The 70,303-nt window shown below is 48.2% G+C and overlaps 1 protein-coding gene across 1 annotated transcript; it reads left to right on the top strand.

Annotated features, from left to right (window-relative positions):
- Nucleotides 1-10,247: 10,247 nt before the first annotated feature.
- Nucleotides 10,248-38,883, top strand: LOC126043823 (heparan sulfate glucosamine 3-O-sulfotransferase 3B1-like). Its single transcript, XM_049812708.1, has 2 exons — nt 10,248-10,813; nt 37,632-38,883. Exons 1-2 carry the CDS (start codon nt 10,362-10,364, stop codon nt 38,248-38,250), a joined length of 1,071 nt encoding a protein of 356 aa, XP_049668665.1. The 5' UTR covers nt 10,248-10,361; the 3' UTR covers nt 38,251-38,883.
- The last annotated feature ends 31,420 nt before the right edge of the window (nt 38,884-70,303 follow it).

Raw genomic sequence — 70,303 nt, 5'->3', positions numbered from 1 at the left:
CTTCCAGACTTTAACTGTTTGCACTGAAGATTTTCCAGCCTGGGTCAGCGCCTCAGGCTGGGGTTTAGTTTCCAGTGTTTCAAAAAGGCACAGTTCAACTGTTTCACAGAACAAGGTTGGCAAAACGAGCTGTTTTCCCACAATGTGGAGAGGTTTTTCCTACCGCTCCTAACCAGTTCTGGCACCTCCAGGCCTTGGAGCGAGAACTGACGATTTGTTAGCGGGCTTGTGCGGGTTCAGGTTGGTGCATTTATCCATTCTGGGAAGGTACCGTGTGTTTCCCTGCGTCCCTAAAAGGTTACCACTCCCAAATGCTTGTTGAAGCATTGCTGCTGACTTCTCCGAAGTGATGCTCTGAGCATGGTAGGCACAGACCATACTGGGAAGCTCATGGGGAGCTGCTGCCGTGGTCCATGTGCTTTAGGGGAGCACAAGGACTAAAAAGAGGTGCCCGGAAAGGAGGCTTCCCCTAGAACTGGGAAATTTGTCTTAAGTTCATACCTGTATTACCATTTTTCTAGGAGCCCTGCTTCAGTCCTGCCCATGGAGTGATGCAGAGGGTGATACCTGAAGGGAGGTTTTCACGTGTCTCAGAAGTGTGTGTGGTTGAGGGGGTTTTCCTCTGTTTTTTTGGTCCAGGATGCATGGCAAGGTGCTTTCTGTGCCCTGCTTGCCTTCTTCACACTTCCTATTGTAACTACAGCTTCCTTTGATACATTTTTTTCATGAAATATGTGCTATAAAATACCCATCTAAACTGCAGCTGTAGCTGAACTGTCTTTTCTTAAACAGAAACACAGACTTTGGGGAATTGCCCCAAGCAATCAGAAACAGAAGGGCTCCAATCTCCCAGACTGACCAAACTGTCCCTAGTTGTGATCAGTAGGGTCATCTTGCCCATCTTCCTCCTCTGAAAAGCAAGAAGGGAGAAGAGGGGAAAAGGCATCCCTGCGAGTGTGGTGGCGTGGGGTAGAGACCAGACCGTGGTGCCAGGGGAGGACAGAGCTTCCAGCCAGGCAGGACGGTCTCCACCGCCGACCCTCTCATCCCAGTGCACAGGAACTGGCTGCCCAGATGCAGACTGGTACATGGCAGTTGAAGCCCGTTCACAAAGAGGTGGCTGGCATGGGGACTCATCTTTTGTTTTCTAAGCTATGAGAAAGATCAAGATTTGTGCTGCCGAGAAAGGCTGGGAGATGTTTAGAATCCTTTTTTTTGGCTGGGGAGAGGAGGCACTGTATCAAATTAAACTTGAAACAGAGACACAAACGAGGTGATTAAGGCATTTCCGCCATGCTTCCAGGGGAGCTGCTGGACGGCATCCAAACCGGGGAAAGGAACAGCCTGAGTTTATCAGCTGAACTTGGAGGTTAGTACAGATACTCGCTCTGCAGAGCAGCCGAAGGGCTGGCTGACCGACACGCTGGCCCTTGGCCATCCCTGCACCAAACCTATGCCAGCCAGCGCAGAAGGGAAACTGAGGCATGCCAAGGGGAAGCGGGATGCCTGGGGCCACGTATCATCCAGCAGCAGAGAGAGGAATATTATTTAGATCTCCTCTCCCGTCTGATGCCCCTGGCCTGCTGCCTAGGGCCACTGTCTGCTTGTTACGTGTACTTGGCTTTCAGTGGGAACAAGGACTGGCAGGAGCTGGCGATACATCAGGAGTGAGGCTGATTAATCAGATGACAAATGCTTCCATTTGGGAATGGGAAGGGGTCTGTCCTCTGTGCTGCCGCTCTGCTGCCTGGCAGGTCTGGTCCCCAGGTGTCACCCAGCATCTGCAACAGCATTTGTGCTGCATCCCACGGTCCCGCTTGGGAGCAGCTTTGCTGGGCTTCCTGCAAGGACTGCTCCACGGGGATGTTCACAAGCTGCCCATGGGTGAGATGAGGAGCCACCGCGCTGGAAGGAGCACAACAGTATGAACGACCTGCAGGGCTCAGCCCCGCTGGGATCTGTCCTTACAGCCGTGCCCCGTGCCAAAGACACTGTCTGACTCTGCACGCTGCTGCAGCACCACCAGCCCTTCGTTGGCTTTGCTTATAGTGGGGACTGCAGGAAGGCCGTGCTGGACGGATGGATGGACAGACAGACATGCAGCGATCCGGGCTGCTTGCAGGGATGTGCAGGCTGTGGCTCACTTGGCCGCGATGGCAGGGAACTCCCTCTGTTGACTTATCCTGAAGTTGCACCCCTTAATCCAGTGGTGTCCCTGACTCTGGTAATAAATAGCACCTTCCGTAAATGTCTTTAGCCCTGACTAAACCGCAGACTGGACTGATTATTGCTGGTTTTGTAGCCTTTACAGAGCTGTTTTTATTTATAATTGCACCCCGCTGGTGTGTTCATAATGATTTTCCCTGCTGCGTCCCATGCGGTCCAGGGCTACAAAGCCACATTTTCATAGTAGCTGTTGTTGGTTTTAATCACTTGTTATTCGGATGATATATTAATAGCAGTATCTCTGTGAGGCTTTAGAGTGTTTTCTTTTTCAGAACATTTACAACAAAAGCTAAGTGTTAGCCCTAATAAAACGTGTGTTTCATTTGGCTCCCTCCTCCAGCGATGAATCCAATTAAATGAGCGCTCAGCAGAGAGCCCATCTCACCCCATCCCATCCTGCCTCAGCCCCAAAACCTGCTCCTGAACCTCTGATCAAAAGGTGTTTGAGACTCCAGCGGGAACAGGGGTGCTTGAAAGGCCCCACGTGGTTGGAGGGCTGTGAGTTTGTAATTGCCTATGTGTAGACTGTAGAAGCCTGTAATAAACCAAAATATACTTTGCAGATGTTCATTTGCGCCTTGCGATTCTCCTAAAACCCATATAACCCATTATACCTTTTTTCACAGAGAGATGGGGCAATGAGGCTGGGTGGTTTGATGAGAAGCCACTGGTGAAAACAGAAATAAAAGCAGAACTGCCTGTTGCCTCCTGAGCAGGACACTATCACCGAGCTTGGCATATGGATGGGGAGGAGTGGGGCAGTGCTCTTTATTTTAGCCATTTATGGGAGGAAAAAGAACACCCAGCAAAACTTATCTTTGCTGGAAGCGGTTTAAATGAAACATTTAACTAGCTGAGGCCGCTGCCTTTAATTTCATTCAGAAGGGGACTGTGAATGGACTCCTCGCCCACTTCAAAAGGCCGTGGCAGCATGTCCTCTGTGGTGCGGGTCATTCATGGACACTACAGGAGATGTGAAAACATCTGCTAGGTCCATGCCTGCTCCTTTCAGTACAGTTACTCCCCTTGCTAATAATTGTCTGTGTTCTGTCATCTAGAAAGGGACTTTGTGTGCCTCCCAGGTATTCTAATGCTAATTTGTTTAGTTAAAAAGGAGAAGAGGCTAAACAGATGTGAACCATTTGGTTAGGTTGTAGTTCATTTGTTAGGAAGTGCAAAGGATTCTTGGCAGGATATTAAATATTACCTTGGCTGCTCACAAACACTTCATATTTCAAGAGAGGAAGGGAGGTAGGGGCTGCACTCCATAAATCAGCCTTTTCAAAGAGACAGAAAAAGGCAAACATTTGATAAATCTGTGTCATTATACTTAGAGATCAAAGGAGGTTTTACATATGTATTTATGCAACTGGCAACCTAGGAGACAATAATAACAAACATAGATCTCTGACAGCTTTACAAAAATAAAAATTAGCCGGTTCTAATCTGTAATTATCTGGGAACTGAGCGAGGTAGGAGGTTGCTAGCAGTAGAGCTTTAAGTTGCTAATGTTGAGACAGTGAGCGAATGTTAAGTCATTCATAAATACATTAGGAATTCTGTGGGCAAGAGATTGCAAAAGCCACCGGGTGGTAGCTGGGCATGCCCACTGCATGTGCAGACCCGGTTTTATACACCGAGCCCAAAATAGGCAGGCAGGTGTTATCAGAACCAAAAGTCAGCAGGGAAAGCAGTGTTTCACCATGTGCTAATTGCCTGTATGATTTTCCAGCAGATGATCTACCAGGAATCTACCTGAACGATCCCTGAAGACAGGAAGATTTTCATCCCTGGTCTCTCTCTTGCTTGCCAGAAACTTACAGATCCGTGTCTGATAGCTTCTGTAGCCCGGCGTGCCTCTGTGTTGGCCCGGATGAGCCCCGCCACTATTCCCAAATTAGACTGACTCATTTTGTACAGCTACATAAGTAAAGAACTGGAGCCAAAGACTCAGGTAAGTCAGGGAAGAAGCTTGAAAAGACCCCAGAAGAGGTTTGCAAGCAGCAGGAGTAACAGGAGGACTAACAGGGGCTGCAGTGTGTATTGCTTTAATCCAGGACAGAATTTAACGGAGGAATTGAAACATCTCCAGAAGCAGCAAGGGCCGTCTCATCGCTCAAAAAACAAGGAGAAATCCAGTTACATGAAAATAATTTGATGGACAAAGCAATGCAGCCACAGAAATTAGAGAAGGAGAAGTAACATTATGTCATCTCGCCTTTCCTTTTGGCCAGTCACTGGGCTGATTTCCTATTCTCTTGTGCTGTTTTAAAATGACTTCAGCAACTTGGTTTCTGCTTGTTCCCATGGGAAACTTCCACAGTCTATAGATTTCGCTGGTAGGAAACTCTTCTTGACAGTCAGACTATATTTTCCTTTACTCAATTCCATCACATCACTCCTACTTACGCCTCCTTGGAGCACCCTAAACGCTCTTCTCCATTGAAGTCGGTGGAGTTATGCAAGCAGTAAATTTGGCCCATGGCACTTGGAGAAATAGATATTAAAACCCCAGGGACGAATTAGGGGGTGAGGGGAGGGAGGGCAGTGGGGGAAAGGAAATGGTTTCAGGTTGAGAGAAACAAGATCTCTTCTTACATCTGTACAGCGGTGCTGCCCACTGCCCCGGTGGGAGCACGCCTAAGACTCAGCAGCAAAATGCTGCAAGAGGGAGCGATGTCCCTGGGATGTCCCTGAGCACTGGTGTGGTTACAGAACCACATCTGAGGGCTCGAGAGCAGTACGTGGCACTTGGGCTTATGTGCAGAGACATTGCATAAAGCCCTGGGCACTTTCCTTGCCAGTGGCTGACCTGTTTTGAGTCCCAGTGATGCCACTTGCAGTCACCCCACTGCCTTTCACCCCCAGGGTAGCCCAGCCTTGCCATTTGGCTCTTTGCAGCTGGGATGGTCACTGACTGCCGGTCCAGCAATCCTCACCCACGTAACACTCACTGCAAGCTCTGCCTCCAGGGGTTAATACTAACGCATGCTTTTTCAGGATAAAATCCCAAATGCTCTGGGCCCTTTTCCCCAGCTCTTACCTCACTATCGTGACATTAATATGAGTCCAGCAGATGTGTGCAGTGATGGAGCTGCTGACAGACGCACAAGATTTATACATCGGCAATCCTCAGCTCCCTTCTGCTCCAAAATAGCTACAGTCCACCAGCCCACAAGGTCCACTCCAAAGGGCACACATGACAGAGAGGAAGAGTGGGGACAGCACCGAGGACTTCTTAGGGTGGAAGAAGTAGAATGAAGATATGTGGGATCTCTCATCCTGGGACCCTGCGAGAGGGCAAGGGCTGGGGACATGGACCCATGACTGAGGAACATCTCAGAGTACTGCAAAAGACCAATAAGAACAAAAAAAACCATTATAGATATATACAAATGGCAGAGGACACACAATAGCATGCAGAAGCCCTACATTAAAGCCCTACATCTCAGTGTGCTAGGTGCTGTATGTTCCCAAAAAGGAGGTGGTATTGGCTGGTCACCTCCTCTCTGGCCAGGTCACTGTATGCCGCAGCACTCCAGGGTTACACGCTCCAGAATGCTGTATTTTCCCATGAACGTGCACTTGATTAACATCATGAAATGGTGAATTTTCTCCAAACAGAACTATGACCGTGTCATGGAAAACACCATCCTGTCTGGATTGGGACCAAGAGCACTCTGGTTTGATTTTGGGTACCTGCTCCTATCTCTCACTCCAGCAGGACTGGCTGTGTCCAGAGCTGTGTGTGCCCTGTCACTGACATACAAGTCTTTGTACTTCAGAAGAAAGAAAGAAGATGCCGAGCATTTCAGAACTGGCCTGTTCAGTGGCAGGAAAATAACGGTTGCTAAAAGGATGTACGGATTTTCTAGTTGGGAAGAGATGAGGCAACAAGGTGAAACTCAGCATCAGGCCAACAGGATAGGATCAGCACTGGGAGATGCTGCCTTGTATCAGACTCCAAGAAGATGCTGGAAAGCACAAGACTGCAGCTGCTGGGCACATGGCCTGGCAAGAGTCATCCAGGGTGGATGCTGCCAAGGTGAGCCCACAGACCTGAGCCTTGCTCTGTCCTCACTGGGGATTTTGATCATCTTGGCTTGAAGGTGTGCTGGGGTCTCTGCTTTCTGCCCTGTTTTAACAAGTGTGTTTTGCAGAGCTGGGCACCCTCCAGGCTTATCTCAGCGGTGCTCCACTAAGTGCCACCATGACCCCTTGTCAGGAGCTGCACCTCCCCAGTGCTGTCTGTGTAATGAATCAATCATCAAGAAAAGGGATCCAGAGACCGTACTGATGCAGCTCAATTAGTTTATTGATTAACCAGCTAGCACGACAGCTACTATTATGATTCAAGGGCTCTGCAGCAACAGCACGGAGCAAACCCAGTCTTGCATTTCTGTTTGTGCCCATTTCTTTCCAACCCCAATTTCTTCACAGTCTAGCCCCTGTTGCTCTGTTGCCCTCATCAGTGGGGCACAACACACGTGCTCCTGCCAAAACTGCTGCATGTGGGATTAAACAAATTACAAGAGCCAAGAGCAAGTGTGCGAGCCTTGCTGGAGCCCTGCTCTCAAGGTGGCAGCAGGTACGGAGGAGACCTGTGCCCTGCTGAGCAGATGTGCAGGCTCCAGCTGGAGGCAGGTGGGTCAGTCTGGAGGATGGATCCATAACTGGTTCCCAAGCCACTTGCCAAAACCTGCTCCCCTTGTATCCCCTGCTCCAAGGGGAGCTCAGACGAAGCGATCTCAGCCATCCTCCTGACCCACCTTTGCTCGGATGCTGTTTCTGTTCACTTACCTCTTTGGCATTCCTAGTGAAAAAACTCCTCATGTCCAACTGTTGAAGATACAATTACAATAAAACCTATATTGGGGCTATTTTTGTTAAAAAGCCAATCCAACTTTTACAAGCTACAGCTGACATATATTAAGGGCTTAAACCAAACTTTCTGTGACATTTTGTTGTTGTTATCCTGGCTGGTGCTGGTGGATGTAAGGAACAAGGAGAATTATTCCATCTGAATGGTTTTCCTCTTACCTAGTGGGTGTAGGAACTTGCAATGGAGCAACCTCTGCGCACAAGCAGCAGGTTTTCTGTTTTGAATTGTACAAAACACTGAGTAAAGAGATGAGTAAATCCGGGTCCAGGAGAGCCAGCCTGTGTCACCTGTGGAACAATTGCTGCCCACAACTGTGATTCATGCATTGCCTAGAAGTGTCCTCTGTAATTCTCTTCACAATTACCAGTCTGGGCCAGCTGGCAGAGCTTTACCAGTACACAGAGAGAAACTAGAAAGCAATTCCTCCTGCAACTGCGTTTCTGCTTGGTTGGTATCGCCCTTCATACCACAGAGAGCCCAGCAGTGCCATCTATTTTATCTCACAGCAGACAAATGCTTTGGAATTGTTCGCTGTTTGATTCCATAGCTGAAGCACAAAAGATCTCTTTGTGTCATCCCAAAATCTGCTTTGCAAATACCTGGTCCCAGGAAGGATGGGGACCAGTGGCACTGATGGGGGTTTGGGTGGCCCAAGCACTATTCTTAGCTCTGTCTTAACCCACTGAGCAGCTTTTGGAGAAGTCATACACCTCTCAGGGTCTTATTTCCCCTCTTCAATCTGCCTGGTTTAATTAGTTTGTAAACTCTAGTTTGTAGTTTGTGATTTTACAAGATGCTCACACCACAGCCAGTGTGATCGGAACAAGTCACTTTGGCATGACACTTTTCATGAATTGATGTAAAGCTGATATATGAAGAAGTCAGCATCATGCTGTCGCTTCTGACACACAAGAAAATCAAGGCCTTTGGTGGGGAAAAGTTTTGCCTTTTGTTCAGGAGCAGAAGTTTAAAACAAAAGGCAGAGGTTCCAGCAAAACCTGGCTCTGCACTTAAAGCAACAGTGGTCTGAAAGCAGGCTAATTCAGTACAAAAATTTATGCATCTTCTGACAAAAACATGGTAGAAATGCTGAACACATGCATCGAAGCAGCTAAGTTACATGTTTGCTGGATGAATGCTGACTAAGGTGCTTCCATGGAGTGTGCAAAATCCCCACCGTTCCTTGGAAAACACTGGCACGATCTGGTCCTGGAAAGGAGGGTCCCAGAGCTGATGGTGTGGTGGGAAGGGTCTCCTTGGCCAAACACTCTTAATTCAGCTTTCACAGGCTGTGTTGTGCTTGGTCTCTACATGTTACTGCCAATATGTGGCCTGTGACATATCTCACCAGGTATTTGTACAGGCAGGGATTTCAGAAAATGCAGCGCTATGAAAGGTGTGGCTCATCAAAAAGCCAACACACATCAAAAGAATAGGTAAATCCAAATACTTTGAGGAGGAGGAGGAGGAAATGACTGAGATGCCCCCAATACAGTGGTGTCCCAGTGCCCAACCCCCAGCTGGCAAGTCCCTGCAGCCGTGGGGGGAATGGGGGGAGGGGGGGGAATCCCAGCCTGGCCAGGGACAAGGCAGGAGTATGTGGACTTTCTTACTTCTCTTTCTGTCCTGCAGCCTCCAGAGGAGGGACACAGCCATCGCACTGGGGTGTGCAGCTGTAAAGTCTTGGAGACATGCCTGCCAGGTCGGAAGGTTGGGTTGTTGTTGTCCTAATCTAGCTGAGACACTAAAGGAGCTGGGGGAAAGGTGGATTGACAGGTATAATCCAGAATTGCATTATCTTGTCTTATGGTTCTTTTGTGTCTGTACAGCAGATAGACCTCTGAACCCCTGTCTTTAGCAATTAAACTTACTATTTCATCATTAAATCTTGTTTAGCGATATAGCCTAGTCTGATTAACATTCTCGAGTGGAAACCCGGGGGAATGGACAACGCACGGGGTGCCTCAGCCAGAGGCCACAGGAGCCAGGGTGCTCCCCGTGTGAATCGAGGGCCTGGCTCACCCAGGGTGGGGAGAGAAGTGCCCGTTAGCAAACATTAGCCAGAGAGTCTGAGAGCCCAGCCATGGTCTGAAAATTGAAATCCTCACAGATGTCCCTTCCTTTGTGGTTTTACAGCACTAGATGATGCTGGAGACCCACTTTGGTGAGGCGGAATGTATACTTGAGCGAAGTCCGCTTAAGATAATGTATTGGAGCTTGATAATGCTCCACTGTCGCGTTGGATAGATGTGCTGGGCAGGGGACAGCGGCTGATAAAAGCCTCAGCACCGCCGCCTCGCCTGCAGACCTTTCATCCCCAAGTACTTTCCCGATCGCTTACGGGGATCCCGTCACCCACCCCTGAGACACAGCCACCAGTGAGCCAGAAGGTGAGTAGCAAGAACATCTCAAAGGGCTTCTGAGGACTTCTGAGTTGGCTGAGGACCCTTCCGTGATGGTGTTTTAGCCCGTGTAGGATTAGCGGTGGGTACCGGACAGAGCGGGGCCGAAGAGCTGGAAAAGGGAAGGCTCTTCCTCATCCACAGAAGGGCTGGGGGCTCTGATATTTGGGGTCTGCCGCTCAAGAGTGGGAGGACCAGCGCGGTGGGAGGAGATCCCCTCAACGCTCACTCAAGCTGAGGGCACTGCTTATGCCTGAGGAGACGGGAAAGGGTGAGGTGGAGAAACAGAGGGGGGGCTGTTCATCTCCAAATCCGTGCTTTAGCACCGTCGCAGCGTTCCCATCGTCCTCCCTCGCCCCCAGCGCTGCCCGCGGGCCCGTACGGGCCCGCGGGCAGCGCTGGGGGCGAGGGAGGACGATGAAGCCGCGGCCCCGACGGTGCGAGCCCCGAGGCTGTGGTAAATCGGAACGCCCCCCTCCCCGCGCCCGCTGCCGCCTCGCCAGCCAATGAGCGCTTCTCCTCCCTTCCTCCGCCCCGCCCCCGCCAGCCGACCGCTTTCCCGATTGGCTCCTCCGCCCGGCTCATTATGCGGCGCAGCGCCGTCGCGATAGGTTGGGGGCGCTGCCCGTCGGGCCGGCCCCGCCGCTCCGCCTCCGCCGCTGCTTTTGCCTGCGCTGCCGGCGGCGGGAGAGCGGCGCTGGGGCGGGCAGCGGGCGGGCGGGCAGGCAGCGGGGCGGGCAGCGCGGCGTTATGGGGCCGTGCTGAGGCTCGGGGGTGCCCATGCGGCGCCGGGCAGAGCCGAACCGAGCCGGACCGAGTCCAGCCATGCATCCCGGCGCGCCCGCGGGCACATGGGGCAGCGCTTGAACCGCTGCCTCGATGTCCCCGTCGCGCTGCCGCCGCTGAGGCGGAGGCTCCTGCTGCTCTTCATCATGCTCTTCCTCTGGCTCTATATGTTTTACTCCTGCGCCGGCTCCTGCGCCGGGCTGGCGACCCGCGGTTCTCCCGCACCGCCCCGCGCCGCCCCGCCGCTTCCCCAGCTGCTACCGCCGGTTCCGGGGGAGCCGGCCGAGGAGAGCAGCCTGGAGGAGCAACGGGCAGCGCCCGACGCCGTCAGCCCCATCTCCACCTTCTTCAACGGCTCCGGCACCAAGCGGCTGCCGCAGGCCATCATCATCGGCGTGAAGAAGGGGGGGACGCGGGCGCTGCTGGAGTTCCTGCGGGTGCACCCCGACGTCCGCGCCGTCGGCGCCGAGCCCCACTTCTTCGACCGCAACTACGAGCGGGGACTCGCCTGGTACAGGTAGCCGCCTCTCCGCCTGCACCGCGGGGCTGTCGGGGAGGAGGAGGAGGAGGAGGAGGAAGGGGGGTGAGGGGGTGGTGGTGGTGGGGGGGGGTGTCCCCCGTTGCGCCCCGGCGGGGAGGTGTGCGCGGTTGCGGGGGTTGCGCGGGGGGCGCCCGGCTCGGGCTCCGGAGCAGGTCCGGGGAGCGCCCGGGGCGAAATGTCAGTGTTCCGCTAAATACACGCACCGCCGCCCTCGAAAAAGCAACCCCGAAAAAAAAGACCCCACCCAAAAAACCCACCAAAAAACCCAGACCCGGCGCGGAACTTGCTTTCCCCGTTAGCCCAAGCGGCGGCGGGGGGGTTGCAGGCTTTGTGCTAGCCGCAGCGTATTTCATCTTGAAATAAAGGTTAAATATTAATTTAATTTTTTTATATATATATTTTTTTTTTGTAACACTCTTATTTCGTTGGGCTCCCAGGGCTTTTGCAGGAGCGTATGGGTTTTTTCCCTTCGGGTTGGGGTGTTGCTGAGGGATGGCTGGCACGTCCCAAATCCCCTTCGGGTCCGGGGACAAGGCTGGGCAGGGTCCTGCCCCCGGCAAAGGCAGGTTTTTGGGGGGGTTTGACCCCTTCTGGGAGCGCGGCGGCAGCTCCGCGTTCGAGATGAAACTTCCTCGATCGCTTCGCAGGGCTCTTTCCCCGTTAAACTTTCTCCTACCACTATAATCAGCTTTATAGCTGAGAAATTGCTCAGGCTTGCAATTTCCAGCTTAGCGCTGGGGATAAGATAGTGGTGCGATGTGCGACGGTGTAACGTGTGCTTTGGGGACGGGATGAAACTTTTTTGGCTGGGGGGGGGGGGGGGAGAAATTATAAATTACGGGGTTGCATCCTGCAAGGGTGGATGGAGAAGGAATTTTGCGAAGAGCAGCCCCACGCGTGATGGGATGGGATGTCTGTGCGCGGGAGGCGATGGGTGCTCCTCAGTTCTGGTGGGACGCCGGGCACGGAGTCGAACCGCATTTATGTTTCTCTTCATCCTTTTATGAGTGAAGTTCCTTTATCAAGAATATTTCGAATATGTCTTTCTGCTGAGTGTTTACAGGAATACTAAACGAGCAGAGCTGGAAAATTTGAAGCTAGATGGGAGCTGTGAAGTTCTGAATTTTAACCGCTTTGTAGTCTTGAAACTCCCACCCTGCAAGTCCGATTAGGTTTATGTCTCTTTTTTTTAATGTTGCCATCCCTCAGCAGTTAGTGAAATGAATGCGGGATAAGATCTGGCAAGGACGAAGTCGTTTTTGAAAGCACTTTCGTTTTATGAAATTCTGAAATTTTGGTGGAGGATGCAGTGTTGTCCCGTAGCAACCAAGATGAAATCTTTATAAATTAAGTTGGTTTTAAAAAAAATATTAAACTCGCGTTTTGAAAGGAGAACTTGCATGTAACAGAAGACCTGTCAGGATTTATTAGCAAAATGGTGTGTACGTGTTGAACTCTGTTTTTAATTAGGCACCTAAATTAGACCATAAAATGGTTGATTAATCTTTTACAAGTAAGAGGTGGAAGGGGAGAAGGAGAGAATAATGCTTATGATTATGTTAATCTGTTATCCCAGATGCAGTGGGCGAAAGTCAATATTTAAAGGCTACGCGTTATTTTTAAATTTGGAGAAGCTGGCATCAAAGTTGCATGTAACTTCTTAAAGTTTAACCTTATCAGCTGCTTAATTTTAAGTAGCGTGGGCCCTATCCCTGCAAACACACTGCTATGTTATTAGATAGCGTCTTTGCAAAAGGGGTGTTTTAACTGAAATCTGACAAATCTTCAGGTCTGAGTGCTGATGCTCCCTAACAGGGAGTGGTACGTGATGCTGAAGATCTTGAAATCACTCGGGTACGATTCACCCTGAGGATCGGATCGTGTTTGTCTGTCTGCGGGACCGGGACCCGGATCAGTTGCGGGGGGGGGGGGGGACACACAACGACACTAAATAATGCAAAATATACGGGGGGAGGACGTATTTGCTCAAATCAGCAGACAAGTTGTTTGGTAATTGTGCATTGTTTCTAACTTCAGTTTGAATTAGATGGCAGAAGTTTGTTCCTATAAATTTCAGTGCTAGAAATCAGAGACTATATGGCTCAAAACTCCCACTGACTTCAGCGAATCTTGGCTTTCTCCACACTCCTCAAGAGTGTGCTTATTTCTCTAAGCTCTAATGAGACTTTTATTTATTACCTTAATGTCAATAAGGAGATGTGTTTGTATTTTGTTTTTAATGGCCCAATAAAATCAGATTAAAAATGCTATAAAATATCTGCTGTGCCAGCCGTAGCGCAGTAAGCTGGGCAAGCCTTGTCTGTTTTCAGACGATTTTGCACAAATTGACTGAACTTTGGAACGGGGGTAGTTACTTGTGTTCTCAGCACCCAGTCCTTGCAGTTTAAATGCAATTGCCTGGCTTCGAAAAGATGGAGATGCAATTTTTTACCCACATCTCATTGAAAGTATATTTTATTTGACTGGCTTCTGGCTAAATTTGGTCATATCTGTAAGGAGGTTTTGTTTGTTTGTTTAAGTTGTTCCTGCCATATAATGAAGTGGTCTAATGTAACTTTTTTTTTCAGATTTCTGAGAGGCACAAGGCATCACAAATTTGCTTATTTAGCTTGATGAAGGCTTATGTTTTGGGCTATTTGCATTTCATCATATTGGTTAACTACTGATCTCTGTCTAAAGTTTTCGTCTATAGAAATAACTTTTGAAGGAGGGAATGCAAACTTTTTTTTCTTGTTCCATTTTCTGTCAAGTGAAATGAAATCTGATTGGTTTTTTTCCCTTTGTATGAAAGGCAAAATAGCATCAAGTGGTGCTGATCACAGTTCCTAAAAAGCAGAGGGAAAAGAGGGAAAAATTAAATTGACTTTTCAATAGTGAGATAGCTAGAAATCTAATGGAAATAACTTCTGTACGCACATTGTGGGGTTTTCCCCCTGGTAATGAATACAGCATGTTAACTGCTTCAAGTGAAAATATGTACCATGACAGAGGAGAAACGGGATCCAGCCACTATTGCAAACTAATTTTAAGTAGTGCCTGGAATTTTTGGATAATAAAGAAGTTTCCTCTTTGCAGCAGTAAGGAGCTCAGCTCTGTAGCCTGTGCGCGCATGTGTCCGGCTGCCCGGCCAAACAGCCTGCCTGGCAGCCCGTTGGGAAGTTGTTGTTTTCTTAGGGGTTTACTATATGGTTTGGGAGGGGGGGGGACACGACGTATTTTTTGCAAGCCTAGAAAATCAGTTGTTGAACTTTTTTTTTATTTCCTTTCTTATTTCATGCAACAATGATCCATTTTTAAATATACTAGAGGCTTGAAAGCCTGTTGTCCTATAATTAATATAAGGTAAGAAAAAAAGATCATGTCACTAGTGTTATGTGTTTGGGGGTGTCTTTTTTTTTTTTTTCTTTTTTTAATCATTTTAGGCCCAGTGGGCTGTAGTACCCCGTCCCTCCTGCCATGGGCTGAGCGTTCCCAGCCCCGCTCAACATCATTGATTTATATTTCGAGTCTGAAGCCCTCTGCTATGAGAAACCCCGTGCCGTGGCTACGCCGGCTGTAACCTCGATAGCAGTGCTAGTCTGAGCTCCTCTGCCTCTAGCAGCACAGATGGGAGACCTCTTTTTCTTTTTCCTTTTTTTTGGGTGGGGGAATTCTTAAAATGCTGGGACTCCCATCTTCCTGCTATTTCCAAGCTGCCTTAATTCATTCTCCATGCTGAGACTGGGAGGTTTGGGTCAGCAGGATCAGGCCCCATGGTGTGGTGGTGTACAATAAACAACTTCAGACATGCATTTCTTAAACTCTCCAATCACCTAAATAAGCACTGGGGACCTTAATGTGCAAAGTGCTGCTTCACAGCAATTCCTGAATCATGAGAAACTTCCTCATTTTTTTTATTTTTCCCCAGGAGCCTTTTTTTTTGCCCCAAGCAGTGTGGGGTGGTGCAAGCAGTGCAGTGCTGATGCTTGCAATGGGCTAGGCTGGGAGCAGGGGAACGACAAGGTGATGATGGTTAAAAGTTCAGGGGTGAAAGCCTTGCTGAACCAAGGGCAGATCTTGAGCAAGGCAGGATTTTGCGCCTGCATTTGCCCGTTTTCTCTAAATCCCGACTTTACAGTGGTAGCGAGGGTTTAACGCCTGCCACGTAATTGCCACTGAGCTTCGTAGCCTCCCTGGTGGGACACGGATCTGGCAGCTCAGAGGTGTCGGCATGGACACAACCAGGTGCTTGCAAAACTCAACGTGTTTTTTCCGCCGGGTGTCGCAAGGTTCATTGGCTTCAGGAAGTTTGGGAACGGTCTCGATTCTCCCAACCAGACTTAGAGTGCAAATGACCGTATCTGAGCAAAGACCGGTTCCTCCAGCGCATTCCCGTGAGCTGCATTGGGTTGGAATGAGCATATCCTAAAGGACAGTTGCATTCTCTGGGATGGCTTTGCCAAGCAGCTTTCCCGTTGAGATTTTGTTTCCTTGATGTAAAAAAAAAATTAAAAATCAACTACTGACCTTGCATTGTGTTGCACTTAAGTGAGTGGGGAGTTTTAACGGTCCCCTTGACACTTGCATGGGGTTCAGTGCCCCCTTGGCCATTGCAGCAGCTCCCCATGACATTGCCTTAGCCGCTGTGCAAAGTTTGGAAGAAAATGGCCCCAAAAAAGAAGGGCTGGGCTGTTATAATCAGTCAGCGAGGCCCTTGTGTTTGCATGGGATCATTCCTTTAGATCTGAGGAGGGTTGAGTTGTTCAAACAGATGGCAAAGATTATTCGTGTTGCTGGGGTTTCAGCGCGCTGCTCCGTTTCAAGCATGTTGCCCGATATGACGCACGTGACAAGTTCTTCCCAGCACGACGCTGGGGGGGGGACGACATTGTCTGCCGTGATCGGGTTTCATGGCCTCACCTGTTGAGCTGCTGAACTTTTCGAAGTTGACCATGCATTGGGGGTGACTTATGTGGATGGTGGATCTGCCTGGCTAATCGCGTTAGCGCAGCACCGCGCGGCGTGCTGGGGAACGTTGTGCTTCTTCTTGGCATGAAAATGATGGGAATGAAAACCCACGGGCTTGACTCTGGGTTTGGGATTTATTATTATTTTTTTCTTTTCAAGTGGGCTATGACAGATGTCTGTAACACACACCAAGCTTTGGATACCTCAAGGCGCTTCCAGTGAAGGCTTTGTTTTTAAAAGCATCCAGCAAGCCCTGGATGCAGTGGCTATAAAAACTCTACCCGAACCACCATTCTTTTGAGCTGTATTTCCAACCTGGCCTGATCATGGACTTGTCTTACCATCAGACCTCGCTTGCTAAACTGCTCTGTCTGCTTGAGCCTGGATTCAGTGCTATTAATCCATCCCAAGTAGGAAGAAGTCTAATTTAGTGATCATTCAGCGTGAGCGTTCATGTCTTCTGGTGGTATGACCATGGGTGATCAATGGGTTCAGGGGATAATGAATCAGCCAGGGCTGTGCAGGACAGTTAACATATGGGCTCAAAGAACAATAAATAGCAGGGCACGTTATTTCAGTGGTGTAATTAGGAGGTCAGGGGCTATCGGCTGCTACCTGTTGTCACCATGTGGTGTGTGAGGAGGGGCTGGAGGAGAGGCTTCTTCCTTGGTTTGTGAAATGACTAAGTGCTGTGCTGGGTCCTGACTTGCTGCTGATGACTGTACCGGGGCTTGCCCACGCCGTTGCAATTTCAGGTCTTTCAGCAGCTCGCTGTGTGTTTCTTAATTAGCTCGAGAGAAACACCATGTGCTTTTTAAAGGAGCTCAGCCCAGCAGCCGTCACCAGCAGCAGCTGGAAGGCAACTGAGTAAATGGACCTTATCTTGACTTTCTTAATAGAAACAAGGGCTCCCATGATGAAACTTATTGATTATCAGCAGGCTCAGAGGGAAGGGGGGGTTAATTCGGGGGGGGGGGGGGTTACTGGTGGCATAGTTTTGCCATTACAGAGTTGCTCCTGGACTGGAGGTGGTTGCAAGGAGCCCAGAGGCAAGTTGGGAAGGGCATTGCATCGTGCTGTGGGTCAGATGAGAGGAGGAAGCCAAGGTCAGGACCGCATCTTTCTGCCTGGGGATGGCAGGGACTGCTCAGACATGATGTGCAGTAGACCTTAGTTTGTCCATAAAAGTGATGGGAAGGAGGTAACCTCTCCTGGTACCACGCTGGCTTCAAGCATTCCCCATGGTGATTTTCCTATTGTAATAGCTCTGTAGATGGAGGAGGAAAATGGACTCAGTGATGGTGATTTTGCATGTGGTGCCCTCATACTGGGAGGGGGCGAGGGCCATTGAGGGGTGAGGAGGGGTGCGTGGGAAGCTGTGAGATGGCTTGCTTGGCTGCTGACCTGCAACACCTTGCGTCCTGTCTCTGCAACCACGTGTGGTCCTGTCTCGGGAGTCATTCAGAGAGGATCAGAAACTTGGGTGGTTGGGGGTTTAGATGATGCTGGTGGCAATGTTAGAGGAAAATAAGTGTAGAAGTGCTGCTGGCAGAATACCTCACTCTGACTTCTAGTAAATGAATTATTCAATTTTTTAAAATTTCTTCCGTTAAAATATGTGGGCATGGCAGCGCCCTGCCACGTGGTGAGCAGCAGGGAAGAGAGAGCTTTATTTAGAGAAGAATAATGCCGTGTTCCACTAAATGCTTTACATCTGCGTTAACCTCCTCAGAAATACCCTGGAACTAGCCTGCTTCAAATTCAGTTTTGTTTCTTCCTCTCCCTACAGAAAAGGGACAGAGAAAGAACATCTCTACTGAGGGACGCTGTGACTTAGTGCTGGCTTCAAGGGAGTTGTGGCACTTCATGGCAGCAGAGGATCTGACCCAGAATTTAATTTGCAGCCAGTCTTGGATGCAGGGCCACGCGAGACTAACCCTGCTCTCGACGTGGCTTTGTACGGCATCACCCAAGGAGCTTGGCTCTGCTAACCTTTGCTGGAGGGGGTCATCCTCCCTTCTCCTTGCCTTCTTGTAAATCTTGTGCTGCTAAAATTTGTAAGACCAGAGCTGTAATCTGGCCAGTTGTCTCAGCTAGTACTGCTGGGGACTTCTGCAAATCCACCAAAGTGGTTAGTTTATAATAAAACCGAGCAGTTGTAACCTCTCTCTTGAATTGGCACGGCCTTTCCCCTCCGGTGTGCGTTCCTGGCAGCCCAGCAGGCAGCTCTTCCAGAAGAAAGTGAGAATTGCGCATGGGCTTTCATTTTATATGCCGATGTGTAATATTATAGGTGGATGTATATATTTTATACATCCCTTGCTGAAAGTGAATGCAAGGCCAAATCCTTAGTTGCCACAACCACGGCGTCCGGCAATACTGAGCGCAGCTGGAGTAGAAACACTGATTCTCTTTAAACAATGCACTTTTCACGTGGGAGGTTGGCTCTGATGAGGAGATGAGTCTTCAGCAGCATGCTGGTGGCCAAGACTGGACTAGGTCCCCAAACTTGGCGGTGTTTAATGCAATCCAAAGCCCTGCCTGGGGAGGTCTCCAGGATCAGGCCCTGGGCATCTGTCCATGTGCCTGTGGGTGCAGAAAATGTCTCCACAGAAGCCAAAATCCACTACAATGATTAACTTTGATAAAGCAGCTAGACAATCTTAATATTAAAGCCCCCAGCTTGCAGTCTGTCTCTAGTATTGAATGCAAACTTGTCTTAAAGCTTGAAAGTCTACAAAGTACAGGCGAGTGGCACGTGGACGGGTAGGAAATCTTTAGAAAACTGCTGATTTGGTGAAAGAGTGATTAAATGTGGGAGAAGCAGAATGCACTGGCATTGCACTGGGGTTAAATTGCATTAGTATTTTTGATTTGGAGCTGGGTCCGTGGGGCTGCAGCGGGCGGCTGAGCCTGGGCGATGCTGTGGCTCGGTGCAGAGATCTTCCCGTCACTAGGGGGAGGACGAAACCCCGGCGTTTTATTAACAAAGTACTTTGCTGCTTCATTGAGTTATTAAATATTTGTTTAAAAACTGGCAAGGCCTGCTGCTTTGGCATGCCGTCGGTTTGTTTTTTTTTACAGGTGTATTAGACTTGGAATGAAAGCAGGAGGTGCTGGAGTAAACAGCAGGTGTGTCTCAGCCCTTTGGTCCCGGCAGTGGCTGTACGTGGTCCTCAGCTGGTTTATATGCAGGGCTGAGAATGCAGCTGCTACATGTGAATTGCAGAGGGACCCCATGGCTTTGCTGTGCCCCGTGTCTCTGCGTGTTGGGGTGAAGGCAATGCCGAGATGCCGTGCCTTTCTGCTCCAAACCCCCTGCACCCGCCTCTGGTGCCACGTTTAAGGAATTGTGCTGGAACGGAGCCGGATCTGTCTCCATCTTCTGCAAGTGGGTTGAGATGGGGGAAGTTCCCGAAGGTGTCACCTGGGAGCAGCAGGGCAGCGGGCTTGGAGGATGCCTGTAGACATCCCTGAACATCTGCCCTGGCTTCACTGCAGCTGGACTGAGCAAAGTGAGCTGCCTAAGAGCCAAACAGGCTGAGCATTGCCCCTTCTCGAGGAAGGGCTTAGCAAGTCCGTCTCCTTCCCTCTTCCCCAGCACTGTGTGCTGAACTTGTTGCAACTTAAGACAAAGCTTGTAGTTTAGTTTTTGGGGGGTTTTTTGGTTGTTGTTTTTTTTTAATTTCCCTCTTGAGCCGGTCTGGTAGCTAATGAGCCTTGGGCTGTCTGCATGGCATTTTGAAAAGCAGAGGGAATAGCTAATAGGGGGTGTTGAGCAGCGAGCAAAGCCTTGGGAGAAGATATCAGCCTTGCCAGAGCAGAAGTGGAATAGCCGGTTAGGGTTTCAACCTGGGTTTGCTGCAAGCCGAGAGGGACTGGGAGCCGCTGTCTGCTCCGAAGCCTCGTAATTACAGGCTGGCGCTGCCCGGACAGCCGGACGCGCGGGAGGAGCAGCCTGCCCCGCGCGAGTGTCTCGGCACACACCGGCGCCTTGGCTGGCTGCCCTGGCTGCACCGCGGCTGCTGGCTCCCCCCAGAGATGATTTCAAGGTCACACTGCTAAATGCAGTGTAATAATTAATTAAGCTATATATAAACAGCAAGCTCATGTGGTCCTAAAGCAGATTAAGAGCCCGGGAGTTTCCTCTCGCCTGCCTTCCTCCCCACGGTCTTCTCCTTCCTCGGTTCCTCTGCGGGTGAGCCCTGCAGTTGTCACACGCTCAGCCATCCCAGCAAGGCTTACCAGTTGGGTTATACAGCTGCACAACTGGGTCTGAGCCCAAAAATGATGGGGGCAGAGCAACGCCTGCTCTAGGGGATTCCCTGGCTCACCCGGTTCCCCCATCAAACCCAGTCCTCTTGCTGGGGCTGGAGGAAAGTACACGTGCAAAGTCTCTGCCCTCCGGTGGGGATCACTTCACTCTGTATCGGTGCCTGATGCTGGGAATAGCTTAGTGCTGGGAATAGCTGCTGGGGTTTGCCTTTGGCAGCAAGCGTTTTCAAGACTCCTGTTGCTTTGAGGCTCAGTATAGCAAGAGTGGAACATCCCACATGATGGTGGGGAAACTTCAGTGTGGGGTCAAAACCTCCACAGAAAGAATGTTTGTGTGGGGTTTGCAGCATGGAAGTGGAAGAATAAGCTGGGCTGGATTTCCTAGAAGAGCTACAGCAACTTAAAGTTTGTAATGAGGCTTGAAACAACCCGAACAAATTCTTGCCTTGCGACTCCTGTGAATCTGAGATTTGTATGGTGTCAAAACTGATGCTGTTTGGTTTTTTTCTCTTGCATCTATCTAAAACTGGTCAAAACTCACTCCAACCCCAAAAGTAAAAATTTACGCATAAGGTTTAGTTTAAACTCCAGGTTACTTTTAATGTAGCTGCAGAAACACCCCAGGAAAATTTAAAATTGTGTTTCTTAATCAAGCATAGGTGATATGTGCTGGTGAGGTAGTTGGAGAAGAGCAGAGCAGCTTTCAGCACTTCCAGATCAGTCTGGGTTTTGCAGTTGGGGCACGTGCATGCCACAAACCCATCAGCAAAGTCTGATCCTTGGCTGTGCACAGTGAAATCCTTGGAAAACTGAACACATCCCAGGGCCGGCTCTGGGAATAGCAGGGGAGTGAGCATCCACGCTGCCCGTGCTTGCTCTGGGGCCTCTTCTGCTGCTTCCCTGGCCATCTCCTCCTGCACATCCCGTTGAACGAGGGCCACCACCAGGGATGGGGGCTGGTGGGAAGAGGTGCCCAGGATCGATGGGCTCCATGCAAGAGGTTGTGTTTGGGTAATGCAGGTTGTCCAGCTCCAGCCCCCTGGCTCTCTGAGGCAGAGCTGACTTGTCTCGGTTTCCAAGTGCCAGGCTGTATCTACATCCAGGAGATGGAGGCAGAGAGAAAAGACTTTGTGAGGGCTCACAATGGAGTCCTGAATCAGTTCAGTCCGGGTCGGAGGGGGCTGGGCTGTCTCTTTGGGAACCCAAGGGTGTAGAGATCAAAGGTGCGAGTGAGTCAATTACAATTCACGATTGGTTCATCCATATGTTTGGGTATTTGAAAGGCTTCAATGGTAACCCATTTTATATCTCTTATGCCCATTGATTTGTTAATCTGACACTTGGTTTCATCTGAATAACAATAGCTCTCATTCAGAGTCCTCAGTGTTCAGGGAAAAGTCATTTCACTTGGGTTGTGCTCCAAGGCCTTAGCAGACCGGCCCACTGTGGTCTTTATGTAGTAGGGCTTGAAGGACTACGGGATAATTCAGCCTTATCACAGTCTCTGGAAGGAAATTGGCTCTCAATGGAAGCAGGGTGGGATGCTGAAGGTCGATGCTGGATTTTGACATGCGTGGTTTTGCTCCACAAGGTCCTTTCTGGTTGCCACTGTAGCTGTGGACCTGCCATTGCAGCCTGTGGGGTGTTAAGAGGTGGGCAGGGTTACAAAGAAAGACAACCCAAGTAGTCAGAAGTGGAAAGCAAGCATGGAGAGCCCTCTTAAATACAGCTTGAGTGAATGTGCTGGACTAGATCAAATCATTGGTATGGCAATGTGAAGTCTCTAATTACATGAATACCTTTTTAATTAGAAGCAGTGCTTTGCATCTGTTGTACTTGCAGCAGAGCATCTCCACCAGCTGAGCCTGCTCTTTAAAGAGCTCTTGACTGTATTTTGTTGACTGTTTATGACTACATCATGATCCCATGTAATGACTGGGGCAGGAGGGGAGTCTGCAGGCAGACCTGCTCCTTCATGTTTCCCTAATTGTTGCCTGTCTCCCTCCTTCGCTGGGAGTTTCACTCCTTCCCAAGGCTGGTTTGGTTCCTTCTGCACTACCCTGAGTCCTGCAGCATCGCTGGGGACCCGCATTGGGATGTGGTAGCACCATGAAGCTGCAGCTCAGTTGCCTCAATAGGCATGCTGCTTCTTTGTCCTGGAAGTTATTTTATTTTCTGTCTTTGATGTTTGGTGTGGGGGGTAGAAAGGATAGGGAGAGACTCAGGAGGTTCATACTGGCCTGATTGGAGATGTTGGGGAAAAAAAATCCTATTCTGGACAAATGCTTCTTACTCACGGCCCTGCTCTGTTTACTATGGAGCAATCTTAATTTCCAGTGCTACTCCTTTATGAGTCTAAATCACTAATCCATTAACAAATGAGTTGAGGTGACAATCCCATTTGTGCTAAAATGCATTTAGGGATCAGTACTGAGAGGATCACCCGTGTATTAATTTGTCAGGCCTTTTGTTCCAGCGGGTGGCAAATATAGCTCATCCCAATGGGAGACACACTGACGGGGCCAGTGTCCAGATTGCCGATGGTTTGGGTCGTGGTTGGTGCCACCCTTCCCTTGCTGGGAAGGAGGCAGGAGACTTTCATAAATTAATTAATAGAATCATAGAATGGTTTGGGTTGGAAGGGGCCTTAAAGATCATCTAGGTCCAACCCCCTGCCATGGGCAGGGACACCTTCCACTAGACCAGGTTGCTCAAAGTCCCATCCAACCTGGCCTTGAACACTGCCAGGGAGGGGGCAGCCACAACTTCTCTGGGCAACCTGCTCCAGTGCCTCACCACCCTCACAGTGAAGAACTTCTTCCTTACATCTAATCTAAATCTACCCTCTTTCAGTTTAAAGCCATTACCCCTTGTCCTGTCACTACATGCCGTTGTAAAAAGTTCCTCTCCAGCTTTCTTGTAGGCCCCCTTTAGGTACTGGAAGGCTGCTAAAAAGTTTTTCCCAGAGCCTTCTCTTCTCCAGGCTGAACAACCCCAGCTCTCTCAGCCTGTCTTCATAGGAGAGGTGCTCCAGCCCCCTGATCATCTTCATGGTCTTCCTCTGGACTTGCTCCAACAGGTCCATGTCCTTCTTACGTTGGGGGCCCAGAGCTGGATGCAGTACTGCAGGTGGGGTCTCATGAGAGCAGAGCAGAGGAGGAGAAACCCCTCCCTTGACCTGCTGGTCACGCTTCTTTTGATGCAGCCCGGGATACGGTTGGCTTTCTGGGCTGTGAGCACACACTAGCGGGTCATGCTGAGCTTCTCATCAACCAACACCCCTAGGTCCTTCTCCTCAGGGCTGCTCTCAATCCATTCTCTGCCCAGCCTGTATTTGTGCTTGGGATTGCCCAATCAATTGAGTGGCTCAGCTTGGAATAAAGTCTAAACCAATGTTAAATTCTTGACCCACTCGATGGGATGCTCAGGGTAATGAGCAGCCACCTGGTGAGTCCAGGACATGCTTACTTGGCTGGGCTCCTTCCCACATAGCTCATCCTCTGATGAGTTTGTTCTTCACTGCCATTACTGGCCACCGGGAACGTGACCCGTCCTCTGATGGTCAGAGGGGACATTGGCTTATCTTTAAGACAGTCAAGGAGGAACCTTGGGGCTGCACAGTTACGTGGCTGGTTTGGGTGTTGCTGAAGAGGCAGGTGGAGTCATGCAGCTGGGGTTTGGCAGCAGCTTGGTGGCATCACTTGGCCTATGTTAGGAACATGCATGCATTATCAAAAAGGGCAGAAGAAAATGTGAAAATGGAAAGCTGGCTGCTGTCTGAGCTGTAGTTTCAAAGGCCTCTGCTGTTCAGGTGGTACTGGTTGTTCACAGGATCCCCTTAGGTGCAGGAGGTGGATTCCTAGAGATGCCACATGGCTTTTTTTGAAGACCTGTAGATGTATATCTGTCTCAAGGCTTGTTTCAAGCCTGCCCCGATCCTGCCACCCTGAGAGCTCCCCTCCCACATGCTTTGGAGGAGCTAGTGGGCTCTGGCTCAGCCATCATGTGGAAGATGCTCCAAGAGCCCTCAGTGCCCAGAGGAAAGCGCTGCTGGGGGAATAAAGCAGTTTCCCTGCTCCCCTCCCTGCTTTGCCATGCCCACGGTGAGGAAGAGGAGCGGGAGCAGAGCTGTCATACGGCTGCCACTGGCACCAGACCCTTTTGGGGCTCTTAACCCAGCACCGTGGTTTAAGCCCCCCTTTGGCATGTCTTACCCTGAGGGCAGATGAATTGCTGGCATGCTCCCCCAGTATCGGTTATGAACCAAGGGCTGCAAGCTGGGGCGTCGCTCAGGGCAGAAAGGGGCTCCAGGGCTTATCGGGAGGCTTTTTCCTCTAATCGCAGCTGTAAAGCCCCAGCACGGGAAGGCTGGGCTTGATTAGGAGAAATGCATGTCAAGGTGGCAAGCAAAGACCTCCCTGTGCAAACGCTGGGCTGCTCGCACGGGTGTTTAACAAAGAGCGGCATTATCAGCGTGACTTGTTACCTGCCTGTGCAGACACACAGATTAGGGCATATTTCTGTGTTGGGGGAAAACACAAAAGACCTCTCAGCAGGGCTGTGATTTATGAACGTGGCAATAGGGGAGCGTGGTCCTCCCCGTATCTTGCTGGGTTGGTTTTGTTCAGTGGCTGTTGACTTGTGCAACATTTAGTTTGGGGTTGGCTCTTTGGTTTGTGGATTGGGTTGGGGTTTTTTTCCCCCTTCTAGCAAAACTGGAGCAGGTGAAATGCAGTGGCTTGACAGTGCCCCAGGGGAGTGGGACAGCGTGGAAAGGGGTGATGAAGTTCATTTCCTTGTAGTCCTGTCCTGGGTGGAATTTTCTTCAGTGTTTCTGCACGTTCAGCCTTGGTATACCAGGATCGGCCACCTGCATCCAGCTGCTTTTGGTGGTTAGAGAGAGGCTGCTGCAGTGGTCACTGTGTGCTTACTTAACCAGCAAGTCAATTTATATGTGCCATAAAAATCCATATCCATATAGACCCTATGGACCCCCCACCCTCGAATGGACCCAACCAGGGGTTCCTTCTCTTGAACCAAATTCTTTTCTGGGAAACTTCTTCCTGTTGCAGCATGGCTACAGGAATACTGCAGCGGTGCGTAGCTGGCATACAGATGACTAGGGGGTACATGAAGTGACCATCTCCCCCTGCATTAGATGTGTCCTTTGGGTCCAAACCAAGATGTGGTCTGCTCACTGGGCTCCCCACCACCAGCATATGGCATAACGGGTCCCTGGAGAAGGGCCTTGAAGAGCAGGTACTGTAGGGATGAGGCTGATGGGATAACCTCCCACGGGCTACCTGGGTTAGGAATACCTCCTGGTGTCCTAGCCGGGGGCGGGAGCCCCGGGGTGCTCCGGTGTGACAGGTCATGGGTAGCAGGGTGTCCTGTGCCAGGTGCAGGGTCCAGCCCCACGGTGCATCCCTTTGGGGGAGCCAGGAGGGTGCTCTGCTCCATGTGCAGTGATGGGCGGTTTGGCTCTTGGATGAGTCACAGTGCTATTTGGTTTGGGCATCTAATTCTTGAAACATGGGCTTCTGGGACACCAGCTGAAAGCCAGCAAGCTGTATGCAGTCCGCAGTGCCAGCTCTGTGCACCTCAACACCCACTTCTGCCTCCCCCAAATCCCCATGTCCATGGGGTTTAACCTGATAGAGATTGTTCCCTTTGCTGCAAGGAAGCATTTTCCCGAGACCTATGAGGAGGAGAGATGTCTACAAAACCAGTGAGTAGCAGTACCTGTGGGCTTGTAACATCTTTGAGAGGATGAGTGCCATTGCTGCAAATTAAGAGAGCAAATTGGTGGGTGTGGGAGCAGTCTGGGGCTATGGACTCTGGACTGGGCTGGTGGGTGTGTTGCTGATGGCCGAACACCGCCGGCACTGGCTGATCCTCCTGCCGTGTTGATGGTTGTGGCTGAGCCTTGATGGCAGGGAAGGGTTGAGAGGGAAGAGGCTGTGGTGTGAGCAGTGGGCACTGGTGCCACTTGGACATGGTTGAGCTGCTGTTGTGTGGCGAGAGCTGACGGCAAGTGGTGGGCTTTGTGATGGGAGCTGTGGGGAGCAGCCTGATTGTTCTCCTGTTGGACCCGAAGCCAAACCCTTGTGATCTGGGTCCCTGGGGTTGGCTGAAGCCAAGTGATAGCCGAAGCCAAGCGATAGCCGTGTTGGCCCCATATCCTCTGCTGCAGGAGACACTTCTGTCACCTGGGTACAATGGATGTGTTTTGGATGTCTCAGCAGCTATGATTTCTTTATAGGCTTTTAAGTCTCTTCCAAGCCAGGCTTCCTTTGCTTAAGCCTACTCCGAGGTAGCAAAAGCCTTGCAAGAGCTCCATTTTGGGTTTGTCCTTTTTTATTTCTTTCTACGGTTAAGCTCATAACTCCAGACCTTGACTCTCTCTCTTTGCCTTTTTTTCTGGATGGGGATATTACTTCTGTGTTCTCAGGTGCTGAGCCAGTCCACGCTCAGCAGATACTGGTTTCAGCTTCCTACGGAGGGCAGGATCAGTGCTTCCCAAGTAAAGCTGAGTTCAAGAATTAACATCTCTGGTACAAGTGTTAAACTAGCAGTCTCTGCAAGAGGCTCTGAGAGCAGAGCTTCATCTTGCAATGAATCTCTAAGTAGATCTACCAAATCTTTGCATAGCAGGAGCTTAGTACACATAATGTTAACTCAAGGCTATAAATTTTTGAGGGAAGAAAAATGGCTGATCCTTCTGGTTGTGATAGAGTAAGAGGCAGAGGCAGTCCAGAGAATTTATTTTTCCCCAGGAGTGAGTTGTGAGCACTGAAATCTCTGCAGATGCCTAAAATTCTTCCTCTTTCCTTCCTTTCAGGCTGTTGTCTGTTTAATTTATACAGAAAAATGTTTCTACTGCTTTTCAGTAAACTCTTGGACACTGTGAAAGTAATCTTGGCTTGTTCCAGACCTGCATCAGTGCCAACTCTGGAGTAGCTGCTGACTTACATCCATGCCAGGGTGAGCAGAGCTAAGCTACCTGCTTCTGGTAGAGGTGGTAAGGAGTTATACTGGTGGCCTTCAGGTGCCGAAAGACAGGGAAGGAGATTACACTGGTGCAACTGGGGCACTCCTGCAGGGATACATTCCAGTTAAACACTCCAGGGGCGTGTAGTAAGAGGCAAAGTGGTGCAGGAATAAAATACACAGTTTGGCGGAGACAGTTGGCCCTGCAATCTGCTGGAAAGAAGTCTTTAGTCCCAGTTTGCCAGTTAACTCAGTCATGTGTCCTGCTGGGTTTAGGGTTTTTTCCCCTCCCTTAAATCATGAGTTTCACAGAACTGCCCCCTCCCTGCTCTGCTTTTAAACAAACCCAGTCTTTTTTTCCTTTTTTGGGGGAAATGGAGACAGATTAGAGTAATCTCACATGACTTGACCAGTGGGCAGTGAAGTCCAGTGATGCTAGGCGATATTCTAAAGAACTCACCCATAAACAGCAATTAGCTTTTAATCGCAGCGCTGCTCCTGGCCCCCCGCGCCCGCCAGGAACAGCAACGTGTGCTCTTTGTCGGCCGGAGCAGCACCGGGGGGACCCACAGCAATGAAAGGGAACCAGGGGGTGACCGAGAGGAATAAGATGCTCATTTCAGCCCCACCCCCTTACTGCACTCAAAAGCTCTTATTTTCAGAGCAAAGCACTATTGAAGCATCGGGACAATGGAGACCAAATCCTTCTGGGGGAGGGGACGTGCTGGCAATTGCCTCTTTTGTTGTTTTTACTTCTTTACTTGCCTATGGCCTCCTCCATCCCACCCCTCCAAGAAATCCACATAGATGCTTGCTAGATGATAATGCAATCACTTTCTTGGGACCTTGCTAATAGGATTATAATTATTACTGGAGATGAACTGGAGTGAATAGAATATTTACCACTTCATCTTAAATTATTGTAAATCCCTCCAAAGCAGCTCTTTGATATGTAAAGCGCTGCCCCTCTCCCCCCAGTGAAGATAATTATTTAGTGGAAGTTCAGAGCTTTTAAGTACGATGGGGGACAGAAAGAGGCTTCGGTGTTTACATAAAGAGGAGGGCCTATATAATGAACTGGTGAAGTTGATGAATATCTTGCCTGTCTCCAGCAAAGGAGGAGGGAAGGTTCTTGCTGAGCAGTTGTAACATCTTGGGCTGTTGTTGGGGGAAGAGGGGAGGAAATAATCGAAAATTTGCCCCTTTCTAGTCCAAAGAAAGCCTCACATCCTTGCAGCCCCTGTTCAGTTGGTGCATGAATCCACCTGGTGACAGTGGCAACACTTTGGATTTGTTCCTTTAGGGCTGGAGGAATTTCTGTTTGAGGAATAACCAAGTAGGCTGGGAGACCTCAGCCTGGCAAAGAGATGTCTTGGGGGAAAGATAAGGTACTCTACAAAGTCAGGGCTAGACTGGAGGTAGAGGGAGGGATGGACTGGTGTGACGGTGCAAGGACTAGGGCTATGGCATGAGGGCAGGAGCAGGCATGCAACAGGTAAAGCAAGGACCTAGAGCAGGCTGTGCATGTGGAGGGTCTGCGTGGGTTCAGGAGGAACCTGGACAAGGGGTTGGAAGAGAGATCAGTTGAAGGTTATTAGGTGGACAAACTGCATCAGGCCCAGAGAAGCCCCTGAGCTGAATTTGGATGGAGGCTGGGACAGCAGTGGGGGGCAGGGGGTGCTGCTTGCCCTTTTCTTGCTCTGCCCTAGTCCTCCTATGGCCAGGGTTGGAGAAGCCCGGGCCTCGGGAGCTTTGGCCTGAAGGAGAGGGCTGTACCCTGCAGGCACATCCATGTGGGCATCTGCAAGCAGGATACATTTCTCCCAAGCTTTCAGGCTGGTCCCATTCCCTTGAGCCCTTCCTACCAAAGTCTGCCAGCATGGACCATCCACTCTGGGGTGAGAAGGGGGATTGCTCCAGCCAGCTGCCTCCAAGACCAACTTCATGCCTTCGCATCCATTGCCAAGGACGGGCATGTCCCAGGAGTGATGGCTGCGTCACCCATTGGTCTCAAAGGAGGGTTTGTGGCTCTTTGGCCTCTTTACTATGCTCTCTGGTGAAAGTACAAACCCTGTCCCCATGCAGACAGGACTCCCATGGAATGTTTCTACTGCTGTAACTTATTCCTCCCTTATAGGCTGCAGCTATACAGTGCACCATATATGGCACTTGTTATACAAGGCAGCAACCCTGTGAGGGATAACATGTCATTATCTTGGTTATGAGTCTGTGCTTCTAATTAAGCCACTTAAACCCATGAGGTGGAGAAGGCATTTGGGAGGGAAGTGGCTTTTGGCTGGCACAGGGTGGGAAGTGACCTTTGCAGCAGAGGCTGGTTCAGCTCATCACACCCATTGCTGTTCCCAGAGGCACAAATCCTCCAGGTTTTGTGCATGGATCAGGCCCTACTTTCTCCAGGTCAGGTGCTCAGATGCTGCTGCAAACCGTCTGCTCTTGGCTGCAGCCGGGCAAAGTGCCCCGTGTCCCTCAACTGCAGCATGGGGAGGGTCAAACCTCTGTGGTGGCTCCTAGATCTGATTTCAGTGCAGTGACTTTCAGGGAGGTGGATAAAGTCTTTCATTAAAAAAACCAAACCAAAAAAAGAAAAAAAGCCCCAGCCCCTCGTGATTGCAGCAGCACGTTGTCCCCTCCTCGAGGCACGGCTTGCTTTGATTTGCCGGAGCCGTTTGGCGCGACCCGGCTCTGCCTGCATGGAGTGGGGGCGAAAGGACCATCTGCCGATGCCCCACGTCTCCCCACTCCCCCAGCCTTTGATGGGATTTTTTTATCTGCATCAAAAGAACTTAGATCAGACTCCACAGCCGGGGCGGAGCCTGTTCCTGTGGGGTATGTAGTGATGCCACCCATGGCCACCGGCTCTTTGGCTCCATTGAAGCCCCGGAGCAGCTTCGTGATGGGGAGCCTTCGCATGCCATTACCCTCCTCTCCCTCCTTTAATCCCCAAACTCCCCAGCAGGTGAAGGGCACCTGGCAGATTTGGGGGCAGGGAGCAAGGAGAGTGAGAAAAACATTAATTTCAAGCCCACATACTTTTCCCCCCTTTCCCTCCTCCTTTACCTACCCCTTCCTCACCCCCAAAGTTCATTAATTCCCATCATCTGGTTTGTGTAAATGTCGTGGCGAGTGTTTGACGGAGCTGGATAGGGTTACACCCGTTTCAAAAAGGCCGAGGCTGGTTCCCAGCCGTTCCCTTTTATTGTTGTATAATTTGCCAACCCAAACAACAGGCTCCTGCTTGAGACAAAGGCGCACATGTTGCCCTCACCGCTGGTCATAAAAAGAGGAGAGGCTGTGTGCTACTGTACAGGTCCTTGGCTCAACGGCAGCCTGAGCCAGGGAAAATTTTGGTATGAAAAATGTGATGTATCAAATAATAAACCAGCAAGTGTTCCCACCCCCAAAGAGGAATTTGCTATTGCTGCTTCTCTCTCTGTTTCTTCCTCCCCCTCCATCTTCCTCTTTCCCCCATCTGGAGCTGCTGCCACCAGAAAGGGGAGTCAAAGCCAAGTGGGTAATTTTGAAGCCAGTTGAACTTGATGCTGGTGGCAGGCTCTGTGATGTAACTAAATGCTTTATTACTTTAACAGTCTTTCCCCAGGCTTGTCAGGTTCTTGCTTTTAAGGAGTATTTCTGGGATTTGATGATTTTGTGATCAGCCCTGCAGTGAGGAGGGTCAGGAAGGGTCCAGTGTGGTGGTATTCAGAGCTGAGCTGGTGATGCTCTTGGTTTTTGCTTCCCAGAGCATTGCAGAGATCTTCCTCACTGTCAGGTGCCTGTATGAGCCTACAAGTGTGTGGTTTTAATCCAGCCCTTGGCTACTCTGCTCACCACTGTTCATTTTTCCTGCTTTCTGACAGCAACCTGCTGCCTCGGAGACTGGGAACAACTGGGTATCGCCTTGGTAGAGCAGGTGGGCTGGAAGGCAAAGCTGCCAGCAATGGAGATGCCACCCCCATCCTTGCCTGGGTGTCTACAGCTCTTTTTCAAGATACTAGATTTAGCAAGTGAGCCTAAATTTATTTATTGGGACGGGGGACGAGAGGAAGAGGCAGAGAAGCAGGGGGATTTAGAAAGAGAATTGGCTGTGCAGGGCAGGAACGGCAGTATAGCCCTCCTCAAAAGTGTTTTTGATTTAAGGCAGCGGATGGATGGACTGTAGTTTGAAACAAGCCCTTTGGCTTTGGTGGGATCCTGACTGGAGCAAAGCTGAGCGGGACCATGCTGGAATGGGGACAGGAGACCAAACTGCCCCTGGGGACAGGAATAGGACAGGAGAGGATGCAGCAGGCTGGAGAGCATCATTGTGGGAGGGGATGAGGCTTCAATCTGCCTCATCTTCTGCACTTGTTTCCTTTAAATCTTTTCCGAGCTGGTATCAGCAGGCTTGTTTGCTTTCCAACCTGCAAATTAGAAACGCAGCAGAAGTCACAACAAATGCATCACGTGCACCAAATTGTGCCATGGTCTGGGTCGTGCTGCTTGGGCTTGTTGTCACCTCGGCTTCTCAAACTCCCTGTCATGACTCTGGAGGCTAGAAATGTGTCTCCTCCCAGAATGGAAGAAGAGGTTTTGTGTCTACCTTTTGCATTTCTATTCACCTTCTCACCATAAGCTTTCAAGCTAGTCTGTGTGGTTTCTTAGACAGCCTTTTGGGAGGATTTGGGGGCGCTTTCCCCAGAAACAGATTGCCAAGATTTGGTTTTCTGAGAAGAAATCACTTTTTTTTTGTCTTGAAACACCAGTTGGGAATTTGGGTAGAAACTGGCCAGAAATAGGTTAGATGCTCTGCGTCTGCACCACCAGGCTGAAAAGGAAATGGTTCTGGATTACAGGCCTGAACTCGGTGTGAATGCGGCTGATATCCATAACAGTTTGACTTGCTTTTTCTCTCCTTTCCCCCATTTTCCTTGCTTCTAGGGAACTGCTGTGGGGGTAAGTCTAGAAATTCTGCACCAAAGGAGGTTCTTCCTGCATCTGCTGGTGGATCAGCTGCGGGGACTGCTGCGAGCGCTCCCCAGTCTGCATCTCATAGCTGCATCCAGATGCTACAGTGTTTTATCCTGACCATGACAATGCTTCTCTTGCTTTTACAATACCCTACACACAGCTGTCCATCTCCTCTAGGAGAGTTTTGTCGTCCCTGCAGAGGGAAACTGAGGCAGCTCAGAGGATTGAGCAGGGGGTGGTCTGGAGGTGGAGGGGCTCGAGACTGGAGGGTGCCATCGCTGCAGCACGGGGCACCCCGATTTTAAAACTTACCAGTGGGACTTCAGCTCTTGAGCACGCTGGGGTGGGAGGAACATCTCCAAAAGCGATGCTGGGTGACTCTGGGTGTGGGGTAGGAATGTATCTGGCACGAAACCCTCCCCAGGAGGGAAGACTCATCACCCACTCAGCTCCAGGACTCCTGTTTGGCAGCAGGAACACCTGAGTGTGCCGGGTCTCTGCTGGGCAGCCTGACGGTGACCTCCACATGGGCAGACGGCCAGGGGTGGTCATCTCCACAGACCCCCGGGCTGTGGCAGATCCCGGAGGGGTTTATCCCAGCAGGTGTTTGCGAATGGCAGGAGGTGCGTGGGGGGGACCGACAGACATCCCCGGGGATAAAATCGGTAACGACTGCTGGGCTCTGCCCTGCGCGCTGGTCTGTCCTACCTGGGGCAAATAATGCAGCAACAGGTTGCAGAGGTCCCCTTGACCCCCCCAGCCTGCGGCCCCTCGCCGTTGCTTCTTGAGAAGTGGCAGCAGATTAGCCCAGAGCCCCTCTGCGCAGACAAAAGCTGCCACAAAGGGCATTAGGCTTCAGGATTGGATTACCGTGTGGCCACCTGTCATCCCCACTTTGTAAATTTATCTCGCTCTGGGTCCAGTTTTCACATTGGAGAAGTTTGCACTTAAAAACAAAATCTTGCACCAGTGCCTCTCCAAGCAGCAGCCTGGCTGGGTTCGTTTTAGCATCCCTTCTTATTCTAGGCTTCAGAGATGCGTCGGGCTGGGGATTAGGGCTGTTTGAATAAAGAGAGCCTTTATTACATTAGTCTAAGTGGTTAATAGGTAAAGTAGGCCAATCCATCTTTAGACTAAGCCTATCACTTCGCCTACGAAGGGTGCAGGCTTCACTGAGGAAATATTCATTAAAGGAAAAGCTTTTCCTCTGTCCCTCTTGACATGTTAATAGCTCAGGGTTAGGGGCTCTGCTCTCTGCCTGTGGAAAATTCATAGCTGTGCTCACGCAGCAACTCCCTCCTCTTGCTGGGACCCCCGATGCTGCCGACAGCATTGCCGAAGTCAGCAGAGCAGGGCTGAGCCCTGCCAGCGCTTTGCTGGCTGGGCTTGGTGGGGAATAAGGGATGCCAGGAGTCTGCTGGTGCTCCTCGTCCTGGCTTTCCTTTTCCTGGCTTTTAGAAAGCAGGTGCCTCGTCCCTTCCCGAGCAGGGATGTAGGGAGAGGGTTCAAATAACAGGTAAAAGCAGTGCTTCAGTGCTGGGACTCTCTGCTGTGGGATGTTCTCAAGGCCAGAAGTATTCATGGTTTTGAAGGGATTAGACAGTTCATAGGCACTATGAAATGGCATGATTTGGATGCAGATGCTGGCTCCAGAGGTCTTTGAACTCCAGGTTGCCAGAAGGCAGGAGGATAACAAGGCAGGAGGGACTGCTTGCCAGGCTTTTCATATTATCTTTACTTTCCACTACAGTATCCGCTACAGCCCTTGGCGGTGTCTCCATCCAGCCCTGTCCCGACTGGTGCAGCAGCTTTTGTCCAAGGGCTCAGTTGAGCTCCCCGTTTCCCACAGCCTGACTCCCTTTATCATCTCCCTTTCCTCTCCTGTATGGGCAACAGTGGTAGCTGCACCTCTGCCATTCTTATCTTGCACCAAATAGCGCTGGCAGAAGCTGCCCAGGTCTCCAACGTGCCTGTGAACCTTCCACGGAAAGAGAGGAAAGAGCCACAGCTGGCACGAACTGCCACAGGGCTGAACTGCGCATGCACCATTGAGTTGAATGTGGGTTTCTGCTATTATTTTTGCCCAAAGGGGGTGCATCCTGCCAGGGCATGGTGGCTACAGCAATTCCGACCAGTACAGCTCCTCTTTTCCCTCCTTCTACAATGGCTGCTGTTTAGTGCAGCCCTTGCTGTCTTGGAGCCCCAGGAGCAGATGTCTTCAGAGCTGAAGTCTGGTCCTACTTCCACCAACATGTATGTCCAGCATGTTGTGTTGGAGCTGCATTGCTGTATGTGGGCCAAGTTTCCCTTCTCCAGTTGTGGTCTGAATGGGAATAAATGCTTCTTGGTGACTTTTCCACCTGTGTGAGTTCAGACCAGCCAATTTACCAGTTCCTCTTGTCCCTGAAGCTCTGTTGTCTCTGGCTGCCAGCGTGATGATTGATGCCTCTGTAGGAGATTATGGAAAGCATCAGAAGGCTCATCACAACAGACAGACCTATACAATAAAACTTTGCTTTCCTGGACGTGATGCTGTCAGAGGTTCAAACCACATCCATGGGCCACAATATTTGGCTTCACTTGCTGCTGTCTAGCTTTTATGCAGCCACTTTTCAAACAAGGCAGCGTCTGAGATGGTTTTGAGGATCTTAGTTTTGGGCTATGCCTGGCACCTGTCTGGGTACAACAAAGGAAGGGAGTGCTGGAGCTAGGGCTGAAGGCTGGTTTTGGTGGATTCGGTTCTCGTTCTTGGGTTGAAGGCTCTGTTTCTATCTCGCTCATCTTCGCCTGTGCTGACCAAGCCAGACACCAGTAGCAGTGTCAATGGTGTGCCTTGTCTTGCTTCTCTTGCTGTGGTGGGTCACCAGCGAGATGTTCTGCAAATGCCGAGGACTCAGGTTATCTCCAAAAATAACAATTTTGGGGGGTCTAGACCTGCACAGAACTGAGTGCTCTTGGCTCTATCGGAAACAAGACATATTGGAAGTCCTCCGCCACAAATCAAGAGTGTGAGTTCAGGTGCTGAGTGGTCTGGAAAAGGACTGACACTGGGCCTGTGGATGCCTCTTACTCGAAGAGGTGCTCCTTGCTGTCTTCCACTTCTGCAGAGTACTCCTCTTTGTTGAAATGCTAATTAAAAGCCTGTGTTTCCCAACCAGATCAACTGACTCAGCACCTCCACCCCCAGCAATTTCCTCCTGTTTCATGGCCCAGCCCTACCCACTGCCTCTCTTGTGCAAGGGGGAAAAACTAACCCTTGCATCATTCCCAGGAGACTGATAAATACTGACTGTAATAGTCCTGGAGGAAAAGTTGGTCTCGAGGTGCAGGGCCCCATACAGCAAGCAATCTGACAGACCTGACCTGAAGCCAAAGGGCTTCAGTGCAGCACGGCTGTCCTGAGCATGTCTTGGGAAGCAGTCTCCTCTCTAGGCAGGTCCCAGCCCAATAAGGACTTAATGGGTTGAAACCAGCCTCTTAAATCAAGCTGGAAAGCGGTTGGTGGCCAGCGCAGGATGTAGAACTTGGATTTAATGTGGCCATAAAAAGAGACACCACTTAATGAGTAGACTGTCGAAATCCACATCAGCCCACGATAGATTTAAGAGTTGCTGTCTGAGCATTACTGACTGGCTGTGTTCTGCGATGGTGTTACGGGTTTGTGGAGTTGGCCAGAAAGGTGAAGGATTAGTCAGAGTTTTATTTTGGTTACTGTTTTTTTGGCACAGGCTGGCTCCTGACTTTCAGAAGTTCTCGCTTCCCAGATGTCTGGTGGACCAGTGTGATTTTTATCTGCATGTGAAACTCCACTTGCGTGGCCTTGAAATTGCAGCCCTGGGGGTTGCCACCACCCTTGGGCATGGCTGGGGGTTTCCACAAGCTGATAGCCCCTTCTTCCACAGTTCAGCTTGTCCATCACCACTTCTCCCAGTGACCCATGCAGATCTGGTATGGGGACCATCTCCCACAATGGGTCTATGGAGAAGGGGCTTTCTGGGGAGCCCCTGAGCACACCTCACCTGCAGTGCAGAGGTGTAGTCATTGGGTACCCCTTGCCAGTAAACACATTGCATAAAGTTAATTGCAGAAGCTGATGAAGCAAAATACCGCTTACAGTGTGAGCTAAATAGCAGTTGCATAAATAGCTACTGACCAACTTTCATAGGCATGTTATGATTTTTGATTCAATCAGACCTCTCATTCCTGGTTTTCCTATTATTTGGCCTCAGAACAGATGGGTCATTTTTTTCCCTTGGCTTCTTAATCAGGGCAACCATTGGCTTTAGCACAAATTATCAGTTGCTTTTTTAATTGCAAGAGCCCATGGTCTTCATTGCTGTAGAAGCATAAAAGCGGTAAGGGAGGAGATGGCCGTCAGGGAACAAACAGCCTCTGTGTGCAGTGTCGTACGTCTGAGGGAAACGCTGTTTGAGGCTTGCAGATCACACACTGGCTGGTTATTTCTCTGTGCTGGGTGGATGCTTTGAAAACTTAATCAAGTTTTATAGCTTTAATTTTGTGGCTGACTCCCCTCTTGCCTTTTTTTTTTTAACTGTCTTGCAACCCAGAGCAAATGAGTCCCATTGGGTTATAAAAGGCAAGAATTGGCAAATGGTCTAAGATATTTAGGCTTGCCTGATGAATGATAGGAAAAAATTACTCTTCCTGATTCATGCCGCTTCCATCATTTCTGCAAGCTCTCTAGTTTTTCCCCACATGGTTAATTAGAAATAGCCAGGGAATAAAGTGAAATTGCTGAAGGCTTTAGGTTTTGAGGGTATTTTATGAGGGTACATCCTACCCATGAGCTGAGGTTGCGTTCTCCGTGGTCGTATCCTGTGTCCTGGACCTGCTGTAGCCTGTGTGGACGTGGAGGGGAGAGGTTGTCCTCGTTGGGTGCTGGACTGGGATGTGCTGAAGATGCCACCAGCAGCACTTGATGTTCCTTCTAGTGCGTATTAGGGGACAAGTCTGCACAGCGATAGGGAATAGTGAAGCAATGGGTGAAGCTGGGTGCCAGAGGACCCCTATGGTTGGATGAGGTCCTGTTGTTGACAAGCCAGGGACAAATTGCACCCTCTTGCTTGAATTGGGAAAAGTTTTGTGTTTGGGAAGCGAACGGAAAGCAAGGTGGACTTGCTCCAGTGAGGTCCTGCTTTTCTGTTACACCGTTCTTCTTGTTACTGTGGGGAAAACAAGCCCTGGATTGGAGCTGAGGGCTCTCTGGTGTTGACCTGAGCCAGGAAACCCACCTGGTGCAGCTCAGGACTCATCCTGACCGGTCTGGAGCCTGTGTGGTACATGTAGCCGCACTCCAGGTACAGAGCGTAGCCCAGCTAATCCACTCATGGATAACTGGGAGATTACTCAGCTGGATTTCTAATACAGTGGCCTTTAATAATAATCCCCCCCCTAATCCCTAAATCAATGGAAGATGGATTTATCTGTACGCGCTATATAGCCTGTGTAGGCATTTTAGGGAGAAGAATTCTTGTGTATCTATGTGTGAACATCTATATATATATATACGCATACGCATATTTTTGGTCCTGTTTCCTGTCATTCTGACCCATGTCTGTGTGTTTTGCTGCAGGGACCTCATGCCCAGGACCCTGGAGGGGCAGATCACCATGGAGAAGACCCCCAGCTACTTTGTCACCAAGGAGGCCCCAGCCCGCATCTCCTCCATGTCCAAGGGTACAAAGCTCATCGTGGTGGTGCGGGACCCCGTGACCAGAGCCATCTCGGACTACACCCAGACGCTCTCCAAGAAGCCCGATATCCCCACCTTTGAGAGCCTGACCTTCAAAAACAGGACTACGGGCCTGATCGACACCTCGTGGAGCGCCATCCAGATTGGCATCTATGCCAAGCACCTGGAGAACTGGCTCCTCTACTTCCCCATCGGGCAGATCCTCTTCGTCAGCGGGGAGAGGCTGATCAGCGACCCCGCGGGGGAGCTGGGCAGGGTCCAGGACTTTCTGGGCCTCAAGAGGATCATCACCGACAAACACTTCTACTTCAACAAAACCAAGGGGTTCCCCTGCCTGAAGAAGGCGGAAGGCAGCAGCAAACCCCACTGCCTGGGGAAGACGAAAGGCAGGACCCACCCCGACATAGACCAGGAGGTGGTGCAGAGACTGCGGGACTTCTACCGGCCCTTCAACATGAAGTTCTACCAGATGACGGGGCAGGACTTCGGCTGGGACTGAGGCTGGCGTGGGAAAGTCTCCTGTAATTTCTTGCCCAGCACGGTTTGCGTATATAAAGAGATATATATGTATGTAAAATGTACAGAAATCTATTTTATAATAATTTATTTTTAATTCCTAAGCAATTAATTCACTAAGCTGCCTAACCGCACTGGCTAGAATGGTAGCCCGTAACCTGTTTAACATTCCACGGTGTTTAATTCTAATATGTCTCTCCTTCCCCCCCCCCCCCCCCCCCCCCCTTCTGTTTTCTCCTCTTTTTGGTTTGGTTTGTAACAGACGGTGCTTCCATTTTTCCTAAACAAAATTTGTATTTAAAAAATCAAAAAAAGCGAGGGTGGCAGGGGTGGGGCGGGGAGGGAGGGAAAGCACAAATTTATTTTTGTTACGGGTATCTGGCCTTTATAAACACTTGCTTTCCCTATTCCAGTGTCCCAGTCTCTGCTCCGGTGTTGTGCTCCCTTGACCCACAGCTTTACAGTTAGTCCCGCAGCCCCAGGGGAGGTTTCTCTGGGGTGGGTGGGGAGGGAGGCTGGTCATCTCCCTACAACCCACATACCTCTGCTGAGCAGCAGTGCATTTTACTGGTGGCTGTCAAGCGCAGGGAACCCCAAGCCATACAGCTCCAGCAAAGAAGCCGCAGAGCCTGTTGCATGGGCAGAGCTGTCTCCTCAGTATACTTATCTTTCTTGCCTTTTGTCAAGGAGGCTCTTTCCCACGATCCCTCTATGCATTTCAAATCTTTACTGCAGGACAAATGTAAAAATACATGTATCTGTATGTGACACGCTCGGCGCTGGTCCGAATGACTTGCAAGAAGCGTCGCTCCAGGAGTGCCTGTGCCACTGCGCCGGCAGTGCGGAGAGCAGCGTCCACCCACCAAAGACACCAGCAGAGTTGCGGTGTCATGGGAAAACCCCAGGTCTCTGCTTGGTGCCATCCCCAGCATGGAGGGTGTCCTAGGACACAGCGCAGGCAGCACTACCATCTCCAGCCCTGCAGCCGCTGGAGCAGGTCCCGGTGCCTAAGGCTGGGGAACATCAACGTTGGTTGGCCCCCTTGATTCCCGTTACATTTTGGTCCAACACCCTGTCCCTGGTCTCTCCCAAGGAGCAGCATTTGCCTAAAGCCTGGAAGAAGTGCTACTTGGCCAACAAGGATGAATCTGTAGAGAAGCAGGAGGGAGTCTGGGCTGTACTTGGGTTGGGGTGTTGCTGTCAGCCCAGGTGTAGCCAGGTATGCCCCCCCCCGCCGCCTCAATGCCCTGGGCAAGCGCAGGGGTGGTAGCCAGGCAGGACAGGAGGCTTTGAGCACTTAACCATCAACCCAGGTACAATAACCTGGAGATCCTTCCCCTCAGGTGGAACCACATGCTTTGGGGCATTAGGACAGGTTGGCAGGGCTCTCCTGAGAGCTCTAGGCACGTTTTGTGTGCTCAGGACGTTTTGATAAGCACCGTGTATGCCAATGCCTTATCGTTACTGTCAGGGATTCTCCTAGCTCAACTGGAACGTTTTCAGAGCAAGGTGGCAGCAGAAGTGATTTGCTCCTTGAATTTTTAACAGAAGCAGGGCTATGTTGTCTTTGGGCAACAAAAACCCATGCACCTCACCTGCAGTGCTGAAATGATGTACCGCACTGAGTGTGGAGCTTGCTGGATAAATCTCATGACATTACCATGTAGGCACTTGCATAAAGCTCGAAACAGCAAATGCACCAATGGGCAGAGCGTACATGAGTTGTGTTAATGCTCTAGTTTCGTATGCATTGCCTACATAAATGCGTGCCCTGCACAGCTCCCCAGTCACCCATAGCAAACCACCTTTGAGTACCACATTGCTGAGCCATGCCCAGCTGTGGTGGGGTGTTTTCAGTGGCATTTCCCAGATGTTTCTTTTACTTTGCAGCCTCCTTGCACTTGCCTGCTCCTTACAGCTCTCTGCTGCAGCTGTTTGGTGATGAAAAGGCTCTTTGGAGCCTGGACTGCGCTCTCCCTGGGTCTTGATTTAGTCATGCTCAGGTGGATACCCACCTCTGGGTCTGCTGGAGGGATTTGCAGGTAAAGTGCTGCCCTTCAGTGCTTTGTTTGAACCTAAGGGCTCTTGGCTTGGCTCAGCAGTGTCACATCTCTGAAGGGATTTAGGGACTCGCAGCTCCCTCAGTGCTGGTGAGGCGTGTGTGGGTTCATACATGGGGTGCAGTGCACTGGGGTGTCCTCAAGCAAAGGGAGATGCCAAGCATAATGTCAGGACTGAGCTGCCTAGCAAACCTGCTGTGAGCAGGGTGCAAATCCCTCCTTGGGGTTTGCCTCCAAGCACATCATCCTACAAACAGGAAAGTTGGGCAAATCCTCTCCTTTTTGCCCTGAGCCATTTCTAGCAACAAAGCGATGCTTTGGCCTGATGCAGTCCCACTTCCAGAGGTCACAGGCACCTGCTGAGCTGCGCAGGTTGACAGAGCACACACACAACGCCTGTCCTGTAAAACACAGCTGCAAACCTTGAGTGGTGGTTGGATCTATGCATGTTTGGGGGCTTTGGTTTTAGCTCCAGCCAGGTCCCTGGCTCTGTTCCCTGCTGCCAGGACAGGCGATGAATGCACGAACGTGTCTGCTTTATTGCAAACCCTGCTGCTGTTGGGTGACTGAAGGGAAGGGGCTGCGGAGGGTGAGGGGTGGGGAGGAGAAGAAAATAATTCCTGGTGGAAAACAGTGGGGTTTGGTTCTCAAAACCTCAGTCGTCCTACTAGCTGGCTTATGCAATGTGTGGAAAGACGCTCATCCTCTCCACTTGGCCTTTGGGTAAGCTCCCAGCCGCGACCGCGCCGCTTCCCCAAGCGGTTTCGCTGGCTGAGCCCTTCCGCTGCGTGGCAAGAGCCTGCGGGATCTACCACGTTGGCGTGGCTGCCTTTCCGTGCAGTTCCCTCCGGAGCACGTGTGCGTGCCTGCTTTTGAATGCTGGAAGATTTCTCATCCCCTATGTCTTCCTTCCTTTCTTGGAAACAACTTTTTAATATCCCAATGCCTTCCTCAGCTCTACAGCAGAGTGTGGGCTTAATTTGTATAATCAAGCCCTTCTGAAAAACGCTCTCATGAAGCAATCTTGTTGGAAAGTAGAAATACAGAGAGTGAATAATAACTCTTCTAACCTTAAGCAAATTGTTAGCCCTGGCTCAATATCCTTCGTAATGAAGTCTGCACTAGACTTTTAACATAAAGGCCTTACCTAGCAAATAAGACAATGAAGGTGAATTTCCCGTGGTGTACATCTGGTTGCTAATACCGGAATCAGTGCTATTGTCATAATTTAAAAAAAAAAAAACGAACAACTTTTTTTGAAGTTAAGCTTGGAGGTGTGATTAGAAGTTCTTTTTTTTTTTTTTTTCCACATAGTAACATTAATTTATGGCTGAGTTTCATTCAGTCCTGTATTCAGAAGTGCAGTACAGATATTAGTGACGTGTTGTCTGTAACATGGTACTATAGAGTAGCCAATTTGTAAGAAAAAGAACAAAATGGAAAGAAAAAACAAAAAAAAAACGCACAAAAAAGAAAATCTGAAAAAAATGTAAATCGATTATTTTGTGGTATGTACAACACAAATTAATTTTACACAGAGAAAGATGTTTCTAGGGAAATGAAATTCTGGTAATTCATACTATTTGTATGAACAAATAAAAGCTATATTTTGCCAAGCGATGGACACGGTTGTATTCATTCAACGCTGCGGAGGTAGAGGCGGCCTCCCGCCATGGGTTTGGTGGTGCTGACCCCCGACACTTGCATGTCCACCCCATTGATGTCCAGCAACTGTGCTGGCTCCACGGCAAAGCCCAGAAGCGTGTGCTGAGGCCAGCAGGATTTAATCACATAGGTGAGCCCCCACCCAGCACAGTGCTGTGTTTGGGAGCTGGAGGCTTTGCTGGGTGGTGAACGTGTGCGTGTTTTGCTCAATCGGGTTCTGTGTGGGCTGATCTGTCCTGTCGAAAGCACCTTCATCAAACACCGTTTCAGGGAAGGAGACCTGAGGGATTGCCCTCAGCCCTGCTGCAAAAACAGGATGGTCTTGATGGTTGGTGAAATCATCCTCCTGCATCAGGGATGCTGGAGGACAAATTCAGTCCTTTATAGCTGGTGGTGGGGAAACTTTCCAGTGCCAAGTTTCTTTTCAAAAGCATTGCACTTACAGTAGTGATGCTGATCCAAACCTCTGGGGCCAGTGGTTGCTATTGCTCCCTACGCACTCAACACTTTAAGATATAAAAATTCATTATCATTAAATTCAGAAGAGTCCCAGGCCAGTGCTATACAAAGCAGTGCCTGAAGAACATTACAGATTTATGTAATGTAGCAATTGCCACTTAACTAAACTGAATTAAAACAATTTAATTTTTCTTAGCAAGTCTTACATCCGGTGCAGAGTAATTGATGGGAGTCTTTCAGATTGCCCATTTTTCAGAGACCTTCTGGAAAAGGAGTCAAAAGTAAGCACAAGATTTAATATGGCGATTTAGCAAGAGTTCAGCCTGGAAACCTCCAGCTCGTCAGGATTGTAATTAGCTGCTCCCAAACTCTGGCAATGCCTAACCTCTATGGGTACCTCATTTTGAAAATATATATATGTAGATTTTACTTTAAAATTCCCATGTACCTTTTGAGCAGCACAGCTGGATGTGCTGCCAGCTGACCTCAGCTTGATGGAGTTAGGCAACTAGTTACCTCATTCTCACCTCACCTTGATTGCATTCAAAACCAGGTGCTTCTCTGCTAGTTCCCTAGGAGATGTCAATCCTAGGTCTGAGCTCAACCTGGTTTTGCAACAGCTCATAGAGTGCTGTCCCTCATTCTTGTATTTTATAAGAGCTACTCAGTTCTGGGATGTGGGTGCTTCTCCTTCACAGGGCGACTGGTGCTGCACAGTGGAGGGGAGGTATGTCCCTGTGAAATGGCGTTCAGCATCTGTACTGCCCTCTGCAACTCCCTGTAGGCTATTCCCAGTTGCACCTGGGCTTGTGGATATTGGGGAGTGTTTCCCTGCTCAGTTTGGACTGGGCCCCATTCTGAGATGCTCTTTTGGCAAGACTGTCTAAAAGATAAGAGTGTCTGTGTTGTTTGTGGGATCGCATCCTGAATGCAGAGAAGTGTTTGCCCTGAAGGAGATGGCCTGAAGGGTCTTCTAGTAGCTTTGGGGACTTCTGCTAAAGGAGGAAGCTCTTGAAGGAGAATGGTTTGATGAAGAGGTAGGTGAGGCAGAAGCAGCCAATGAAAGGTTGTTGCTAATGGTAGTGATAACTAAGGTGGATTTAATTTTTCTCTACGTTGGTGGAAGAAAGGTGATGAGCTATTGCTTTCATCTAAAAATCAACGAGGTCTCCAGGTTGTGCAAGTGAATGTGGCGTTTCTCGTGAAGGTGCTTGGGGTCTGGCACTGACATAACCTCCCAGATGGGCGTCACATTGCAAAGATGCAGGTGCCAGGGATGAGAAAGCACAGAGCAGGGAGGAATTTACCTGAAAGGGAAAGGGCCGCTGCTGTGAGCACCTCCATGTGGCACCTAGAGGGTGTGGAGACCTCTTTGAGGAAGGTGAGGGAAGGTTAAAATGAGGAAGGAAAGAGCTGGGGTAGCTTGTAAGCTCTAGGGAAACATCTAGGCAGGATCTGCAAAGGCAAAAAAGTGCTGTTAAAGCTTGGAGTTGAGTCCGTGCTAAGAAAGCCATTGAAAAAGTTGGTGGGTTTTGTAGGTAGTTCCATATTTATTGGGCTTTGGACCAAAACAATGCATTTGAAACAACCTTGAAGCTTGAGATTTTTTACTGGGGCCTGGTTTCAGGAAGAAGTCATTATTGAGTGCTTTTTTTTCCTTAGGAGTGGCATACAGATGGCTGAGAATTTGTGCTGCTGGCAGTCCCAGTTCCCTAACCACCAGGATATTGCACTAGGAATTGCTTTGCTTCCCTTTCTGAGTTTTTGTTATTTTTTCTCTCTTTCAAAAATCTTACTTAGCCACTAGATCTGTCTGTTAATAGCTTTATTTAAAGCTAAAGTTTATTATCCTCCAATTTCTCTCTGTGGTTAAGAACCATGGTGTTAACTCTTTTCTTAATGCATATATTTAAAAAGGTAATAATACTGACTAATTAGTTATAAATCATTCAAACATTTCTATGCAAGGTAAGTGTTCAGCACCTTGTTTAATGGCCTCTTTATTAGAGAGAGGAATTTCTGTGTCAAATGTTAGTGTTGGTAGCTTCAGCTTGGATAAAACCTCATGGCCGTCATGAGTCCTCAGATCTTTCTGTCAGTCAGGATTTCCCCCATATGCAGATTATAATTAATTTCATTAAAACACCTATTCTAGATCATTGCAGGGTCCTATACCCTAATTCATGGGGAGGGAGCAACTGGTACCAAAGACAGGGTAGGTTGGTTGATCTTGCCGTTTCTAAACTCTTCTCCCTAAGCTGTTTGCTCTGTCTACTGCTGCTTTCTCTTATTTTCCAGCAGACCATGATTCAGTCCTGCAGGATTTTTAGATCTTAACTTCTGCCTCCACAATTTCCTCCTCACCCTGAGAAGAGGCTTACAAACTGGATTGGAAGAATCAGCCACCATCACTGTAACAATTTGGTTAAAAACTGAAAAGCATCCTCCAGGAATATTGTCCGCAGCTATTTATATAGCCAGCTATAATTGGGAGGCTTAATTCATGCTCATTAACTCCTCTGAGATGCTTGATGAGAAGCACTGCAGCAGTGCTAAGTGTTACTGGTTATTCAAGCTGCTTACAGCAATGAAGGCATCACCATTTGTCTTGGCTTGATCTTTTCCCTATCCCACCAGGAGCTGGTAGGGAGGACACTGGTACCAGCTGTCCTCAGGAACAAAGTCCTGTCTGGATATTGGGCTCTTGCCAGAAATTACATGCTGTGCCCTGGTAGCAACCAAAATTCTGAACAAAGGAACCCAGTTTTAAAATAATATGCTCAAAAAATGGCTTGGCAGAGAAGATGCAACTGGCTGCTTTGACATCTAGGTTATTTAGCTGGGAATTTATGTGTCAAAAGCTTAAAAGCTTCACCAAAGAAAATTTAAGAAAGCACCATGTTTCCAACTAATTAAGTAATGTCAGCCAAATATAATTTATTTCTTACCATCACTCATGTCTACAGCAGAATTATCTCATTTTTGATTTCTAATGACTTTCTCTCTTGCATTAATCTGGCCATGAATTATTTTTATATAACTTTTTGGCATTGAAGCAAAGAGATTTTTTTTTTTCTTTTTTAATAAGAACAGCATCCCTAGATAATTCTGCATCACCCTTGAAAGGGGGCAGGGAGTCTAGCTTGGGTTTCATGGCATGACTGTAGCCTCCTTCCCCAGGAACCCTGGTAGGCTCTACCGCAGGTCTTCCCCAGGACCTCAGCTCATCCTTTCTCTCTGAGGCCTCCCTTATTCTTTTTTCTAGTACCAAGTTGGATGTATAGGTTCTGGTTTGACCTTTTATTCTAACAAAAAAAGAGGCTTTTCCCTGCAGTTCTCAGGGAATTTTGTCAAGTGCTTTTCACAGAGCATTGCTGGCTTTTCTGTTTTTCACAGCATCCCTGGCTTTTTTCGTAGATAGAAGCTGTTGCAGAAGTTTTAAATTTGGTTCCTCTACCCATCATCTGCGGCTCTGTTCCAGGCATGTGTGTCCTGGTTATTGGAAGTGTCAGTCTTCCTGCTTTACTGCTTTGGTTCGCGTCTTGTTTTTCATTAATGGTTTGTTACCCGAAATTCGGCTTGTTTCCAAGTCCCTGGAGCAAGCTCTGAGGATGTTCCCATACAGGACTGGATCAGACATGTAGTTTGCATCCGTATCCCGCCTCTGAGCCCAGGTAGCTCCAAGAGCAAAGAACTGGAGATGAACCCTTCTTTTCAGCTGCTCATAGGTGAATATGGGTGAATCTGTAATTTAGAGGTCCATGCTCTGCCTGGGTTTTCTCTAGCAGTGCATCAGATTCCCTTCTGTGGTCAAGGCAGACCTTGAACATAACCTAAAGAGATTAGCAAATACCTGTTCTTATGAAACTTCCAGTCCCGGCTGCAGATCAAAGTAACTCAGGTAATTTAGAGAGGCATTTAAGTATTGGGTGCTTCTACATATATTGGCCTGAACCTCCAAAAAATTCCTTTGTTTTCAACCACTGCAGAAGCAGAGCCTACTACCCACAGTCACCAAGAGTGATCCTACTGCATCTCCCGTGGGAGGAACGCCGTTTCCAGCCAGCCTGGGTTGCTGCAAGGTAACCTGGTTGGCAGATGACCCGGACAGACAGCTAGAGCTGCTTTTCCCTTGGGGAAAGCAGGAGGGAGCACACAGCCAGAAATGCCAGGCAGGCAGAGCTCAGCTGGCAGAATTTCACCACCTTCAAAGGGTGAGCCTGGGAGGAAGCTGCAGGCAGTAAACAGATTGCTGAAGGGTGATATGGAAAGTGGGTAAGGTAACCCTGTATGGGGATACCTCAAATATTGTCTTTCTGTGCCCTTTGCATGGGCTGGGGTTGCTTAGAGGTACTTTATATGTAAAGTATTTCTGAAACCCAGTGGGTCATGCCCACCGAGACAATAGATGCATAATTTAAGTTGGATAAGGCTGACTAGCGGCAGCTCTTTAAACTCTCATCAGGACTGAAATTGTACTGCTGGTTAGTTTGGGATAAGAGAAGTCACCTACAGCTCAATGTTTCCCTAGTGCTTCACCAACAGCTTTCATGGGGAATAGAGATACAGCTGGCTTGGATTTATCATAGTCTTCCTCTCTCATCTGTGTCCTCTTGGATGACCAGCCAGGCTCCAGTGCTGAATTCCCAAAATTGAGCTCAGGGAAGAACAGGGGGAAAGTGAGCTGGTGAATCACATTCATGTGGTTGCAGCCCATAAAGCTGGAGGACTCTGGTTGCTGCATGATATGTCACTGCTGAGGACTGTGAAAGGTTCTGGCCAACCTGCTCTAGATCCAGGATCCCACATCTCAGTGGGCACAGGAGAGACCATGTTGTTTACAACCTGCTGTACAAGATGCAGAGCTGCTCTACTCTGTCTTACTCTTCCCTCCTCCTAAGCCAAAGCAAAACTTTAAAACCAAAAAGCCCAACAAGAAAAACTCCCCTAAAACACAAAGGAGTTTTTTGACTCGCTTCTCCTCAGATTTTCATTATTTCCCATGGAAAATCCACTTCACCTGTGGAAAACTGCTCTGCAGAAACTTCCATGTAGTTAAAAACTAAGAAAACAACTTTTTGGAAAATGGAGTGGCACTAACACTTTTGCTAATTCTGACCCAGCATAAGGCAGCCAGATGGGGCAGTGGGGATCAGAGCAAGGACCTAAACTGGATGTGCCTCTGCAGCAGGAGGGGAGGTGAAAGCCCAATGTCCCAGCTTATATCTGAGCAGACTTGCAGATGAAGGTCTATCAAGCAGATATGGAGATGTGCTGGGGCCACTGGGCTGTACTGGTATCCAAACCCATTCTAACTGCTGTTCAGCGATGGACTAAAACAGAATCGACAGCAGATGTGTCAGACTGTACTTGGCTTGCTTTAATCACAAGAATGATGGAAAAAGTAAACTTCAAGCCAAGTACTAACACAGCTCTCCTAGGAGGAAGCTCCAAAGCCCAGATCTCCTAGGGCCCACAGCACCAAGAGAGCATGGGGAGGACAGCCCTGCTGAAGTGAGGTGTCAAATTTAGCAGATACCTACCCAAAAGCTGGGGGCACAGTCACGTGCAGCTGTAGGTGTGTTGCATCTCCATCTGCAGTATGGGCTGTGGGCTGCTGAGGTGATCCTGAGACCTGGACAATTCAGGATCGTCACAGAATAATAGTGTATTAATTTTTTTCAGGTCTTTGCCTTAAATTCCAGCGTGGAGGGCCAGATCCTCAATTCAGTGTAAAACAACCTCACCTAGCACACTGCAGTTTAGGTTGTCCAAGGGACTTGAGTGGATCCACAGGGTTTATGGCATCCAGTGGGATCTGCTTCTACAGATCTTTTAGGCGAAGTACAAGTCTTCAAAAGACAGCAGCAAGTGCCTGGGCAGTCTGGTACTTCCCTCCCACTCCATCCTGAGTAGCCCTATGCTACTGGTGGAGATTGACTCTTATTCCACCTACCTTGACATGGCCACAGATGCATGAAGTGATACAGTTGTACAAGAAATCCAGCTGGCTGTCAGTCCTCAGGAAATTCATATGCCATTTGTTGGGCTGTCATTATTCATCCCTGGAGGGGTAACAATACAGGGATCTCATTACACTTCCTCTGTGTATATTTGCTTTTATACTCCTTTGTTTGAGAACATGCTTGGCAACTCAGTTGTTCAAGTATTGTGCTGGAAAATACACAGTATTTATGTATCAACAGTGAATAACAGTCTCCAGAGAATCAGAGGGATGCAATTCCAACGGTACAGCAGTATGGGGGATGCAGGGTGAAGGGTCTTGCACAGGACCCCTTGGCCTAAGGAGGTCAATGTGCTGGGACTGGGGGTATGAAGACTGGACTACCTGTGGAAAGGGAGTATATGAAACATTTGTTGAGTGTCTGTGTTGCCATTTGTGGTAGAGCCCACAAGTAGTCACCAGTGAAAGGGATTAACCCTTGTGCTCACCTGTAGCTCTCTAAAGACCCTGTTTGGGTCTGCACAGATGACCAAGCCAGGACGTCATTGCAGAAGGTCACATTCAGAAGTTCTGGCTGTTTCAGGGATTCAACTTCACTTTCTGCCCTTCTCAAGGAAGAATAATGGTGGGAGACTTTGATCTTCTGGGTGTTTCTTGGCATTTTGCAGGCACTCTAAAAGATTTATAATGAGGTGCTTTTCCAATTCTGTACAATCCCATTTTCAAAAGAAACTTGGGCTCTTGGCATTCATTTTCCTACAGAAAGCTGATGAGAACTAGGTTCCTATGGCCTCTAGCTTCAAAATATAAAAACAATTTTCTTGTACTGGCACTGCTGGCAGTTAGATGCCTAACAGGGATCTGGGCTTCAGGACCAATCATTTCTGAAAATGTTATCTCAAACATTTAAACCCCAGGTGCTTGGGCAGTTTCTCTGGTTCTGTACAGGTCCACAACCCTGTTAGGAGGTCATCTAAAAAGCAGAAACAAAATCCTGCCTTTTGGGAGGCTTGGTTTGTGTTCCTGGATTGTTTGGATGGGGTGTTTTTGGCAAGCTGCTTACCCTGTCTGCATGCCTCTGTTTTGTTTCCATCCTGAAAGCAGAGCTCCTGGTTCTGCCTTAGCTTACCCTGATGGTGGTGTTAATTCTGGTGCAGCACTTGGATACTACAGCTGGATGCATGTGTATCTCTCTTGCTCTTCACCACCTTCACTCTCTTATTTAAAAGTGTAAATAATGATGTGTCCTGGGAATAAACAGTAAGGTTGGGGAAAAGCTTATAGGTTAGAAAAGATTGACTAATTCTTGGCAAGGGCAAGTTGGCATAGTCGTGTTGACTTCAAGGGAGCTGAATTGATTAATGTTAGCAATGTGGCTGGCCCTGTTTCTCCAGATGTTCTGGTGAATGCCTGCGGATAATGAATCCTGTCTGGAAATCTGCAGAAATGTATGAATATTTGGGGGGTTAAGGGGGTGCTATATGGGTTACTGTGACCAGATCCAGGCATGGCTCAATGCAGGGCAATAAGCAGCCTCACTCTGTTTGCTGAGGCACAGAATGCTGCCAGAGAGACCCGAATTCAGCTGCAGACAAAGCTGTTGCAGCCGCTGCTGAAGGTGGATTTATCAAGTGAGTGATCGTAGCTTGCTGCTTCTCGGTGTCTGTGTGTGTGTGTGTGTGACATAAACATCTATTATCTTCATTTGTAAAATTTCTCTGCGGCTCACCTCAGGGCAGATACTTCTGAGAGCTCAATTACAGGCAGTTAGTTGCTTGACAACACTTCTGGCAGATGCTAGCACGGTGCAGGCACTGTATCCCTGTCAGACAGCAGATCTCTGTGCTTATTAATGTACTGTCATCAAGCGGTGCCTAAAGTCACCTGGGAAGCTGCTAGGTTTCTCAACAGGATGGAAAGAGATGCAGCCTAGAGCACAAGATCCTTGTGACTGTTATAGGAGGTCCCAAGAGGTCTTTGGCCACACTGGGGTGGAAGGGCAGCATCCCCGTGTAACGAACAAGCCTTGTCCCTGAAGATTCTGCCATTCAGACACAAGAAACTTCATCCCTGCGCTACAAGTGCAAAAGGTGAAGTGACTTACCCAAGGACATGCAGGAAGCCTGTGGCAGAGCTTGCAATCAAAGGTGGATTCCTGGGCCTCAGTCCACAGTTCTTGTTCACAGCATTAAAGCAGACACAAATCCCATCTGAGGAGTGGACCTCTGCTCTCCTGAGGGATCAGAGAGCAGAAACTCTCTCCCTGTGCCGGAGCCACCAACTGACACAGTCCCTCTGGTGCTCGAGGCGATGCTCCTTGCTGCCCTTTACCTCAGTGTCTCCCCACCTGGTGGGTGACTATGGCAAGGAAGGATCTCTGTGGGCTTACAGCACCCAAATGATGCTTTTTGAGGCAGCTCTCCAGCAACCTCCTGCTCTGCTGACTGACACAATGAGTGTAGGAAGGGGCTAAGAGTCTCCTGATAGTGATCTGGGATCTTTAAAAGTTTTATTATTTAAAGAGACTTTCATTCCCCTTCTAAAAGGCAGTGGAAGGCCTCTGCATGGCCAAATGGCAGCTCCAGTGATCAATCAGTTCCTCCTAACGACCAACATCCTGCAGCGGTGAAGGGTCACAATCAATCACTACCTATTATTATTACATGATGAAATTGTAATTATGGGAGGGAAACACTGCATTACGCTTTCACATCAGTCATCCCAGAGCTGCACGCTTAGTTGGCACCTTTCAGTCAAGTTCAGCGAAATACTTAATGAAGGTCTATCACCCACATTTTCCCTCCCTGCCAACAGGCATACCTGCCTTCTGGTTCGACACAGGCAGGAACTGAGGCAGAAACAAGGTGAGGGGAAAGTGTGCAAAAGAGTTTACTGCACCAAAACTCTTCCGAGCAAATCCTTCAAGTGTCCTTACTGTTTCACTGGTGCCACAGTATTTCTCCTAACCAACTTGTGTCCTTGGTTCTAGACGAATGGTCCTCGCATCTGTGCAAATAGGAATTATTTCTTTTTGCTGGCAATTCTAAACAATTTTTTAAATGAAAATAACTTTAATTTCTTGGCAGAGCATAAAGCTTAAAAACAAGAAAAGAATAACCCCCTGGAGTTCTTGTTGTCCCAAGATGAATTATTTTGCTAGAAACAACCTAAAGCTCAGAAGTACCTCTTTTGATCAGCACAGTAAAAAGAGTTTAATTCTGTTTTGAAAATACCTGAAAAAATTGCCTTTAGAGACTTCTTATATATGAGAGAAATGAATTAAGTATTTTATAGTCAGCCAAAGAAAATTTTTGTTTAAAATATTGGTCAGAAGCTTCCATCTTATTTCGAAGGGGTCAAATATCTGTCAGAAATGAGCCTTTTGTAGGGTGGTAGGATGGATTTAGATGACCTCAAGGTCCCTTCTAGACTATCTTCTGCGACCCCGTGACATTAATCTCTGTTCTAACGGCCTGATCATCAATTATCACTGGATAAAGGAAAATGTCATTTGATAATACCTCCTTGGAAGCGTTTGCACAGGCTGCTCCCTAGCCCTCACCCATGCAGTGCAATGCAGGAAAGAGATGTGGGGCACACCTGTACTGATTTTTTGGTTTCCACTGAGGATTGTTGGGAAGTTGCTACAAATTATGTTGGGGCTGGATATGTTCCTGTACTGCCCTGGAGCACAGGGAGAATAAAATGCCCATCAGCAGCAAAACCAGCAGTAACTTGAGAGCTGCTCTGGTTGCATGTACATGAATAATCATGTCTCTCTTCATCAGAAGACCACAGCCAATGTAACATATCTCTCTCTCTCTCTCTCTCTCTCTCTCAAAGGAGAATTTAGTCTCCAGCCCTGCTTTTCCCCATGGAGGGGGCTCCCAACAATGCCAGAAATCTTCCCTGCCCTGGTGGGGTGACTTTTTTCCTTCTCTTTCTGCCCCCAATTGCTTTTATATTCACATGATCAATCTTTGCACTGTCCTGTTAGGTGCTTTTGTGATGATAAAGGGTACAATCATTTTTTTCTTATTTTTTCTTGATTGTTTCCTCCTATCTCCCTCAACTGTAATTGAAGAAAACTTGTTTGTGAAATCTTCAGCACAAAGGTGGCAAGGCTGGGTTAGAAACAGTGGGTTTCTGCTGCAAAATAACCAAAGTGTCCCATGGCTGGCTGTGTGTGGAGTAACCATGCACTGTGCCAGTAAAGCTAGTACTCAGGCACTTAATCTCTTTGTCAACTTCTCTTCATCCTGAAGACTGGACTCGTGTTGAACTCCTGGTAAACTCTGCCTCGGGGAGGATGCCATCAGGCTGAAGGAGGCCCTGAGCTGGTGGTCCAAAAAACTTTCAAAGTGTTTCTTATCAGAGGATAAGAAACTTTCTAAGCACAAACCAGGAGAGGGGAAAAAAAAAAAACAAAACCCCAAACATTATTGAGACAATCTTCCTCTTGCAACAAACTACTGGCAGTTATCATGTCCCCTGGCAAGGGAGTCTCTCCAGTTATTCTTAGACAGACCTTGTTTATAAAAATGTTAGTACAGAGTTCACAATAACAGAACCTTAATTGACCTGGAGTGTGTATTAAATAAATAATAAATGGAATAAAGTATCAATGAGTGGTGTCTATAGCAGACATCTGTTTTCTCACTGGCCTGCAGCCATACCTTTCTGGGCTGTGATCTCACCAGCCAAGTGAGATCGGCCAAGCGAGGTCAGTGGAGTTCAGCTCTTGGATGAATATAAGCATGTGGATGGCAATGCTAATGGGAGTTGTGTGCTGGTAGGGCAAGCATCTGGGCTTGCTGTTCAGCAGTACCTGCCCTGCCTGAAAGCAGAGGGAATGACAGGCAGGTCATCAACCTCCTAAGGATCATCTCCTTGAAATCCTAGAACCACTGACAAAATTCAGTGGGTTAGGTGTGTGCTGCACGTGGATTAGCAACGGCTTCTGTCTAAAGATTGTTCCTGAAAGTTATGATATACTTCAATGTTTTTATGAGGTGCTGAATGGCAGAAAGGTGCCAGAGTTGCTTCTTGGCAAGTGAACAGCATAAACACCCAAACAAATGTTGATCAGGGCTATTCCCAGGAAGGAGCCAAAGGTGTAGCAGATTTCAGAAGGGTTTTAACAAAAAGGAAAGTCAAGGTGTGTTTTCATAGTGATAAAGCAGTTTCAGATGGAGCTGACTGATGTTAGCAGGGCTTTGGCAGTGAATGAGGAAAGCAGCCCATAAGATGACCAGATGTGGGCTCTGAATCTGCCTGATCTACAGGAGGATAGTTTTTGGTTTGGAGAACTAGATTCTCCTGTCTAGAGCACAGGTATGAATAAATGCAAAGGTCTTCCTTGAGGTGAAAAAGCATTTTTTTTTTTCAGTTTTAGCCCCTTATTCCTAAAAGTAGACTCAGCTTTACCTTCAGTGCCCTTAAAATTGTGGAATTGCCCACTGTAGGCGGCCCATAGCTGTCAGTCCAACATCCCTATTCTCTGCACGCTGTGAGCAGAACTGAACACATCTTGCAATGTGAAAAACAGCGTCTGGGTTGCAGCTGGGGTGGGTGGGGGGAAACAAATCTGCTGTCCCAAACAAAATATCCCCTTTCAGGCTAGAATTTCCCTTCCCTGGCTCCCACAGCTGCCCACTGACTGTGCTGGCTTGGGGCTTCCCCTGGGCTGAGCAGAACACTTTGCTGCTTAGCTGCACTTCAAAGTGCTTTTCTTTCCTGCATCTGCCCTCTGCCATCCCTAGTGCCATCAGCTACTCAAAACCAAGATTTCTTTCCCATCACAGAAGGCTACTTGGGAAAAGTTGCCAGAAAGGCAGCATTCACTGGGGTCAGCCCCTTTTCTCCTACCTGGTTATCTCTCCTTTCTAGTCCTTTGACTTGCTGGCATGGCAGCTTGCCCGAGGCTGTGTTTCCTGCGTAATGCTTGGTTTTTGGGGGCAATGGATAAAACACCTGGCATAATTACACTCATTCAGCCTCTTTGGAGGAATGCTTTGGTTTTGTGAAGAAATGAGGTTGTCTTGTCCAGCCAAGCTTGGACTCTTGGGCTGCCCCAGCACACAGCAGGATGTGTGAGATGGTATGAAGTCCCTCCGCTTTTGGGGGTTTAGTGCTGCTTTCAGTGGTTTAGCTGGAGCCAGAGCCTTGTTCCTGACATGTCACTTGAGCTGAGTAATATCTTAACTGATTCTGAGTCTGTCTTTGCTGTTGGAAATGAAGGCATGATGGTAGGGTGTGTGTCTGTTTTGCTTTGGATTAGCTTCTACTTCTGAGGCCTTGATTATACATGGGTCATGATTTCTAGAGTCCTTTTTTTTTTTTTCTTGCAAGCATTAATGTTAGAAATGGAGTTAAATTAGAGAGTTGAGAGTTGCATATATAATAGTGTGTGTCCTTGTGCTAGGGACTTAAGAGAAATGCCAAATAGAATGGATTTCATGATAAAAACTGCAGAAAACAGTAGTTCTGTGTGTTGACAGCTCCTGGAGTGGAGCAGAAGTTGGGTTGATGTTATCATCTTCTTAATTAGATGTTTTGAGCCCGGAAGACTTCACACTGGAGATGTCACTGGCTGCATGTAGGTTTAAGGGAGGGTTCATAAGTAGTATTTGGTGTTTGAAAAAGGCCAATTAGTCTAAGTGACACTATAGCCAACATGACAGAACATGAGCGATTGCTGGGAGATGGGTTGCTAATGGGTGGCTTTCAGTTCATGTATGTCTGCTTCAAAGCTGTCAGAAATCTTATGTCGAGATGAGCAGTTTCTTGTTTCTGCCTCCTTGGTGTATTGTGGGGAAATGGCCGTTCCTCTCCGATCTGCTTCAAAAGGTGCAGACACATACCGGCCCCGAGTGGGTGGAAATGGAGCCGGAGCCCTTCACCTGCTGTTGGTGAAGGGTCAGGGCAAGCTCCAAGGGGCTGAGCAGAGAATTATCCAAAGTTCCCTCAAACCCAGGGTCTACCCACTACTGTCATGTTGAAATACTTTCCCTTTCTGCTCCATGGTTTTCCACCTTCACCCAGCTTCGGCAGCCCAGTTGGTCTCCCCTCCACAGCCCCTTTGGTACTCAGCACTAGAAGTCCTTCCTTGCCAGACATGGGGTCATTCTGGAGCAAAATGGCAGGGCACATGGAGAGCAGTACCTAGGCATCAAAGTCCTCCTTAGGTGTTTATCCCTGCTCTTGTTGGAAGAGGTCAAAATGAGACACCTTCATACCTTGGAAGACCTGGGTTGAGCCCATGAGCTGAGCAGGACTGGAGACTCTTGGGAGAGCTGGTCTCTCCTGGATGCTGAGACAGGTGGCTCTGGAAGTTTTAAGTCTTGGAGATGGACATCTAGGGAAAATGCAGGTCTTCGTTTCGCCGAACTGATGAGAGGCAGAGCAGGGCAGCTCCAGGTGTTCCATCTACACCGCGTGGGGGGGTGAGTCAGGCCAAGAGGTGTACCCATGTCAGGCTTAATTCAATGTAAGGAGCTGTGGAGATTCACCAGTCTATGAGGGAACATGAATGCTCTTACAGGATGCTCACCCACGACATGGCCACTGGTTTTGGAGGAAAACTGTCACACGCTGCGTCACCTTGATGGGAAACAGCAACCCAGCAGGACCCAGCACTGGAGAGTCCCCTGCAAGAGCCATGCTTCAGCTCCTAAGCACTGCAGAAGTGAAAATGAATAGGAACCTCAGGGTTCAGGATGATCAGCTCTTGAGGCTGACAAAACTCCACCAAGGTTATAACCCAGCAGCCAGGAGAGACAGCAGTGAAGCCTGGGGGGAAACAGAGATGGTGTTCCTCCAGCACAGAACAAATACCGCTCAGGTGGGTCCTTTACCTTCCTATGGCACTGTGCTGAACTCCATAACCTCCCACTTCTCCAGAAACTTGCATTCAGGCCTAACCTTCCTTTAGATTTATCTTAATTATTAATGCAACACAACTGTTAGAAATCATACAGGCTCAGAGTAAGGGAAGGGATTAGGATAAGGTTTTGGGTACATTCAAAGTGCTTCCTGTATTTAGTATTTCTAATACTGAAATGTTTAAATTAACAGAAAGGTTTTTCCAGGGCCCTGAGTCATCAGCCCGTTATTGAATTTAAGGTACACTATGACTAATTATGATTTAGGATATTGCATTGTATATATAAGTCCCCTTCCTGTGCTTGCACGTAGCAAGAGACACCGTGTCAGAAAACCTTCACGGGTCTCATCTGCCTGGGCTGTGCGCTGCGGTTTCTGGACAAGCCCCTGAGCCGGGATCAGATGCAAACCCCGAGGGGTTTGGGTGTCCATGTGCACACACTGAGGCAAGGCTGGGGTCCCAGGGAGAACGTTTCAACCCCAGTTCTGCCATTGGCCTTAGCAAATGGCTTACCATTTCCAGCCCTGAAAATGGGAATCCTTTTTTAGGCTGTCACAGAGCTTTCAAAGGCTCTTGCCTTTTACTAGTGAAAAAGAGCTAGAGTGTAAGGGTGGACAGCACGACCGAAGAGGAATTGTACCTCCAAAATATCAAGGACTGAGCCAGAAGCAATTTTATACAGCTGTGGAGTCCTAAATCCATGCTTAGGCTCCCTCAGCAGTCAACGGAAAACTGGGGATGCTTCCAAAATGTGGCTGAGGTTAGCTGTCTGTGGAAGCATAGACCCAAATGTTAGGTATGATACATCTAGGCCAAAGCTAATTATCTCAAAAAGAGTAATTCTGCTGGGTGCAAGTGAAACGCTGTTTGGCTTGCATTTACATGTTGTCTGAAATCATTTGTCAACAATCTTCTGTAATTAGATCTTGATTTAGGCTAATCACTATATGCCTTGTTAACTCAAAGCGTGTATTTAAATCCCGATTGAACATAATAGGACACAAGCACGTGCTAAAGAAATACAAAATACTTTTAGTGGCTTCATAAGAACACCAAACTGAAATACTCAGCCTTCTTACTGTTTCAACCATTCTTTCCACTGACAAAAAAAAAAAAAAAAATCCATTAATCAAATATCATGAGCTGTCTCCAATTATTTTGCCAAGCTGGGAAATTAGTGAAAATTCCACTCTGGAAATGGGAAAGCAAAATGCACCAGTACATTAAAGTGTTTTAAAGCCACTGCTGAAAAAGTGGTGATATAGTGGCTTTGTTCCAATTTTCTATCTATGTGTTGGGGTTTTTTTTTTAACCTTTTGTCCCTACAGAAATTCCAGGACTGAGTCAATTTTGCAAAAGTCACTTAGATTCCACCAGGACTGAATTTGCATCCTTACTAATGTAATTAACAACTATTAAGTGAGTGTGTGCCCTGAGCAGCTTAATAGGAAAATCTAATAATGTTTCCTATTGGAATGTTCCCTGTTAAATCGTCAAAGTGCTTTAGTGTATGTTTTCTGTAGGCAGCATTGTTTAATGGAAATGTTACACAAATTAGTATTAGGCCCTTGGTGAAATGGGATCTTTAATTTAATTTGATTTTACAGCCAGGATGCAGAACGATTGCTGCTTTGGCCTTGCCAGCGTGCAGCCGGGCAGAATTAGGTTTTGCTGGGATCACCTTTGTAATGACTCCTCCATAGTTCTCGCCTACAGAGCGGCCGAGGCTCAGTTATTAGCTGAGCTGTAAATGGCATTAATAATGTCCTTGTGGAGCAATAGCATGGCAGGATGGTCTCCATAAAAATAGGAATCCTGTGGCTGACCAGTGTTTTATTTTTTAAGGTGGGTAATAAAAGAAGAAAATGGAAAGCTTGTGCCTTTGTTTTTGTTTGCCCTAATGGGTGATGGGAGCGGAGGTGCAGATGTTTGTATAAAGCCCCGCTTGTTCCACGGGAGCTGCTGCCCGCCCCGCTTTCTGCTTGCTGAAACCCCTGTTGAGTTCGCTCGGGATTTCAGCAGTGGTGGTTAATGGAGCAGAGCCAGTGCCAGAGCTCCCTGGAGACCCTCAAGCAGCGTTCCCTCCCTGACGTTGTCTGTGTCCTGAGGTTGCAGAGAAAACAGCTGGATCTCCCACCGAGGAGGGACAGGCAGGACAGGAGAATACAGACACTGTCTACGCTGCTTGTGTGGTTCCCATCACCAGCCACGAGTGCCCATACCCGGATAATGTCTCTATCGTCCCTCTTTTACCCCTGGGGGGACTGAGCTGCGAGATGGGCGATGCTCCCGGCCCCTCGAACCTGGCAAAGTGGTGAAATCCCAAAGAAAAGGAGCTGCTTGTCTTTTCTGTAACTACACAGTCTTCTTAGGAGTCGGCTGGATTACCGGGAAGGATGCCAGGGCTAGTAAATGCCCAAATTTAGCCTCTTCCCCGCAAAATCAGTGTAGCAAATGTCCACACTGCAAAAGGGAGATGCTGGGATTGGCTCAGGCTGGGGTGGTGCAGCTCGGAGACTTCAGTCTCGGCAAAATATTAACTAAAAAGGCAAGGTTTCTTCCTCTTTTAGTTGTTTCTCTTCTGGAGAGAAGAAGGGATGAACATCCCCCTGGATTTGAGGAGAGCAAGGCGGGCCATTTATTTAGGAAACTCACTGAGATGGTGCAGCGTATCTGCAGTTTATATGTAAAGGGAAAGGTCTGCCTCTCTCTTCTGGCTGCTGCTTTAACTCTCCCCAGGAGGAAACTGCCAGGCCAGGGGTTCTTCAATTTTTCATCATGCAGGCAAAGCTGTTTCCTTCCCTAGCAAGGAGAATATCTTCTTCAGAGCAGACTGATTAATTCTCTCCTATGCGCCATCTTGTACTTTGGGTCTCACAGCACAGTTCCTGCAGTCCCTTGTGCAGCGTCGGGCGCTTCACAGATGTGTCTGAAGTCAAGGTCTCCTCCAGGAGCGGCTCCCGGTGTAAATCAGGCTGATTGTGCCGCAAGAATAGCAAATTACTGAACACTTTGTTGAGCAGCCCCCTTCAGCTCTGCTTCCCTTAGAGCACCAATGTGCATGGAAGCAGAAAACCCTGGGCTGTCCAGCCAGTATCCAGGCCAGCCCTGAGCCCAGGATAGCCAAGTTTGATTAGGATTTAATTGCAATTTCCCCTAAAGCACTGGCCCACCAACCCACCCCTACATGCTATAGTGTCTGAGATTCTCTGGGACTGTCTGTCTTACAGAAAAGCCCTGTGAGCAAGGCAGGGGGTTTTCTGGGTATGCGTCCCCTCCTGAACAAAGGAGCTGAAATGAAGCTGTGAACCCAGGAGCACCCACAGGTTTCCTGGCACAGCAAGCTGGGGGCTGGGAGCCAGCTGCCCTGATCTGAAAGGAAATTGGACTTTTCTTTCAAAAAAAAATTGATCGGTGGGGGCATTCTGACAGACAAAATTTTCTCGCTGGCTTTCAATGGCTTTTAAACAACACTAGATCTAAATCAATAGCATTGGTATGTAAGAGCAGGGGAATAAGAAGGGGGGTAGAGAAGGCAAATTATTTTGGTTGTTCTCGATGGAAAATGGTTTTAACAACAAACCCATTCTGCCTGCTTGTAAAACAATGAACTTTAAATCCTGCTATCCTCTGAGACAAAAGCCCCTAAGCAGGGGCCACTTTGACCAAAATTATCGAACAAGGAACTACACTTGTGTTGTTCCCATTACCAGCTATGAGTGCCTGTAGTCATATATAATGTCTTTACTGTAGACTTCTGCTGTTGCAAAGGAAAAAATAGTTGTTGGTTCCTCATACTGATGAGTCTGTAAGACCTTTGCTTCTTTTTGGTGGGTTTTTTTTTTGTTGGTTGGGTTTTTTTCCCATGAATATTAAAGCAGTTTTCAGAAGCTGGCTGGGATGACTTCCACTTTAAATTGGGGAAACTGAGGCAAAAATGGGGCTGTACCTTGCCCAAGATCATAAAAAGAATAAATGACAGAGTTTGGGGTAGAACCCATTTTTTTCCTGCTTCAGGCTGGCTGTGCAGAGAGTTGAGAGGGCACTAATGGTGCTTCCCTGGAAGCACAGGTCAGGACCACTTTGTCCACCTGTGAGCCAAGCTCTCTTCTAGCAGCAGGGCCATATCCCCCACTCCATACCATTTAACTAACAATTTACGTCTTTGCTGGAATGCCTTACACACAGGCAGATCTGGCAGTAATGGTACTTGATAAAATCCTTCAATTTTCTTGATTTGGTAATTGATATTAGCAATTTAATGCTTGCATGGAGCATGTTTTCATACTGTCAGTATGAATCACGTGAAAATGATGGATGAGATGTTGGGTCCGTAGCAGGAGTAAGGGCAAGAGAAGAAGCTGCCTTTTTCTTTAAGTATTTGGCTCTTATTTGCTACCTGCAAATGCAAATAGTCATGCTGGGACTTCACTGGTCATGAAACGACTTGGTCTAGGAGCAGCATAGAGAGACACCTTGTCTTATGCCTGTGGTGTTGCTATCTTGGGTCCTTGCCCACGTTATGCTTTTCTTGGTTGAATACTGACACCCAACTAAATGTAAATTAATTTATATCTTATGGGACATCATGTTCCCTGAGAGAATGCTTTTGTGAGTGCTGGGTGAAACAGGGATGGTGGGTCAGAGGAGAGTGCTATGGCAGTGTGTGTGCATCCTTGCTGGTGTCATCTGGACGTGCTTGTCCTTGCCGCACATCTCCTGAAGGCATGAGATGGCTAAAGAAACGTGATCTCTGCAGGACCTCTGAGTCACTTCCATAAATATGAGATAAGAAAGTTGCTGTTCAGGAGGAAAATTAAAAGAAACTGTTGTCTGGGGTAGCAGGACACAATGTACCAACCACATGCTGGCCATGGCACATGTTGTGGCTGCGGTTAAGGCTCTCCAAGGAGATGTTGTTAGTGTTTGTCCTTGCAGAGGTTGTGGCTGACCTTCCTGATGCAGGGTTTGGAAGCTGCCATGGTTTGAATCTTCCTGTGATCTGGGGCAGGGAAACTAGAAGTAGAGAAGTGAGAATAGAGGATGGAAGGTGGAAAAGAAGAGAGAAAGTGGAATATTCTGCTAGTTTTTATCTGCACCAAAACCCTACTCGGTGTGTGTTGTTTGATTTTGTCAGAGATGCTTTCATCACAAAGACTTTGTTCTGCAGGGACAGTATCTGGGTGATGCTGATATGAGCAGGAGTTTTGGATTTGCGATGTGCTATCTGGTTTGAATCAAATAAAGAACCACTCTGAATCCCTGCCCAAAACACAAACGAAGCCTGCAGCATGTTAACAAGATGAGAAAGTCTGGCCAATTCATTTAATCTGTTCCAGGCTCCTCTTGGCTTCCAGGTGTTCATCTCGGATCACAAGCCAAAACATCCTGGGAGAGGCTCTTGCTGTCATATTTCCAGCCCATCTGATAAGGCTCACGCCTCTGAGCCGGCATGCTGCTGCAAGATTCCTGCTCTGCCTTAGCCAGGGATGTCAGGTTAGGGCTTCAAGACCAGATCCAAACTGTGAATGTAAAAATAGAGGTTGTGTCAACCAAATGCCTCACCAACTGTAATGCAATTGACCTCATAACTCTTCTTTGGGACATGTGCTTTGTTTCACAAATGAGCAACTAATTTTCTTGTCCAAAGTCATATTGAATCCTCATGGCTGTTTCTCTATTTAAAAGGATGTAGGGGGCTGTGCAAGCAACTGGGCAACCCCATCTATACATCAGTCATTGCTAAAAGAGGTCCAAGCTCACCTCTGTCCCATGACAACCACATGCTATTGGGCTGACAGAGCCATGCAAGGACTGCTCAGGTACGCCCAGGCTCTCAGGTGGACTTAATGAAGCAGCAAGAGCCCTGTGCTAATGTGGGAAGTGGTCTGGGGCTGGTGATGGTCATGGTCTTCAGCTTGAAGCATGTTTGCTACAGTCACATCCCTTACAGCAGAGCAAGAAGCACTGAACTTGGACTTCCCTGTTCTTCCTTGGCTCTCTGAGCTCTGACTTGCTTTGGAGAGAGCAGAAGACTTTGTGGGAGGCTCAGAAGCCCTTGCTGGAAGGAGGAAGCCCCCTGAGCTGTGCTTAGCCTCCCCAGGAGCAACGTCCTCTAAGGAGCCTGGTGGGGTGGTGACAGGGGAGCAGGGGTAGGGAGGAATCGGGGAAGACTCATCCCTGATGATCTTCTTGAGCACTTGATGGGTGTTGGACTGCCCCAGACAGGGCTAAATCTCAACCCAAGGGACTTGTCTTTGCCACAAAAGCCTGGCTTTTCTCATAGTTAAACTGAAGATGCTTCAGACTGACTTTTCAGTGTTTCTTTAAATTATCTGTATATTCTCCTACCAACACTACAAGTAGATGCAATTTTTTTTCCCCAAAGAGCTGAATCTAGTCACTTTTTTCCTCTAGGCTTCAGAGGAAACAGAAAGGTACTTAACTTATATTTTATTCATTGCAGTCACTATCTCTTGTTAATTTACTTACATTATTTACAGAATTTTAAAGTATTTTGTGTGTCAGGCAGCATCCCAGGCCCTATAAAATGCTAATTTTCAAACTGTATCAGAGGCAAACATCTTTCCTGGGCCTCTAGGTAGACAAAGGGTCATCCCCGTTCTTAATTTATTTTTCATGATTCTATATATAAATGCAATAAAGCCTGCTTGAATGGCAGATCTCAGGCAACCCACTTCTCCGTGTGGTTAAATTTTATGAAGATCCATTGTGGTTGTGTTACTGGTACAATAAATTTAATTTTTGATCTAGTGCCCTTAATTACTAAGGATGACTGAACCTGGTTTAAGTACAGGAATAACTATCTTGGAGCCTTGCCTGAATGGGAATGAAACATAAGGTTCAGAAAGTTCAAGTAACTTTCTGAAAAGAAACTAAGTTTTATTTTCACAGTTGCTTCTTTGCGCTTCCTGATTCCAGCGAGAGGGGAAGTGGGGGGAAACCCAAACCCCAGAAGGCTCTTAATGTTTTAGGTTTTAATCTCGTGCCTGTGAGCTCTCTGCAAATTGGTCCTGTTCCCAGCCTTGGGATGTTTGAATCTTTCGAAGTGCTGGGACAGTTGACACCATAAAACTGGGCAATACATGAAGATTTAGGGACATTTTAAGATAGTCTAAATCATTGTGACATGCCTGAACCATGTGTTTCCTGCTGGTCAGTTGTCTCTCAAGGTTTAAGGCCAGTCAATAGGAAACACTTGACATATTAGATTTCAGTGGCTTTTAGCCTGGCAGAGTATGGCCAGACATATAGCACACCCTATGAGCCCCTTTGTCGCTTGGTCACAGTGGGTACTGCCCATGGTGTTTGCTGTACTTCTCCCAGATGTCCCTTAGGTGCCTCAGTGGTCCTCTGCCCAGCTAAGAGGGCATGGGTGGCCCCACCGCTAATGGAAGCCGGGCTTATTCAGACCTCTGCTAATTGCTCTGGAAAAGTCCTAGGGGAAAATGAGATATTTTGATGTCAAGCATTGCATTCCCGCTTGCTGGACGTGCAAGCAGATAACCCTGCAGGTCTGAAGTTGCTTCAGGAGATGGGAGGCCAAGGCTGTGGATGCAGAGCAAAGGTGCCATGCAGGAGGGTGCAAGGGCCAGGAGTGAATCTGGGAGCGACCAGGGCTGGATTTGGCAGGCAGTGCCAGGACACCGCAGCACCAGCAAGGTCACCTTTGCAGACAGAGCCCTGGGCTCCTGCCTTTGTTTACGAGGCAGAGCATTTCTCCTCTGCTCCTCCTGAGGTCTGCCTGAACAAGGATGCCTCTTCCCCATCTGTTCAGTCTCCAGCAATGCCTGTGTGTTGAGGCAGTGGCTTCACCATCCTCTATGAGCGTCACGTCAATGAGAGGTCAGAGTGTGATAAGTAAAGTGACTTAATCTCAAAATTAATTTAAAGGTGGCATTATTCTGGTTTTTCCTACCAGACAGGATGCTCTGATGTAGTGCCTCTGGTCAAAAAATGTTGGCAGACTTGAAGACTTATCTTGAATTTTGTAGCCACTTTACGAAGCAGCACAGCAGAGATATCAAGTTGCAAACACATGGTCTTGGCAATTATTTTTCAGTGCTTGGAGTTTCATGAAAGTTTCAAGATTTTTCCAGTAAACGCATCATGTTATGTAATGTGTGCTAGCGCTGTGAGATGCCTCCTCAATTAAATACAAAGTACAGGGCTTTACTGGTGAGATGATCTTGCATGAGGTAGAGCAATGCAACCTGCAACCTGAGCACAGGCAGCCTGTGGATCACCTTCAAACCCTTGCTCCTTGGAGGCTGAAGCCAAGTTCCCAGCATCTCACAATGCAGATATCTATTGCTTCATCTAAAAAACTAGCTCAGTGACATGAGCAGGCTCACAAGCCCGTGTGTATAACGGTGTCAGCAGAGGGAGACGTGGCCCTGCACACAGCACTCGCGATACGTGATATTGTGATACGACAGAGCGTGGCTCAGCCCCAAAATAACACTGGGGCATCCTGTGGTGTGTGAGCAGCTGCTCCTGGAGTTCTCAAGGCACAGCTCTGCCAGCAGCCAGGCAGTGATCACCATCACTGGGATAGGGTAGACCAGGACATCATCTTTAAGGCCTAGCTTCCTCCCTCCATACCACTTTTGCCATTCCTGAGGTTGTTTTAGATGTAACTGGTAAAGTTTTGGTGAGGCTGGTTAAAGTGCCAACACATGTTCTTGGAGGGAGCAGCTGCGATGTTTCCAACAGTGATGGTATCTTTTCTGGAAAAATGACAGGTACTTTTTTTTGAAATAACTGGGAAACCTCAGAGGTTTCCTACTGCTGAAAGCCAGGGAGGTCTTACAATGGGGCTCTTATGTCCTTTCAGGCCTCACTTCAGAAATAAATGCCTGAAGGACAGTCCAGTCCAGTCAACATTGTGGTCCTGACCACTGTGTCCAAAAGAACACAGCTAAAATCCTTTTGCTTCTTTGAAGCTAGCCGCTGTGTTCCCATGGAGGTGCACACCTCTGATGGACTCTAAGAGGACAAGGCGTTCCACTCTGTTCAACTCTAAGAAGACCTGAGTGAAGTACACAGCTCTGCAAGACTGAGGAGACTGTTAAAAATAACTAGCTCAGGTTTAGAGGTCTGTCCTTGATGTTAGGCTTTTTTTTTGTAGGGTGTAGGAGGGTTCTTTTCTAAGTTAGCAACCTGCATGCATGTGGTATTACACTGCTCAAAAATTCTTTGCATGTGCACTGTAGCTAGGAGGAATACACTTAACATACAAAAGCCATCATTCTACTAGGGGAAAAAAAATCTTATTTACAGGCTTATTTGACAGATCTCCCCCCGGCCCTTCATCTTAACCAAAAATTGATGTGTTAATAAATGCAAGCCCCAAGAATCTGAATGCTGCTCAGACACTTGTGAGCGGGTTTCTCTGCAGCCAGCATGAGCCTCCCTGGGAGCCTGGATGCAGCTCGCCCAGCACCCAGGAGCACACCCTGTCCAGGGCTGGTTCTGCCTCCTCCACTGAAGTCAGTGACACGGTCCTGGCTTAGGAGACATTAGACTTATCTGCAAAGAAGAGCTGGTAGCATATGAACTTTGATAGGAATTAAGAATATGATCATTTTATAAGTCATTCTGTATGGAGTCATTATGAAATGAAGAAAGGCATCAAAAGCTGCCCATTGAAAATTACTGGCCCACTGCAGGTAAATTTAAATATGTTCCTCTTCCATCCACCACCTTGGTGCCATGTTCCAGTGAACCCATGGATCTACATCACCACCCATCCATCAGGCCTTCTTTTCACCATATGTAAAAAACCATCATCTTCTCCAAGCATTCACTTCAAGTTGACTTGAATATGCTTTCCCAAATGTTCTCCCTTTTCCCCAACCTCAGTTTGTCTTTTATTCCATTATGAGGTGAGAAAATCCTTCCTGAGGGTTTGGCAAATACACACGACAATGGCATTTGCCAACATTGGTTAAATCTGAATAAATAAACCCATCTGCTCCCAAAAGGAACCTGCTTATTCTGTGATGTCACAGCCTGGCCTTGATGACATCGGTTAATCATCACAGGAATTACTGTGATGCCCCAGGCAATTACTGGCTAACGCAGACGGGAGCTAGTTTCTGAATGGAGGAAGAAAAAGATTCTCTACAGATAAAAGCATGGGAAAAGAAATAATGGAAATTGCATGATAGGTTAAAGGAGCTTTTTATGTGCAGAATGTAGTATTTCCCTGTCTGTGGGAGAGATGAATTCTTTTTTGCAAGGTAGAGAACCTCCAAGGAAATACACTCTAAATAGGCTGATGTATCCAGATACAATAGCAAGAGATTACTTTTTTAAATGGACTGTAATTATAAATCCATGTACCTGGAGATAAATGAAGGGGGGCCACTGTTTCTTTCAGGGCTACCCTGGAATGTTTCCGGATTCCAGAAACCTACTTTATACACATGAAAGTTAATGTATTCCATGCTGGATCTCCCATCTGATCATTTCCATTGCACTTGCTGAAGTGTATTATACTTCCAGGATGTAATTTGCTTCAGTGAAATTGTCATTTTTATTCCTAAATAACTAGCGACCACTGGGCTAAAGACAGCTCTCCAGAAAGTGACCTTGAAGATCACACACCATTACCGATGCCTTGTTTAAATTGCAGAGAAATGTTAGGACTGCATAATAAGATGTTGATTGTCAGGCTGAGCAAGCAAGCTGAGATGAAGAAGATGTTGGGAACTACTGCTTTGCCATCTTTGCCTGAACTATTCAAAATGCTTTTCTTGATTCTCTGTTCGTCCACTATCTTTCCTCTGCAAACTTCCTGGAGATAAGTTTCAGCTCTTCTTGGACAAATATTGTTCAGAATAAATAGGGAGGCAGAGGAAAAGTGTTTGTTTTATACCTCGGTGGGGTGATAAAAATAATCTCCGGGTAGGCTGCAGCCCCTGGACCATTGTTGTTTTGTGTTTTTGGCAGAAACAGTTTGGGCTGTATTGATTTCTTGTGAAATGAAATGTTAACAAATGTGTAGCAACAATGGAAGATGTTTCCTTCTCTTGCTTGTGAATTTTCTGAGCCTGGAGGATTTTTTAACCTTTATTCCCCAAGCCCCTGGTTGGAAATTCAGTGAGGCTCATGAGAAAATTCAGTGCAACAATTTGCTGTGTGTTCAGCCAGCTTCTCCCCCCAGATGGAGGCTGTAGTATCTCTGTTATCCGAGCCTGCTTAAGGTGTCTGAAAATAACAACAATTAAATATCCACAAAACTTTGGACACTAGGCAGTATAGAAGTAATGTTGCTAACAATTTTTTCCTTAAAAACCCTTATTATTTTAAAATTTATTAACAAATATTCTCTTGGGGGGGAGCTCCTTGGCAACTTAGTCTCATTTCTGCCTTGGCCTTGGGTTTTTTTACCATGCTATAAGCCCATGCAAGCATTGCAATACCCTGCAAGCTGAGGCAGCTGCTGACAACACAGCCTGGGAGCAAAGCTGGGTACCACGCCGTGCTTTAAAGGTGCCAGCAGCTGCGGGGAAGAAAATCTGGAGCTTGTTTTGCTATTTTCCATCTCCTAACTGAAAAAAGGCTAATAAGGGGAAATTAATGGGGATCAGCCCCTCCTGGTATCCACAGAATGCTTGGTTTTAAGCAGCAGTTTTCATCCAAATCTCAGTAAAATGCATCTAATCCATGTACTTTGTGTTGTAGTAACTCAGCTCATAAGCTGCCCTCCAGCACTGCTGCTGCGTACCATGCTCTGATGCATCAATCCCATAATATTCTGCTTCTCCATACGTGACCTCCCTGCATTGTATGGCTGTTTGCAGGGTTATCCAGGTGCACCGCACTGTAAGTACAAGCTCCCAACACACTCTCCTTCCTGTAGTTTACGGCTTTCACTGTTCTGGCAGGGAACAAAAGGATCTGACCTTCCTAAGGGCGAGCAGGCAAGTTACTAAATAACCAAGTTCGCCCTTCCCCAAAAGGCTGTAAATTGTGCTGAAATAGTGGTTTCACGATATGCCAGATGAGAAGCTGTTGTAGGCCACTGGATGATTTTTAATCGGACATGAAGCAGAGGAAATGCTTTACCCTGGAAAACTCCCACCTTCCCTCTCTTGTGGAGCACACACGTTTGCTGCCTGCTCTCTCCACCCGTGCTCTTGCTGGAAGCACTGGCAGTGTCCGTGGGTTGGGCTGGGTCATGGTCCACCCCAGGAAAGGATACCTCTTCTTCCCCTGAGGCACAGAGGTAGCATCCAGCTCTCAAATCGCTGCTAGCCTCTCCTTTGAAAACTCAGGGACAGCTGAAGGTCTTTGGACTTGCTGAAGATTTGGCCACGTGGGAAGGAGCCAGGTGCTGGGGTTTAGGTGGGAAGTGCTAGAAAGGCCACAGAATCTTGTGGATTTGGCTTCGTTGGTTTGTTTTGGGGTCAGGTCCTATAAGCTAGAGAGATGAGGACAAGTGGAGGAAATGAGTCTGCTCTGTTGAGAAGAACATCATAAAAGGTAGCAAAACAAGGCCCCAAAGCCAGCAGGTAAATGAACTGGGTTTGTGCCACCTGTCCTTCAGCTGCAGCTTATGTCCACGTTCTTGCCTTCCTGAAGAAGGCAAGACAACAAACACCACAACAGACTTCTCCTTTTGCCTGTGTAACTTTTCTTAAACACCATAAAAAGGTCCCCTTCTTTAGGATACAGTCCTTCTCAAAGGGCATTTACACACTCTTTCTCCTCCTCTTGTTTTTTTCCATTCTTTGACATCATTACGTGAGGGACATTACTGAGCTCCTAGCTGTGGAAGAAATGGTTCTGAGCCAAAATGTTCTGCTGAAAAAAAAAAGTATTTTCCATGGCTCCATCTAAATGCAGCCAACTTGATTTTCTGTAGCTCCAGTTTTATAGGAGAGATTTCTGAAGTCCTACCCTGAGGTCACCAACTTGTGGGAAGGGAACACGTGGTCAGTCAGACTTGTGATTTCTCCCTCCCCAGCCAATAAGTATCAGTGCTACTTTTCACACTATTGGGGAATGACCCTAATTAGGCTTATTAAAGTTAGTTCTATATTAATTGTGTGGCCGTGATCCTACAAACACCTCTGCATATGTACAAACATTATTAATGTTAAGAGTTCCTGCTAAAGCCAATGAAGCTGAATCCATGCTGAAGGTTGAATGTGTTTATTAGGGATGGTGAGAGCAAGGTCTGTACCCAGACATTCACTCCATTTTAGTGTAAGAGAGGAGTTTCTGATCACTGATGCAGTGTTTTAGATAGATTGGCTAGAGATAGAAGCAAGAGTTTCATATAAAATAAGAGCCGAACCAATCATTTCCTCAAATTAAAGCACAGTCCCAAGATTATTTTTTTTCCTTTCAAGGAAAAGATGACTTCAACTTATCTTTATACCATGTCATTGTGGCTGAGCACTCTACTGGTGTCTTCAGAGCTCCTTATAAAATGCTGCCACTGCTGCAGCAGTTGCAGTTTCCTAACGCATTTCAGCTGCAAACCAATGCAGTCAGTTCCACTACCAGGACTGTTTTGCAGCACAGGCAGGAGCAGTGTTGTTCACAGGGCGTTGCTGAGAGCACTCGAGCCCTGCGAAGGCTGGCTCATGTCTCGCACCGCTTTACCACCCAGAAATGCTGTTCCTGCCCATTCTGGTACCATGGAAGTAAGCAGTAACTGCAAGAGATGACAAGGGGCTTGAAACGGTGCCAAGCCTGTGTGCATCCACCTGACCTGTAAATAACGCTGCCCTTGCACCCTCCGGGGCTGGCACTCTCTCTTGGCTCAAGATCAGATGTCCCCTGGGGACTGACAGTAGCCTGTCTCTCAATTTGTTCTCCGTCGCTTCATGCTTCAGTAAGACAGAGCACTTTTCTTCATGAAACTTTTGAGTCTTCTGCTTGTCAGGTCTCTGATGCTGTGCTGTGATCTTCAGGAAAGGCCTCCCAGTGTATTTCTTTGTTCTTTGACTAATTGGAACCTCAG

This window comes from Accipiter gentilis, chromosome 10 (assembly GCF_929443795.1).
Source record: "Accipiter gentilis chromosome 10, bAccGen1.1, whole genome shotgun sequence".
NCBI classification, from domain to species: Eukaryota; Metazoa; Chordata; class Aves; order Accipitriformes; family Accipitridae; genus Astur; species Astur gentilis.
This window is presented reverse-complemented; position numbering and strand designations above follow the sequence as displayed.

Coding starts and splice junctions, on each gene's coding strand:
- LOC126043823 (XM_049812708.1), top strand. CDS start 10,362: ATGGGGCAGCGCTTGAACCGCTGCCTCGATGTCCCCGTCGCGCTGCCG. Junction 10,814..37,631: donor CGGGGACTCGCCTGGTACAG/GTAGCCGCCTCT, acceptor GTTTTGCTGCAG/GGACCTCATGCCCAGGACCC.